A 72,089-nucleotide genomic window follows, 5' to 3' on the forward strand; every position below is an offset into this window, starting at 1 on the left:
TGGGAAGAGAGGACACAATGTGAAAAAACTGAACCTTAATTGTGAATTGAAAGGATAACATAAACAGTTGCTTTCTCTTTTTTCCTATTGTTTCTTTTCCTTTCTTTTTTTTATTTTTTTTGTGGAGGTGAGACAATTAAAGTTTAGTGACTTTGCTCAGGGTCACACAGCTAGGAAGTACTGTCTGAGGCTGAATTTGAACTCGGGTGTTCCTGACTTCAGGGCTGGTGCTCTATCTATTGTGCTATCTTAGCTGCCCTTCCATATTTTTAAAAGAAGAAAAACAGATGAAGAGTAAGAAAGGGATAATTATGCTATTGTCTTCATTTGAATAAAATATATTCAGTGAATTCAATCTATTAATGATTATATTATATATATATATTTTTTTATAACTTTTTATTGACAGAGCCCATGCCTGGGTAATTTTTTTACAACATTATCCCTTGCACTCATTTCTGTTCTGACTTTTTCCCCTCCCTCTCTTCACCCCCTCCCCCAGATGGCAAGCAGTCCTATACAAGTTAAATATGTCGCATTGTATCCTAGATACAATATATGTGTGCAGAACCAAACAGTTCTCTTGTTGCACAGGAAGAATTGGATTCAGAAGGTAAAAATAACCCGGGAAGAAATGCAAAAATGCAAACAGTTTACATTCATTTCCCAGTGTTCTTTCTTTGGGTGTTCTTCTCTTTGTCAAAGAAATCCATTTCTATCAGAATACATCCTCATACAGTATCATTGTTGAGGTGATCTGGTTCTGCTCATTTCACTTAGCATCAGTTCATAAGTCTCGCCAATCCTCTCTGTATTCATCCTGCTAGGCATTTCTTACAGAACAATAATATTCCATAACATTCATATACCACAATTTACTCAACCATTCTCCAATTGATGGGCATCCATTCATTTTCCAGCTTCTACACTACAGCCACTACAAACAGGGCTGCCACAAACATTTTGGCACATACAGGTCTCTTTCCCTTCTTTAGTATCTCTTTGGGGTATAAGCCCAGTAGAAACACTGCTGGATCAAAGGGTATGCACAGTTTGATAACTTTTTGAGCATAGTTCCAAATTGCTCTCCAGAATGGCTGGATGTGTTCACAATTCCACCAACAATGTACCAGTGTCCCTGTTTTCCCACATCCCCTCCAACATTCCTCATTATCTTTCCCTGTCATTCTAGCCAATCTGACAGGTATATAGTAGTATCTCAGAGTTGTCTTAATTTGCATTTCTCTGATTAATAATGATTTGGAGCATATTTTCATATGGCTAGAAATAGTTTCAATTTCTTCATCTGAAAATTGTCTGTTCATATCCTTTGACCATTTATCAATTGGAGAATGGCTTGATTTCTTATAAATTAGAGTCAATTCTCTATATATTTTGGAAATGAGGCCTTTATCAGAATCTCTGACTATAAAATGTTTTCCCACTTTATTGTTTCCCTTCTAATGTTGTCTGCATTAGTTTTGTTTATACAAAAACTTTTCAATTTGATATAATCAAAATTTTCTATTTTGTAGTCAATAGTGATCTCTAGTTCTTTATTTGGTCATAAATTCTTTCCCCTTCCACAGCTGTGAGAGGTAAACTATCCTATGCTCTTCCAATTTATTTTTTTTTTCCAATTTATTTATAATGTCATTCTTTATGCCTAGGTCATGAACCCATTTTGATCTTATCTTGGTATACAGTGTTAAGTGTAGGTCAATGCCTAGTTTCTGTCATACTAATTTCCAATTTTCCCAGCAATTTTTGTCAAATAATGCGTTCTTATGCCAAAAACTGGGGTCTTTGGGTTTGTCAAACACTAGATTATTAAAGTTATTGGCTTTTTTGTCCTTTGAACCTGACCTATTCCACTGATAAACTAGTCTATTTCTTAGCCAATACCAGATGGTTTTAGTAACTGCTGCTTTATATATATTATATATTTCTTGAGGATAAAGAATAATCTCAGAAACAATCATATATTTAGAATTGGAAAAGGTCATAAATACAATACAATCTTGCAATACAATAAATACATACAATTTTCTCATTTTATGAATGAAGAAAGTGAAGGTGAAAAAAGTGAGATGATTTATCAAAAATCCATAGGTAGTTTCCATGCCTTATGACTCCAAATCCTATACTCATTCTGCTGTACCATGCCACCTACTTGTATTCCCTATGGCACCTCAAAAGAGAAAATAGGCCCACATCAGATGTTCAATCAGATTAATGCATCAGAATTTCACTCTGGAAAGAACCTCTGAAGCCATATTGTCCAAAATATTCATTTTATAGAACTGAGTACTAGAGAGGTTATTTATCTATGACCATACAGGTGTTAAGTGTCAAGGCCCATCTGATACATTGTTGGTGGAACTGTGAACAGATCCAACCATTCTGGAGAGCAATTTGGAACTATGTTTAAAATGTTATCAAACTGTGCATACCCTTTGATCCAACAGTGTTTCTACTAGGCTTATATCCCAAAGAAATCTTAAAGGATGGAAAGGCACCCACATGTACAAAAATGTTTGTGACAGCCCTTTTTGTAGTGGCAAGAAATTGGAAACCATGGAGGCCCATCAGTTGGAGAATGGCTGAATAGATTATGGTATATAAATGTTATGGAATATTATTGTTCTGTAAGAAATGACTAACAGGATGATTTCAAAGAGGCCTGGAGAAACTTACATGAACTGATACTAAGTGAAATGAGCAGAACCAGGAGATCATCATACATGGCCACAAGATTATATGATGATCAATTCTGATGGACGTGGCCCTTTTCAACAATGAGATGATTCGAACCACTTCCAGCTGTTCAGTGATGAAGAAAGCCATCTACACCCAGAGAGAGGACTAGGGGATCTGAGTGTAGACTGCAACATAGCATTTTCACTCTTTCTGTTGTTTGCTTGCATTTTATTTTCTCAGTTTTTTCTTGATTCTATTTTTCTTGTGCAGCAAGATAACTATATAACTACTTATACATATATTGGATTTAACATATATTTTAATATAATTAACATGTATTGGACTATGCTATCTAGAGCTGGGGATGGGTGGAAAGAGGAAAAATTTGAAACAGAAGGTTTTGCAAGGGTCAGTGCTGAAAAATTACCCATGCTTTGTAAATATGGCGTTTATAGCAATAATGTTTGCGTACTCTAAGAAAAATATAGCAAAGGGGCCAGCAGCGTATTTTACGTTAAAGCCAGATACTAGTTCGGGTTCTCCTTCGGTTGGATCAAATGGTGCTAGGTTTGTTTCTGCTAGCGTGGAGATGTATCATATTATGGCAAGGGGTCATGTTGTAATGATCAGTCAGAAGTTTTCTTGAGTAATTGAAAGTGTTTTTAATGTAAATGATCCATTAATTAGTATGATTGATAGAATTTATTTTGTAATTTACCACTTATGTTTTGTAAATAAAAAGCTTTAATAAAAATAAATAAAATAAAATAAAATTTAAAAAATCATTAAAATTCAGACTTGAAGACCAGTTCTGTAATTACAAATCTGATCCAAATCAAATAATTCCTGTTTAACTGGTTGGAATGAGGTCCTCTGGATTAAGGCTTAAATTAGTGTGATCATCAGCCATTTCCTTGACTTCTCTGATTTGTAGTTTCATCCTACACATAATAAAGGATCTGAATGAAAGATTTGTTGATTTTGTTTTGTTTTGTTCCAGCTCTAAATCTAGATCTAATTGTGACTTTTTAGGCAAAGTGCTCAACATTTTAGTGTTCTCAGTGACAAATTAAGTTCAACTGTTGTTTAGTCATTTTTTGGTTAGTTTTGATTCTTTGTGACCACATTTGGGGTTTTCTTCTATTTCTTCTATTTAATAGTTAATATTTCTATATATTTCTTCTATTAATTTTTTTACATCTCTTCCTCTCACTAGGCCCCAACTGCCTTATTTTTAAAATCAGAATATTAACAGTGCCTATCTTATGAGTTTGTTGTGAGATAACTGTTTTGTAAACTAAAAGGTATCATAGAAATATGTTATCATTCTTCTTTGGTTAGAAAGGTGGCGAGAAACTTGAAAAATCAGTATGATTCTATTCTTTGAAGTTGGATTGAAAATATCAGGTTCTGAGGTTTGAATTTCTATCAGGATGAATAGGAAAATGTTTTCTAAATATTTACATTGAACTTTATTCATCTGACATTTACAGTCAAATCTTACTATGTTGCTCAAAAGAAAAAAGTCAATGTGATAATAAAAACTCTAAACAGTCCAAAAAAAGTTAAGCATTCTTATTTTCACATGTGGCCAGAAGTGGTCACAGACAGGAACAGAAAAAAAGAGGCACTGGTTCTTGACTTTTTTTTATAGCTTTTTTATTGACAAAACATATGCATAGGTAATTTTTCAACGTTTATCCTTGCAAAAACTTCTGTTCCAATTTTTCCCCTCTTTCCCTCCATCCCATCCCCTACATGGCAGGTAGTCCCATACATGTTAAATATGTTAAAGTATATGTTAAATACGACATATGTAGACATATTTACACAGTTATCTTGCTACACAAGAAAAATCAGATTTAGAAAGAAAGTAAAAATAACCTGGGGAAAAAACCAAAAATGTTAGCAAAACAATGACAGAAAGAGTAGAAACGCTATGTTGTGGTCCACACTCATTTCCCAGTGGTCTTTTGTAGGGTGTAGCTGGTTCTGTTCATTACTGATCAATTGGAACTACAGCAAAATAACTATGTACATGTATACATATATTGCATTTAACATATACTTTAACATATTTAACATATATTGGTCTACCTGCCATCTGGGGGAGAAGGTAGGGGAAAGGAGGGGAAAAATTGGAACAGAAGGTTTTGCAATTGTCAATGCCCATGCATATATCTTGTAAATAAAAAGCTATAATAAAAAAAAGAAAACAAAAAAAGGGAAAAAAAGAAAAAAAAGGAATAGTTGGCAACTAATTTAAGTCCCCTTAAAAATTAATTTATTTTATTTCTGATGTCTATAGTGAGGTGGCTTGATGAACCAAAATGATAAGTTATTCAGTTTGGAATCAGGAAGTCTTATTTTCCTGACTTCAAATCTATTTTTAGTAGATTTGTGATTCTGAGCAGTTATTTGACCCAATTTGCCTCAGTCTCCTCAGGCATGAAATGGGCTGGAGAAGAAAAGGCAAATTTCTTCATCATCCTAGCCAAGAAGAAACCAATGGGGTCACAAAGTTTTACAGAGGAATGAAATGAAAGAACAACAAAAAATAAGCTGAAGCATGATAAAAGATGACATTTATTGCATTGGATATCAAATAGAGCACAAAAAAAGGGTTTAATGAAATTTTAGGGAGATAGGAATGAAAAACATTTAAGACAGCTTAAAGGGTGAAAATCCAGTCTGCAATTGATGACCATGGAGTCTGTTCTTCATCAGTGAGTAGGTGATCCTTCTTTTCCTCCAAGGGAAGGCTCGAAATGGAATATGTACAGCCCTGGAGCCTGGTGGTGGGTTGAGAATTCCTCCTTGAAGAAATGTTCAGACACGAGAATGGGAAGCACAAAAGAGAGTCCCTGGAAAGAGGCTGGACCTGATTTGTTCCGCAATAGGGGAAAATACAGGAGTAACAGGCCCTCTGAAGATCAAAGCACTGAACCTGTAAATGAGGGTGCGCCGCAGAACATTGTAAAAGACAACACTGCCAGGGCCATTACACAAGTACACCCCAATCCAAGGTAGAGGGCCTTTTACTATGGTTCATTAGGATACGTAAATAGTAATCTCTTCCTTCTTTTATAAATAAAAGGATCATAGAAGTTCCCTCCTTCCCCATTTTCCAATGTGTGGGGTGTAGATTCCCAAGGTCCACTGGGAGAGTTGAGTCACATCCACTTCCCAGTACTGGTCACCTAAACTGAAGGACTGCTCAGCAAAGACATAATGATGAGGAAAGTCATCAGGAAACTTGGTCTCCACCTGCCAATCTTTTCCAGCCTTGGCACTCTTGAGATCCTCAGAAACAATCACAGAGGAATCAGCTGATGTGGGATCTATGGTGAGATCTACTCTGAAACTTTTGAGTATCTCTATAAGGCCTGGGGTGTAATATTCTTCCAGTACTGGGGTGACAGCTTTGGCCCTTTGGGCCAACACAGCCTCACACCTTCCCAGCAGCTGCTTGGCATCCTGCAGTAGATCCAGATTGAGTTGGTGGCGTGTTTCCTGCAACTCTTGCATGAGGTCCTGCAGGCTTTTTTTACTTTTCGTCTGTCCTCCTGTTTTCCCTTGCCATCTTTGAAGACTTTGGGATTCTTCTTCCTCCAGAAGAGTGAGCATTTTCTTGTTTTCACTTCTGATCAACTCTTGCCAGTCAACAGCAGGTCTCGTCTTCTGAGCAAGAAGTTGTTCATCTTCCTTCAAATGCTTCCCCAGACAACTTCGAATGTGCTGGAGCTCCCTCCTGTATTTGTGAGCAGCCTTTTCAAAGGGAGATCTTGTGGTTCCCATGTCTGGGGTTTACAAATGTCACCGAGTGCTTTGGTCCTCTTCCAAAAAAGTACTTAAGGGTTTCTTGTGGTGACACTGGTTTTTTTCATTGCCTAAAAGTTTGGAGCTGGGTTTGCCTAGCTCAGTCAACCCTTAAGGGCCTGTTCAATGGGACTCCTGTCCTGAGAAAAACCTGTTAAGGAAGGGGGTTAAACTCCATTTGAAGGAGAAAAGGTTGGCAAAAACCACACTGGTGGTGACAGGCCCATCAAGTAGTCCCGATCTACAGTTGATCTATTCATTTTCTTCAGAATTTCCCGGGAAAGCCATTCTCTCTCCAATTGCTTCTAGTTTGCAGCAGCCAGAGGAAGAGTCTTCCCTTGCAATGAAGGCAATGATTCTGAGCAGGAGGATGCTCTCCTTTTATAGGAGGTAACCCCACCCCTTAGGCCCTCCCACTGAAGGTGTGAATTCCCCAGGCCTGGAATTCTGCAGTACAACCTATTAACTCTTCTTGTTGGAAGAAGCACTGAAGCTTCTGAGTTCACACCCTGGTTGGTTCCTTTTAATTGACATGTTCCACCAAAGACAATGGCTTCCTGTGTCTCTCAGGAGATATGCTAAGAAAACATGGAAGTTTGGCTCTATGGATTTTCAAATCCAATTTGTGAGCAGACTTTCTGTAGAGAGAAGGGGATTGAAAAATGTCTAAAATGAAGCTAAAAAGAAAATGAAATTTTTTTTTATTTTATGAAGTAAACCACCTTTTAAAACCATTTTATATTTTCCCATTGAGTACAAAAATTAAGTTTTGGCATTCATGTTTTTTCACTTGAATTCCAAACAATGAGGTAATATCAACTGATTATGTAATTGAGTATAAAAATCTCACAATCAAATGGAGAAAAGCAGAAATATAAAAGGCTTCCTTTTCAGATAATGATGCAATAATATATATATATATATATATATATATATATATATATATATCACACAGGTGTGAGTCGAATATAAAGGGATAATATGGAAAAACAGATATAACAATAAGGAGTGAAAGTAGTAAAGGATGGGGAGTGAGTGCATCTTACTCTCATCAGAATTGGCTCAAAATAGAAATAACACACAAGCTTATTAAGGGTATACAGTCTCTCTTACTCTGCAGGAAAATTGTAGGGGAAAATGATAAGAAAAGAGTAGAGAAAGAAGAGAAGGGGGGGCGGAGCCAAGATGGCGGAGAAGACACATGCGACTTTCTAAGCTCTTCTCTTACCCTCTTTATCAATATCATATCGAGCCTCAAAAATAGTCTTGACTGCTACAATTCGTAAAGATAAGAAGTAGAACAACTCACCGGCCGAAGAAAATCTGCAGTCTCGCCAAAAAAGGTTGGTTCCGGGGCCAGGGAGGAGATCGGCGCAGACGGGAGAAATTAGTTCCTAGGAAGTCTCCAAACCGAGGGTTAAGGCAGATCTCAGCACAAGCGCGCAGCCCCAACCCGCAGTGGGGCTTTCCTTGGGGCAGTTGTGATCCTGACGGCAGGAGGACGCAGCTCGAGATAGCCTCAAACTGCACAGTGGGGAAGCTCAGCTTAGGCCATAGGTTTTCAGGGCAATTGCATTGGGCAGAGACACTGGGCAGAGTTCCCGGCGTCTGCAGTCTCTGCGGTCTGCGGTCAGCTGCTAATACTCACAGTCCCACAAGAGGCTCCGGCCTGTGGGCAGTGACACTCTCCCTTATAGTCTCTAGCGAGGCATTCTCTAACCCACTCAGCCCTACTAAGCAGTTTGATAAGCTCGGCCAGTGCTGAATCCACTTCCTGTTGGGGAAGGGAAAACCTCACTCAGAGCACTCCCATACCTCGAGCCAGAAATCGGTTTACATCTCTCCCTGCTCTGTAGGAGGAAGCTGGTAACCCCCCTGAACTCCTAAGGTTATGAATACCTAAAGCTGAAAACATGAAAACAGCTTCTATGTAGAAAAGAGACGGTCACAACCTAGAAGAGACCTAAACAGCAAATGCATCAGATGTCCTCCAACAGATGCTTCCTCAGAGAACCATTAAAATCTCAAAGAGAGTTAAAAGAAACATGGAAAGAAGAACCTTAAAAGAGCAAAATTCTAAAACGAATGAAAAGTAAAAATTCCAGAAGTGTAGGAAACAAAATGGTGAATTGGAAAAATAAAAAATCTCAGGAAAGAAAATTGTGAATTGAAAATATAAGAATTCACTAGAAAGTGGGATCTGTGAATTGAAAAAGAAGAACTCTCAAGAAGTAGGATCCAGAATGGAAAAGACAAAAACACAAAGAAATAGGATCTGTAATTGAAAAAGAAAATAATCACTAAAAAAAAAAATTAGTGAAATAGGAAAAATTCCAAGACCAAAACAATACATTCAAAAACTCAATTGACATAAGAAAGAGTAAAAGCTAATGAAGAAAATAATTCTTAAAAATAGAACTGAACAAGAAACTAAGATTCATTGAGACAGCAGAATAGTCAAGCAAAAAAAAATGACAAACTGAAAAACCATGATTATCTACTTTCAAAACGACAGACTTGAAAGATCTGAGAGATTCTGAGGATTTGGACTTCAAAACAGATGAAAAGAGCCTAGATACTATTTTACAAGAAATCATCAAAGAGAACTGCCAGATGTTAGAACGAAGGTAAATAGCATTGAAAGAAACCCTAAAATAAAACCCAAAATTTGTGGCAAAATTTCAGAACATCAGATTAAGGAAAATTTAAAGCAGCCAAAAAAAATAAATACGAGTCACAATGGATCAACCAAGATCTTGCCTCTACATTAAAGGAAGAAGGCCTGAATATATTCGAAAGGCCAAGACGAGATGAGCCAGAATAACTACCAGCTAAGCTGAATTTCTTCCAGGGAAGAAGAGGATTTAATGAAACAAATGAATTCCACTGAAGAAAACCAGAACTAAACAAAAATTTGATCCAGCTAGAACCAAGAGATGCAGAAAAATAACTCTTGAGAAATTGTATTTCTGTGGATATACAAAGTACATGATAATTTGTTCATTGATATAGATATAGGGAAGTGATATGGAAAGGGAGATGGCAGAAAAGGTGGAAGGAGGGAAAAAAAGAGGAAACCATATCCACAAAGGGCTAAGGAAACCATCGGGAATTAGAGGGAGAACATTGTGTGAATCTTACACAGTTTCAAAAATAAATGACAATTGTTTTGAGAAATTCTCTGCCTCATTAAAACGGGAGAGAAAAGGAAAAGAAGTAATAAGGGAAGAAGAAGACTCAAAGGGAGGGAGGATTATAAAGAGGAAGCATTTACAAGAGGGTACATAAGTTAAAAGAAAGAGGGTTGGGGAGCAAAATCTAGAAAGCACAATCGGTTATTAGAAGAAATAAAAGAATTCTAACCAAATGTGAATGAACTCCAAAAAGGAGGCAGATAGGACTGATCAAAAGTCAGAACCTACAATATGTTGTTCAAAAACACATTTAAAGCAGGGGGAACATATAGGCAAAGTAAGGCTGAGCAAACTATTAGCTCAGGTGAAATAAAAAGCAGGGTAGCCATCCTATCTCAGATCAAGCAAAAGTAAAACATTAATTAAAAAGAAGGAAGGAAACACACCTGCTAAGGAAAACACACAATTCTTTAACATATATGCACAAGTGTATGGCACCAACCAAAGGAGAATTAAGATCAAAATAGACAACAAAACTGTAATAGTAGGAGATCCTAACCTTGCATCTCAGAATTAGACAAATCAAACCAAAAACAAATAAGAAAGAATTAAAGAAGCAATAGAATATTAGAAAAAATTATTGGATTTTAGAAATTGAATGGCAATAGAAGGAATATACTTTCAGCAGTTCATGGAACCTATTCAAACATTGACCATACTATTAGACATAAAGACCTCAATAAATGCAAGAAAGCAGAAAGAATGCTTCTCTTTCAGACGATGCAATAAAACTACAACAACAAAGTTAGGAGAAATAGACCAAAGTAATTAAACTAAACATCTATCTTAAAGAATGATGGTGATAGCAAATTATAGATACAATTAATAATTTCTAAGATTACAATGATGAGACATCATACCAAAATTTGTGGGATGCGCCAAAGCGGTAATAAGAGGGAATTTTATCCTTAGAGGCTTACTTGAATAAAACAGAGAAAGAAAAGAAAAGAATTGGCTTGCAACTAAAAAAACTAAAAAACCAAATTAAAAAGCCCCAATCAAATACTAAATTGGAAATCTAACATTAAAAAGGAGAATTAAAATAATTGAAAGTAAAAACTATATAACTAATTAATAAAACTAAAGTTGGTCTCTATGAAAAGCAATAAAAATAGATAAGCCTTCTGCAAATCTGATTAGAAAAAAGGAGGAGGAAAATAGAAATCTAGTAGTCTTAAAATGAAAAGGGAGAACTTTCCACCAAGAAGAGAGAAGTTAAGAAAAATAAAAGGAGTTATTTTGCCTCAACTTTATGGCAAAAAGTTGATAACCAATGAAATTGGATGACTACCTCAAAAAATACAGACTCCCAGACTCAACAGAGGAGGAAGTAAAATTGCTTGAATACAACCCATTTCAGAAAAGAAAAATAGAACAGGCAATTAAACAACTCCCTAAAAAAAACCTCAGGACCCAGATGGATTTACTAGTGAATTTACCAAACAGTTAAAGAACAATCTGGTCCTCCAATGCTATATAAATTATGATAAAATAGGAATGAAGAGTCCAAACCAAATTCCTTCTAACTACACAGACATGTACTGATACCAAACCAGGTAGGCTGAAACAAGAAAGAAAATTAATAGACCAATTCACAATGAATACTTATCTAAAAATCCTTAACATAAGATATTAGCAAAAGACTACAGAAAATCATCTCCAAGATAATACACTATGATCAAAAAAAAATCTTATACCAGGAACTGCAGGGCTGGTTCAATATTAGAAAACTATCAAATAATGCACTAAATCAACCAAATAACAAAAACCATATGATCATCCCAAAGATGCAGAAAAAAGATTTGATAAAAATCCAACATCCATTCCTATTAAAAAAAAACACTTGAAAGAGTATAGAATAAAATATTTTCCTTAAAATAATCAAGCAGATCTATTTAAAACCATCAGTAGCATCATATGTCAAAGAAAACTGCAAACTATTCCTCAAAAAATCTGGAGGAAACAAAAGTGCCCACTATCACCATTACTATTTAATAATAATAGAAACGCTAGCTATAGCAACAGAGCTTGAAAAAAGAATTAAAGGAAAATAGGCAATGAGGAAGCCAAATCACATCTTTGCCGATGACATGATGGTATACTTCAGAGAACCCCCAGAGATCCTGCTAAAACGTTATTAGAAATAATCCACAACTTAGCCCAAAGTTGCTGGCTTATAAAATAAAAACCCACATAAAGTCATCAAAGCATTCTAATATCACTAACAAAATCCAACAGTCAGAGTTACAAAGAGAAATTCCATTTAAAGCTAACTACTGATAATATAAAATATTTAGGAATCTATCTGCCAAGGAAAATCAGAAACTTTATGAGCAAAAGTTACAGAACCACTTTTCCACACAAATTAAGTCACGAATCAACCATTGAAAAAAATGCTCTTGGATAGGCGACAAATATAATAAAGCATGACAATATTACCAAACTAATCTATTTATTTAGCGCTATACCAATCAGACTCAAAAACTATTTTAAGACCTAGAAAAATAACAACAAGTTCATAGGAAAACAAAAGGTCAAAATTTCAAGGAATTAATGAAAAAAAAATCAAATGATGGCTTAGCTGAACCAGATCTAAAATTATATTATAGGCAGCAGTTACAAAACTATTGTATTGGCTAAGCAGAATAGATTAGTGATCAGTGGAATAATAGGTTCAAGGATAAAACAGTCACAAATAAGCAACCTAGTCTTTGACAAACCCAAAAGACCCCAGGTTTTGGGATAATGAACTACTGTTTGATAAAACTGGGAAAATTGGAAACTAATATGGCAGAACTAGGCATTGATCCATACTTAACACGTAACCAAGATAAAAGGTCAAAATGGTTCATGCGACCTAGAAAGCATAAATGAATTATTAACAAATTAGAGACATAGAAGTTTACTCTCAGACCTTGAAGAGGAAGCTCTTTTGATACAAAGCAGAACTAGAGATCACATATGGTCACAAAATAGAAAATTTCGATTATACAAACTGAAAAGTTTTTGTACAAACAAAACTAATGCAGACAAGATTGAAGAGAAGCAATAAACTGGAAATATTTTACAGTCAAAGGTTCTGATAAAGGCCTCATTTCCAAATATATAGAGAATTAACTCTAATTTAAAATCAAGCCATTCTCAATTGAAAAATTCAAAGGATATGAACAGACAATTAGATGAAAAATTGAAACTATTTCTAGTCATAGCAAAGATGCTCTAGTCTATTAATCAGAAATGCAATTAAGACAACTCTAAGATACTATCACACCTGTCAGAATTGGCTAAATGAAGAAATAATGATGATTGCTGGAGGGATGCGGGAAAACTGGGACATTGATGCATTGTTGGTGGAGTTGTGAACAATCCAACCATTTTGGAGAGTAGTTTGGAACTATGCTCAAAAAGTTATCAAACTGTGCATACCCTTTCGATCCAGCAGTGTTACTACTGGGATTATATCCCAAAGAGATTATAAAGAAGGAAGGACCGTATGTGCAGAATGTTTGTGGCAGGCCTTTTGTAGTGGCTAAAAAACTGGAAACTGAAATGGATGTCCATCAGTTGGAGAATGGTTGAATAAATTGTGGTATATAAAGAAATTATGGAATATTCTGTTCTGTAAGAAATGACCAACAGGATAATTTCAGAAGGCCTGAGAGACTTACTATGAACTGATGCTGAGGAAATGAGGCAGGACCAGGAGATCAATATACTTCAACAACAATACTATATGATGACTAGTTCTGATGGACCAGGCCATCCTCAACAACGAGATCAACCAAATCATTTCTAATGGAGCAGTAATGAACTGAACTAGTTATGCCCAGAAGAAGAACTCTGGGAGATGACTAAAAACCATTACATTGAATTCCAATCCCTATATTTATCACACCTGCATTTTGATTCTCACAAGCTAATTGTACAATATTTCAGAGTGTGATTCTTTTTCTACAGCAAAATAACGTTTTGGTCATGTATACTTATTGTGTATCTAATTTATATTTTAATATATTTAACATCTACTGGTCATCCTGCCATCTGGGGAGGGGGTGGGCGGGGTAAGAGGTGAAAAATTGGAACAAGAGGTTTGGCAATTGTTAATCCTGTAAAGTTACCCATGTATATATCCTGTAAATAAAAGGCTATTAAATAAAAAAAAAAAGAAAGAAAGAAGAGAAGGTAAACTGGGGGAGGAATTATTCAGAAGCAAAAATTTTGAGAGGGAACAGCATGAAAGGAAAGAGAAAAAAGAATAGACATAGGGAAATACAGGTAGCAATACTAATTAGGAAAAGAATTTTGAAGAGAATTTCTCTGATGAAGGCCTTACTTCTAAAACATATAGCAAACTGAGTAAAATTTAAATAAAAAAGAAACATTCCCCAATAGTTAAATGATTAAATGATATGATCTATAACTGAAATGGACTTAGCTCTTATCAATAATGAGAAGATTTATGGCAATTGTAATAGACTTGTGATGGAAAGAGCCATCTGCTTCCACACAACTTAATGAGAATTAAATGTGGATCATAACATCCTTCCATTTTATGGGTTCATCCCATTCATATTGAGTCATTATTATCAGCTTTATGTTTCCCTCCATCCTATTTTCTCCCCTGTATATACTTTTGTAGTCTCTTTACACCCTGTTCTTAATCCCCACCCCACCCCAACCACTACCTTATCTCTTATCAGCCTTTCTCTTACTAGTTTTATTTTAACCCACTCCACTCACTACCTAATATTATATCAACACTTCTTCCCTTCTCTTAAGTTTTTCCAGGTCTTTTGAACTTCTTCATGGCAAGTAATTGTCCCATTATACCTTCCCTTTACTCTTTGTCCAGTACAGACAGTTGTATTTTCACCAACCCTTCATGTCTTTTTTTTATGTCATCACATCAGAGTCCATTCTCAGCTACATCAGTCCATGTGATGCCTCCCTTTGTCTGTTACAGTGTCAGATACAGTTTGAAGGAGTTACAGTTATTGATTTCCTATCTAGGAATGTAAACAATTTAACCTGTATAAACATATTTCTATTGTTCTCTTGAATCCAGTGTTTATAGATTACATTGACTGCTTAGTCCTGGTTTTTTCAATAGAAATAATTGGAAGTCTCTTATTTCATTAAAGATTCATCTTCTCCCTTGAAAGGTGATGGTGAGTTTTACTGGGTAGTTAATTCTTGGTTGTAACCCTAGCTCCTTTGGTGAACCTGGAATACTGTATTCCAGATGGCAATCTTTTCAGATCTTAGGAAATCCTGACTATTGCTCCTTGATATTTGAATTTTTTCTGGTAGCCTGCCTTATTTTATCTTTGAGATTATAGTTTTGGAGTTTAGAAACAATGTTCTCTGGGGTCAAAATTTTCTTCCTGGGGTCACATTGCAGAAGTAATTGATGGATTCTTTCAATGAATATTTCCCTCTCTGTTTATAGAATATCAGGATAGTTTTCCTTATTGACCTCTTGTAGAATGTTATTCAGGTTCTTTTTTTTTTTTTTTTAGTTATGGCCTTAAGATAAGTCAATACTTTTTAAATGTTCTCTTGTCAGTCAATTTTCCAGGTGGGCTGTTTTGCCAGTGAGGCAATTTATATTTTCTTCCATTCTTTTTAATTTGTTTGGTTAGTTTTGGCTGTCTCACAAAGTCATAAGCTTCTATTTTCCTTGTTCTAGTTTTAAATGTTTGATTTTCTTCACTTATCTTTTGTAATTCTTTTTTTTTTCATTTGCTTTATTCTACTTTCTTAAGGAGTTATTTTCTTCAGACAATTTTTCCTTCCTTTTTCTAAAGTTTTGACTCTGACATTTCTTTTCATCTCTCATTTATTTCCTCATTTTTTCCCTTCTATCTCTCTTATTGCCTTTTGGAGTCTTTTATAAGCATTTGCAAGAAGCTTCTTTGGGCTTGAGACAAATTGATCTTACTCTTTGAAATTTCTTGGGTATACGTTCTGACCTGATCTGAATTTGTGTTTTGGTCTGCCTTGTCAGCAGAGTAGCTTTTTATGATCAAGATTTCTTTCTGTTTCTTTCTCATTTTCTTTGCTTTTCTTTTGGTATGTCATCTTTTTCATGGTATAACTCTGCTCCTGAGGTAAAGGTTGCTCTGTCTCCATCTTCCTGTGTAGCTCTGAGCCTTGGCTTTAAATACAGCGCCCCCTTGTGTATGTAAGTGGTAGATTTGCTGTTCTTGTTTGGGAAATAGTGTGGTTTCCTAGAGTTTGCCTTCTGAGCCTCTACTGGAAGCTGCACCCCCACTGCCTCTACTGAGGCAGGATTGATGGGCTTAGTTGCTGATATTCTGTGATAAAGACCCTCTCACCAGCTTTTCCAGAAACTATCTGATCTGGGATGGATACCTTTTTCAACCCAGTGAGATTGACCTTTCTTGAAGTTTTTTCAGCTTATCTTGAATTGCAGAGAGGTTTCATTCCATCAAGTTTCATTCAGAGGCTTAGTTTCACGTGCATTTAGAAACTAGAAGTGCCTCAAGCAACTTCGTGACTTTACTTTTCTATCTTGGCTTCACCCCAATACTCCTAGTTACAAATATGTTTGTTTGCTTGGATTTTTATAATAATAGCTTCTTATTTTTCAAAATATGTGCAAAGATAGTTTTCAACATTCACACTTGCAAAACCTTGTATTCCAAATTTTTCTTCCTTTTTGCCTCCTCTCCTCTTTCCTAGACAGCAAGTAATCCAACATAGATTAAGCAGTGCTGTAGTGTCCTACTTTCTGGAGGGCCCATGTTGGGTGCCAAAATGTAGTGTACCTTCTAGAGCCCCCAAATTGGAGTGCCAAAATGTACTATCTTGACTAGCTCTCTGGAGGATCTCAGGACCACCCTTGGTCTTAGTGGAAAAGAGAAGGAAGTTGGAGAGGCACCAGCATGCTCAAAGACAGGGTGTCTTTATTACTAGTCCTCTCAGCCCATAAATACCTCAGTATGATTACATCATTACAGCACACTAAGTAGGTGCTAACTAGAGAACTAGTATATCATCACAACACACTGAGCAAGTGCTAACTATAAGCACCCTGCTTTTAAAATGGCAATGCCTCTTATTGTAAGTATCCCTTGCTTCAACTAGAACACAGGTGTTCACACCTTCCTTGACTTCTTAGGAAGGGTAAGAACACCAAAGGGAGAGAATCATGCCCTCCTTGACTTCTCAGGAAAGGTGAGAACATCAAAGGGAGGTGACAAGCTAAACCAGACATTTTCAGCAGGTTCCCTCTGGGTAAAGGTTCTTATATCTTACCTAGTGTTTCCCCATTATCTGAGGAATTCTATACAGTGCATTTCTAAATATATGTCTATATCTATCATACTGTATAAGAAAAATCCCATCAAAAGAGAAAAATGAGAAAGAAAGGGAAAAAAACAAGCAAGCTAAGAACAACAGAAAAGATAATAATACCATGTTATGATCCACTTCAATTCCCATAGAGTTTTATGGAAGCAGATAACTCTCCATCACAAGTCTATTAAAATTTCCATGAATCACCTCATTATTGACAAGAGCTAAGTCCATTTCAGTTGTAGATCATATCATTTAATCATTTAACTGTTGGGTAAGGTTTCTTTTTTATTTAAATTTTCCTCAGTTTGCCATATGTTTGAGAAATGAGGCCTTCATTAGAGAAATTCTCTTCAAAATTCTTTTTCTAATTACTATTGCTAACTGTATTTCCCTATGTTGATTCTTTTTTCTCCTTTCTTTCATGCTGTTCCTTCTCAAAATTTTTGCTTTGGAACAATCCCTCCCCAGTTTACCTTCTCTTCTTTCTCTACTCTTTTCTTATCCTTTTCCCCTCCAATTTATCTGCAGAGTAAGAGAGACTGTATATCCATACTGAGCTTTTATGTTTTTTCTATTTTGAGCCAATTCTGATGAGAATAAAGGGCACTGTCTCCACCTCCTTTATTTCTCTCCCCCTCCATTGCAAATTATTATATATATATATACACACACACACACACACACACACATACATACTCCTTATTTCCCTAACAAGAAAGTTCTTATGATTTACAAATAGTATTTTCCCCCTGTTTGAATGATCTTGTTAAGTACCTTATGATTTCCTTTTACTCATTACATCCTTATACTTCTTTTGAGGTTTGTATTTGAATATCAGATTCTCTATTCAGCTCAAGTCTTTTCATGATAAATGCTTGAAAATCTTTTATTTCATTGAATAGCCACATTTCTTCCGAAGGGATAAACTCAGTTTTATGGGTAGGTGTTTCTTGATTGTAAGTCTAGCTCCAAGGGTTTCTAGAATATAGTACTTTGAGCCTTCTGATCTACTAATGTAGAAGCAGCTAAATCTTCTGTTACCCTGAGTTTGGCTCCAATACACTTAAGTTGTTTCTTTCTGTTTGCTTGCAGTATTTTCCCCTTGATCTGGGGTGTTGGTGTTCTTGTTCTTTAAAATATAATAATAATTCTCTCTGGGAGAGAAGGTTTCTCGGGTAGGTTTTCTGGAGGCAGCTTTAGTTTCAGTTACAATCAATAATCACTCCAAAATGCAGCCAGCTGGTAAAAATGCAAACGTTTATTTTCTCCTTCCAAAATAGCCCGGTTAGTTGAGTACTATCTCTCTGTTTGGTTCCAAGAGCTTCCTCCGAATGGCTCCAAATCCAAAGGTTTGGCCTTCAGACTCCAGCCAGCACCAAGGTGGAAGATGCAATGAGTCTCTCTTGCCTCGAATAGAGGCTTGTGGGCTTCCTCCCAGAGTGCTCCTTTCTGACCCCAGTCAATGTTCTGGAGAAATTCTTTTTAAGCTCTAAGAGCTTCCTCCACATATATGATCTCCCAAAGGTTAAGTCCTCCTTCTGGAGGCAGGGATTAAGGGAGGTGTAAATTTGGATATCTCATGTTAAACCTTGAACTCCAATGAGTACTTAAATATTTCTTGCATCTATGAGCTCTCTAAAGGTGTGAGCACAAGCATTATTGTCTATCACTATTAGCAACCCATCACCCTTCAAGGATTCGTTCTAAGGTGTGAACCAACAAGCACTGTATCAATTCTATTGAGTTAACACCAGGACCCTGACATCACCCTTGAGTTTTCACCTTGTTTCAAGTTGAGTTGACACTAGGATTCCAACACTGGAGGTTTCAGAATTCAGGTTTGATGTTCCTGAGATTTATCATTTTGGGATCTCTTTCAACATGTGATATTTGGATTCTTTTCATTTCTATTTTTCCCTCTGGTTCTAGAATATGAGGACAGTTTTTTTGATAATTTCTAGAAAGATGATGACCAGACTCTTTTTTTGGATCATAACAGTCAGGTAGAACAATAATTTTTTTACACAATTGTTTTATTTTATTCGATTGAGGAATGATTTGTATTCTTGTCGATTTGACACAACTCTTTATATATTTTAGAAATGATACCTTTGTGATAAACACTGCCTGTAAAATTTCCTCCCAATTTGGTGCTTCCCCTTTAAACTTGGTAGTCTTTGTTTTGTTGTCCATTTTGTATTTCATAGTGTTCTCTAGTTCTTCTTTGGGAAAATTTCTCCCTTTTCCAAAGATCTTAGAGGTAGACTATCCCTTGATCTCCTAAGTTGCCTATGGCATCACCTTCCATGACCAAATTACATACTTTTATTGACCTTATTTTATCTTTTTGTGAGATGTGGATCCATGACGATTTTCTGACATCTTGTCAGTGTTCCTAGATGCTTTTGTGAAATAACGAGTTCCTATCCCTGAAGGTAGAGTATTTGATAAATACTACATTACTATAGTCATTGATTAATGTGTCATTTTTATCTAACCTATTCATTTGATCCACCATTTGTTTCTCAGCCAGTACCATATGATTTGATGACAGTTGCTTTATAAAAGAATTTTAGGTATGGTACAGGTAGGCCACCATTATTTGTATTTTTTCCCCAACAAATCTCTTTATATTCTTGACCTTTTGTTCTTTTCTAGATTTGTTTCTAGCATGTGAATTCATTGATCTCCTATTTTATTATTGTGTTCATATAACTATTTGGAATTATAATATTTTCACTAAGAACTATTTTCATTACATCTCAAAGGTTTTCATATGCTGTCTTATTATTGCCATTCTCTTGGGTGAAATTATTGATAGTTGTAATGACTTGTTGCTTGAGCCACTCATTCTTTAGCAATACAATATTTAATTTCCAATTTTCTTTTGTTCATCTTTCCCTGGCTTTTTGCTGAATGTAATTTTTATTGCATCATTGTCTGAAAAGGAAGCATTTTATATTTCTGCTTTTCTCCACTTGATTGTGAGATTTTTATGCTCGATTACATAATCAGTTGATATTACCTCATTGTTTGGAACTCAAGTGAAAAAAACATGAATGCCAAATTTTAATTTTTGTACTCAATGGGAAAATATAAAATGTCTTAAAAAGGTCGTTTACTTCATAAAATAAAAAATATCATTTTGTAATTCTTTTTAGCTTCATTTTAGACAATTTTCAATCCTCTTCTGTCTACAGAAAGTCTGCTCACAAATCAGATTTGAAAATCCATGGAGCCAAACTTTCATGTTTTCTTAGCATAACTCCTGAGATACACAGGAAGCCATTGTCTTTGGTGGAACATGTCAATTAAAAGGAACCAACCAGGGTGTGAACTCAGAAGCTTCAGTGCTTCTCCCACCAAGAAGAATTAACAGGTTGTATTGTAGGATTCCAGGCCTGGGGAATTCACACCTTCAGTGGGAAGGCCTAAGGGGTGGGGTTACCTCCTATAAAAGGAGAGCATCCTCCTGCTCAGAATCATTGCCTTCATTGCAAGGGAAGACTTCCCCTGGCTGCTGCAAACTAGAAGCAATTGGAGAGAGGAGAATGGCTGCTTCTGTGGAAATTCTGAAGAAAATGCAGAGTGAGATCACCTGTGGCATCTGCAGGGACTACTTCTGTGAGCCTGTCACCATCGGATGTGGGCACAACTTTTGCCAAGCTTGTCTCTCCTTCAGATGGAGAGTTGGAGCCCCAGCTTTCTCCTGTCCTGAATGCAGGTATGTTTCTCAGGACAGGGAGATCCCAGTAGTGAACAGGCGCCTAGAAGAGTTGACTGAGCTAGGCAAACACTTCAGCTACAAACTTTTGGAGAGCACTGAAGAACAGAGCCAATGTGTCACTCACAAGAAACCCTTGAAGTACTTTTGTGAAGAGGACCAGACAGCACTCTGTGTGACATGTTGTGAAACCCCAGAGCATGGGGCTCACAAGATCTCCTCTGTACAAGAGGCTGCTCACAAATACAGGAGGGAGCTCCAGCACATTCGAAGTTGTCTGGGGAAGCATTTGGAGGAAGATGAACAACTTCTTGATCAGATGGAGAGCCCTGCTAATAAGTGGCTATATTTGTTTCGCTGTGAAAAAAGTAAAGTACACACTCTTCTGGAGGAAGAAGAATCCCGAAGTCTTCAAAGATGTAAGCAAGAGGAAAAGGCCAGGCGGGACAGACTGAAACAGTATAGGCAAAGCCTGCAGGACCTCATACTCAAGCTGCAGGAAACACACCACCAACTCAATCTGGATCTGCTGCAGGATGCCAAGCAGCTGCTGGGAAGGTGTGAGGCTGTGTTGGCCCAAAGGGTCAAGGCTATCATCCCAGTACTGGAAGAATATTATACTCCTGGCCTGATAGAGATACTCACCAAGTTCAGAGTGGACCTTACCCTGGATCCCACAGCAGCTGATTTCTCTGTGACTGTTTCAGAGGATCGCAAGAGTGCCAAGATTAGAGAAGGCTGGCAGGTGGAGACCAAGTTTCCTGATGACTTTCCTTGCCATTACGTCTTTGCTGAGCAGTCCTTCAGTTTAGGTGACCAGTACTGGGTGGTAGATGTGACTCAACTCTCACAGTGGACCTTGGGAATCTATACCCCACACATGAGGACCAAGGAAGGAATGGAGGTGAATTCTGCTGTGATCCTGCTTCACTGTGTCAAGAAGGAAGGGGAATACTATTTACAGACATATCCTGGGTCGTTGAACCATCGACTAAAAGGCCCTCTACCTTGGATTGGGGTGTACCTGCGTGGTTTGTCTGGCACTGTTGTCTTTTACAATGTTCTGCGGCGCACCCTCATTTACAGGTTCAGTGCTATGATCTTTGGAGGGCCTGTTACTCCTGTATTTTCCCCTGGTCCCCCACTCCCAGGAACAAATCCAGGTCCCATGATTCTCTTTCCAGCGGACTCTCATCTTTGTGCTTGCTGCCATTCTAGTGTCTGAACATTTCTTCAAGGAGGAATTCTCAACCTACCACCAGCATCCAGGGATAAACACCTTACGTTTTCAAGCCACTCCTTGAAAGAGAAGAAGGATCACCTAATCACTGATGAAGAACAGACTCCATGGTCATCAACTGGAGATTGCATTTCTACCCTCTAAGCTGACTTGAATTTTTCTCATTCCCATCCCCCCTGGAATTTCAGTACCCTCCTTTGTAATCTATTTGATGTCAAATAAATAAATGTCACCTTTTACTTATGGTTATTTTTGTCATTGCTTTTTCATTTTGTTTCTTTGCAAAACTTGGTAATCTTATTTGGTGTCTTCCTGGCATGGATGATGGAGAAATTTGCCCTTTCCTTCTCTAGTCCATTTCATGGATGAGGAGACTGAGGCAAATAGGGTTAAATAACTTGTCCAGGGTCACAGAGTTAAATGTTTCAGGATAGATTTGAAATCAGAAAAATAAGGCTTCCTGACTCCACAGACTGGATATTTCATCTCTACCTCATTGATTTTATTTCTGATTTGCATAAAGGAGGCAATTAAATTTATTTCAGAGGAATCAGTAGATTCCTTGCCAAGTATTCTTAATACCGTGTGATAAATTTCTCTTGACACCATTAGCCATCTTCATATCCCAGTTTGGGAACACCTGATGGTATATGGGCTGTACAGATATGAGGAATATATAGGGTTGGGAGAATGCAAATTTAAGGGGAAGTAACTGTTCTCTATTCAACTAATGGGACATTCAATTTCCAAATCTTTACCCTGAGAAAGGAGTTTCTATAAATATGCACATAGGTTCTCAACAAATAAAAAACACTTCCCCTAGGGTTCGTTCCTAGTAGTGGTATTATCAGGTCAGAGGACATATGTTGACTTAATAATCTTCATTCATAGATTATATCTTTTTGTTTGCTTGGCTTTCTACAATAATAGCTTTTATATTTCAAATTACATGTAAAGATGGTTCTTACAACATTCTGCCTTGCAATACCTTGTATTCTAAAATTTTCTCTTCCCCTTTCTCTTTCTCTCCTCCCCTACACAGCAAGTAATTCAACAGAGGTGATATATGTGCAAATTTTTCTAAACCTATGTCCACATTTATCATGCTGCACAAGAAAAAATAATCACATCAAAAGGGGAAAATGAGAAAGTAAAAAAAACAAGCAAAGAACAACTAACAGATGAAAATACTTTATTATGATCCACATTCAGTCCCCATAAAACTGTGCATGGAAGATGCCTCTCTCCACAAGTCTTTTAGAATTGCCATGGATCACCTCATTGTTGACAAGAGCTAAGTTCATTCCACTTATAGATCATATCTTTTAATGATTTAATTTAATTTAAGGTAATGGTTCTTTTTTTGCAAATATATATGCGTATCTATCTATCTATCTATACACACACACACACACATATATGTATACGTGACTCAGTTTGCTATGCATTTGAGAAATGTGACCTTCACTTGAGAAAAACTTATTTCAAAATTCTTTTCATAATTACTATTGCTAACTACATTTTCCCTATCACTTCTATTCTCTCTTTCCTTTCATAAGTTCCCTCTCAAAAGTGTTTTGCTTCTGAACAAGCCTTCTCCCAGGGTGCCCTTTTATTTCCCCCTACCATCTTCTCTTTTGCCTTCTTATTTTCCTACAAAATAATATAGGTTCCATACACAGATAGTATATGCTATTTACTCTTTAAGCCAAGTATGATGAGAATAAGATTCACTCTCTCCCCCTTCTTTATTCATCTTCTCCATTGTACAATGCTTTTTTTTTTTTTACTTCTTTTATGGTAAATAATTTGCACCATAGCACCTCTCCCTTTTCCTTTCTCCCAGTACATTTGTATAATCATGGGTCAGGGAAAAACAGACCAAAATTGTTTGGAAACTAAGTAATCTGATCCTAAAGAATGAGTGGGGAAAACAACACATCAAAGACCAAATCAATTATTTCATCCAAAACAATAATGAAACTACCTCCCAAAACTTAGAGAGTGCAGCCAAAATGGTTCTTAGAACAAGTTTTTATATGTTCCCAACAAAGTGCAGCAGCAAGAGATACAAAGAGAAATTCCATTTAAAATGACTCCATATAATATAAAATATTTTGAAGTCCACTTGCCAAGACAAAATAAGGAACTATATAAATACAATTGCAAGATACTTTCCACACAGTTGAAGTCAGATCTAATCAACTGAAATAGTATCAAGTGGTCTTAGGCCACGCTAATATAATAAAAATGACAACACTACCCATATTAATCTACTTATTCAGTGCCATACCAATCAACTTCCCAAGAAATTGTTTTACACTGCTAGAACTATAATAACAGAGGTCGTTTGGAAGAACAAAAGTTCAATAATTCAGGAAATTAATGAAAAAAATGCAAATGACTGTGTCCTAGGTGTACCAGACCTAAAACTCTATCCTAAATCAGCAGTCATCAAAACCATTTAGTATTGGCTAAGAAATAGTGTAGATGATCATTGGAATATGTTAGGTTTACAGGACAAAATAGTCAAAGACTATAGTAATCTAGTGTTTGACAAACTCAAAGACTCCAGCTTTTTGGATAAGAACTTATTATTTGACAGAGCCTGCTGGGAAAATAGGAAATTAGTATGGCAGAATTAGAAGGCATTGACCCACATCTAATACTGTATAGCAAGATATAATTGACATGTGCTCATGATTTAGACATCAAGAGTGATATTATAGTTTACCTCTTAGATTTGTGAAAAAGGAAGGAATTTGTGGCCAAAGAACTGGAGTACATTCTTGAATATAAAATAGCTATTTTTGATTATATAAAGTTAAAAAGTTTCTCTACAAACAAAACCAAATAATGGTTAGATCATTTCATAATCCACCAACAATGCATTAGAAAATGTGTCCCACATGTATACATATATTGTATTTAATTTATACTTTAACATATTTAACATGTATTCGTCAACCTGCCATCTGGGGGAAGGGATGGGGGGGAAGGAGGGGAAAAGTTGGAACAAAAGGTTTTGCAATTGTCAATGCTGAAAAATTACCCATGCATATATCTTGTAAATAAAAAACTATAATAATTAAAAAATATATATTTAGGGACAAAAGTAAAAAGCTTGTAAACATTCATTAAAGCAAGTGTCTCTGGAAAAAAAAAAAAAAAGAAAATGTGTCCCAGTTTTCCCACATCCTCTCCAACATTTATCATTATAGTTTCCTGTCACCTAAACCAATCTGATAGGTGGGAGGTGGCACCTCAGAGGTGTTTTAATTTGAATTACTCTAATTAATAATGATTTAGAGCATTTTTCACATAACTATAAGTGGCTTTAATTTAATCATCTAAAAATTGTCTGTTCATATCCTTGACCATTTATCAATTGAGGAATGGTGTATATTCTTAGCATTTTGATAGTTCTTCACATATTTTAGAAATGAGTCCTTAATCAGAACTACCGGCTATAAAGATTTTCCCCCCAGATTTGTACTTCCCTTTTAATGTTGTTTCTATGGCTGTGGTTTGTGCAAAATATTTTTTGTTTTTCTTCCCAGGTTATTTTTACCTTCTTTCTAAATCCGATTTTTCTTGAGCAACAAGATAACTGTATAAATATGTTTACATATATTATATTTAACATATACTTTAGTATGTTTAACATGTATGGGACTGCTTGAGGGAGAAGCTGAAGGGAAGCAAGGGAAAAATTAGAAGAGAAGTTTTTGCAAGGTTCAGTGTTGAAAAAATTACCCATGCATATATTTTGTCAATAAAAAAGTTATAATAACAAAAATCATAAAAAAGGTGTGCTGCCAAATTCCTCTTAGGACACAAATATGGTGCTAATACCTAAATGAACACTGACCAAAACAGAGAAAGAATATTACAGATCAATCTACCTAATAAATATTGTCGTAAACATTTTAAATGAAATATTGGAAAGGAGATAGCAGCAAATTATCAGCAGGATATTGAATACATTATGAACAAGTGGGATTTATACCAGGAAAGCAGTGCTGGTTCAATATTAGGAAAACCATTAGCACAATTGACTATATCAGTAACCAATAACCACATGATAATTTCAACAGATGCAGAAAAAGATTTTGTCAAAATATAGCACCCATACCTACTAAAAAACAATAGAGAGAATGGGGATAAAGGAAGCTTCTCTTAAAATAATAAGAAATATCTATCTAAAACCTATAGCAAGCATTATTTGTAATGGAGAGAAGCTGGATTTACTGCCAGTAACATCAGGGATGAAACAAGGATGCCTATCATCACCTCTATTATATATTAGAAATGTTGGCTTCAGCAATAAGCAAAAATAAGAAATCAAAGGAATTAGAATAGGCAATGAGGAAATAAAACAATCACTCTTTGCAGATGACATGATGATATACTGAGAAAATACTAGAAAATCATCCAGATATCTACTAGAAAACAATTCTCATCTTTAGCAAGGCTGCAAAATATAAAATAAGTCCACAAATCATTAGCATTTCCGTATATTACTGACAAAGCCAGTCAGGAAAAGACAGAAATTCCATTTAAAATTACTTTAGGGAAAAAAAAGTACTTGGAGGGTCTACCTGCCAAGAAAAACTTAAAACCTATGTATAGCATATATATTCAATATGTTTATGAAACCTGTCTTCCTTTATAGGAAATTAAAGCAAAAGGAAGGGGGTGGGGGAAATAAAAGAACACATCAGGGGAAGGCTTGTTCAGAAGCAAAAAAACTTTTGAGGGGGATTTATGAAAGGAAAGAGAGAATAGAAGTGATGGGGAAAATGTAGTTAGCAATAATAATTATGAAAAGAATTTTGAAGTAAATTTCTCAAATGAAGACCACATTTCTCAAATGTATAGAAAACTGAGTCAAATATATATATATATATATATATATATATATATATATATATATATATATATATATATATATATATATATATAGAACCATTACCCAGTAGATAAATCATTCAAAGATATGACCTATAAGTGGAATGAACTTAGCTCTTGTCAACAGAGAGGTGATTCATGGCAATTCTAAAAGTCTTGTGATGGATTGTGATGGAGAGAGGCATCTTCATGCAGAGTTTTATGGGGACTGAATGTGGATCATAATAAAGTATTTTCATCTGTTGGCTGTTCTTTGCTTGCTTGTGTTTTTACTTTCTCATTTTCCCCTTTTGATGTGATTTTTTTTCTTGTGCAGCATGATAAATGTGGACATAGGTTTAGAAGAATTGCACATATATCACCTCTGTTGAATTACTTGCTGTGTAGGGGAGGAGAGAAAGAGAAAGGGGAAGAGAAAATTTTAGAATACAAGGTATTGCAAGGCAAAATGTTGAAAACCATCTTTACATGTATTTTGAAATATAAAAGCTATTATTGTAGAAATCCAAGCAAACAAAAAAGATTTAATCTATGAATAAAGATTATTAAGTCAATATATATCCTCTGACCTGATAATACCACTACTAGGAATAAATCCTAAGGGAAATTTTTTTTATTTGTTGAGAACCTATGTCCATAAAAATATTTATAACAACTCCCTTCTCAGGGTAAAGATTTGGAAATTGAGTGCCCCATCAGTTGAATAAAGGCTGAATATATTCAGACATTAGGCAATGAAGAAATATTATGATATTTCTATGAGAAATGATGAGCAGGATGGTACCAGAAAAACCTGTAATGTCCTCCATGAACTCCAGCAAAGTGAAATGTAAGGGCTATATAATAATAGCAAAGTTGGGGGATGATCAGCTTTGAATAATTTTGCTGTTCTCAGCAATGTAATGCTCTGATATTATTCTGAAGGATTTTGGATGAAAAATGCTAACCTTATTTAGAGAAAGAACTAATCATAGCCAAATACAGCCAGAAGTATAATTTTGTGTTAACTTTTTTATTGATGGTGATTTTTTGGCAGGGGATGCAGATCGGTTTTCTTTTGCAAAATGACTTTCAGGGAAATGTTTTGTATAACTTCACAATGGCTTTCTCACTTCCTGATATTAATGAGGAGCCTCAGAAGGCTTCTAGTCCAATATTACCAGGTCACAGATGTTAAAATGAAGCAGCACTTTTTGAAACTCAGTGCAGTGGATAGATAGTTGCTCTGGAAAAATGGACCTGAGCTTGATCCTGTCCCAGCATTTACTATCTAGGCAAAATCCTTTAATTACTCAGCCTCAGTCTCCTCTGCTGTGAAATGGGAATGGGAATAACTCCACTCTAACTGAGTTGTGTGTAGGATCCAGTGAGGTCACTAATGAAAAACACTTTGCAAATCTTCAAAGATGTATGCAGATGCTAGCTGGGATTATGATGCAGGCACATCAAGGCAAGGAATTTGACCAGTTTCTCTACCCACAATAATAAGGACTTCCTGTAGGGACTGAGTGTCTCTAAGTGTTTTCCTAGATACATAGATGTGAACTGACTTTCCTAAGATGACACACCCAAATGCAAAACAGGAGAGTATTTAAACCTAGGTCTCCCTGACTCTGAGGTCATATTCCTCTCCACTACATCTCTCAAGTGAAGCAATATGGGCTAATGTTTAGAGTGTTAAACTTGGAATTCTGAGGATGGGATTCAATTTCTACCTCTGTGACCCCCAAGCAAACATCCAACTCTATACTTCCTCAGAAGCTAAAGGCAAAATTTTGCTTAGATCAAAGGACTCTGAACATCCTTGATTCTAGGTTTGCTCTGACAATTCTGGAATATTTCATACTTTAATGAGTTATTTCTATTCCTAACAGATCTTACTACTTAGAGATGGAAACATTACATTTCATTGATCTTCCTTCTGCATCTTCTAATTTGTCTACGAATTAGGTAAAGAGCCTTCTCTATTATTTTCATTCTCTTCCTCTTGACTGCAGCCCCCAAAACAGTAGCAGCAGCAAAAACATCATCTTCATCAGGAAACTTCATGTTTCCAAGGAGCTCCTGAGAGAAACAAAGATTCAAGTCCCAGAAAACAGCATTTGGTTTGTCTCCCAGAACTTAGGAGTGCTCACCTATTGCATTAAGTGCTGGGAACCAAATGCTAGAACAACAAGAAGCACAGGAGCAGGAATGATGTTATAATCATATGATGTCTATGTTCCAATGGCACATACTTATCAAAGAGATGAATGGAAATGTAAAATTAAGATTTCAATGCCAATTAATAGTAGTGGAAGTGGATTGTACAGATATGATGAATCAGTGATGAGTTAGTTCTCCTTAAATGGTCATTCTCTCAACCATAAATTCATCATCACAACCCATATGCCATCAGGTATTCCTAATCTGGGATATGCAGATGGCCAATGGTGCCAAGAGCAATTTATCAGATGGTATAAAGAATACTTGGCAACAAATCTAATGATCCCTCTGAAATAATTTAATTGATTTTATTTCTGATGTGCATCAAGGGGCAGTGAGGTAGGCTAAAGAGATAAAATATCCAGTCTGGAGTTGGGAAGCTTTAATTTCCTCTCTTCATGTCTATCCTAAGACACAGTAGCTCTGTGACCCTGGAAAAGTTTGCCTCAGTCTTCTCAGCCCTGAAATGGATTGGTGAAGGAAAGGGCAATTTCTCCATCACCTTTGCCAAGGAGATAGCAAATGAGGTTACAAAGTTTTGCAGTGAAATAAAATGAACAAACAATGGCAAAAATCATTATAAGTAAAAGATCACATTTATTTCATTTGACATCAAATAGATTACAAAGGAGGGTACTGAAATTCTATGGGGATGGACATCGAGAAAAATTCAAGTCAGCTTAGAGAGTGGAAAACCAGTCTTCAGTTGATGATCATGGAGTCTGTCTGTTCCTCATCACTGAGTAGGTGATCCTTCTTCTCATCCAAGGGGAGGCTGGAAATGGAAGATGTATATCCCTGGAGCCTGAGATGGGTGGAAAATTCCTCCCTGAAGAAATGCTTAGACACATGAATGGCAACAAGCACAAAGATGAGAGTTTGCCAGGCAGAGATTCATGGGACCTGGATTTGTTCCTGCCAGTGGGGGGCCAGGGGAAAAGACAGGAATAACAGGCTTTCTGAAGAGAATAGGGTAGAACTTGTAAATGAGGGAGTGCTGCAGAATGTTGTAAAAGGAAAGAGTGCCAGGGGCATGTACCAGGAACACCCCAATCCTGGGCATTGGACCTTTCACTCGATGGTTTAATAATCCAGGATAAGTCTGTAAGTAGTAATCCTCTTCCTTCTTGATACAGCGAAGCAGGAAGACAGGAGAACCGGAATTCACATTCCTTCCCCTCCTTCTGTGCACATGTGGGGTGTAGATCCCCAGGATCCACTGAGGAAGTTGAGTCACATCTACCTCCCAGTACTGGCTGCCTGAGCTGAAGGCCTGCTCAGCAAAGACATAATGGTGAGGAAAGTCATCAGGAAACTTGGTCTTCACCTGCCAGCCTTCTCCAGCTTTGGCACTCTTGAGATCCTCAGAAACAGTCACAGAGGAATCAGCTGATATGAGATCTATGGTGAGGTCCACTCTGTATCTGTTGAGCATCTCGATCAGGCCAGGAAGGGGATATTCTCTCAGTTCTGGGGTGATAGCCTTGGCCCTTCGGGACAACACAGCCTCACATCTTTCCAGCAGCTGATTGCCATCCTGTAGTAGATCCTGATTGGCTTGGTGGCCCTCTTTCTGTAGCTCTAGCTTGAGCTCCTGAAGGGTTTCCAAATACTGGGATAATCTGTCCTGGCTGGTCTTCTGCGCTTGCTGAAATCTTTCAAGTCGTTGGAATTCTTCCTCCATCAGCAAGTGGTGCAGTTTGGAGAATTCTCCCCTCATCATCCAATGCCAATCAGTTACAGCTCTCTCCTCCTGAGCAAGAAGTTGCTCATCTTCCTCCAAATGCTTCTCCACACGACTCCGAATGTGCTCGAGCTCCCTCCTGTAATTGTCAACAGCCTCTTGCATAGGGGAGATCTTGTGAGCTCCATGCTCTGGGGTTTCACAACATGTCACACAGAGTGCTGTCTGGTCGTCTTCACAAAATAGTTTGAAGAGTTTCTTGTGAGTGACACACTGGCTCTGTCCTTCAGTGCTCTGCAAAATCTTGGAGCTGAGCTCTTTGCCCAGCTCAGTCAACTCTGCTAGGCACCTGTTCACTAATGGGATCTTCCTGTCCTGGGAAACTTGCCTGCATTCAGGGCAGGAGAAAGCTGGGGCTCCAATTCTCCAGCTGGAGGAGAGACAAGCTTTGCAGAAGTTGTGCCCACATCCGATGGTGACAGGCTCACAGAAGTAGGCCTTGCAGATGCTACAGGTGATCTCACTCTGCAGTTCCTTCAGATTTTCCACAATAGCAGCCATTCTCTCTCTCCAATTGCCTGTAGTCTGCAGCAGCCAGAGGAAGAGTCTTCCCTTGCAATGAAGGCAATGCTTCTGAGCAGGAGGATGCTCTCTTTTTATAGGAGGTAGCCCCACCCCTTAGATCCTCCCACTGAAGGTGTGAATTCTCTAGGTTTGGAATCCTGCAGTGCAACCTGTTAACTCTTCTTGGTGGAGGCCAAATAATTTTAATACAACTTGGTGGAGGTGTAGCTTCTGGGTTCACACTTCTGGTTAGTTACTTTTGATTGAAGTGAATGGTTTCCTGTGTCCCTGATGGGGAATGCTTTGAAAACATGGAAGTTTGGCTCAGTGGATTTTGGAATCTGGCTTGTGCACAGACTTGCTGTAGACAAAAGACATTGAAAATTACTAAATAGAAGCTAGAAAATATTGTAAAACTACAAGGTTATTTATTATTTTCAGAATTACAACAGTTTTCCACACTATTTTTTTTTCCAATTGATTGTAAAAATCAAATTTTGGCTTTCATATTTTTTAAGTTTTGAATTTCAAATTCTCTCTTTTCCTCCTTAGCTTCCCCCCCTCCTTGAGAGTGTAAACTAGCTAATGCTGATCCTACATGTCTTATCATGTAAAATCTTTTAATCCAAATTAGATATATAATGTATCTTTAAATAATTCAGACTACCATGTAATTCATTTAATTTTTATAATCACAAACCACAAGATAAAACCTTTATGGGTTTTTACATTCTTCTGAGAATATATCATTTTCCCCTCTCCCCATTTCCCACTCTTTTTCAAAAGGGAGCTTTTCTTTTTCCATTCATTTTTTTAAAAAAATACCAATTAGTATCATGAAAAGCTAGATTCAAGACAGAAGGAGTTACTTTATAAGTCACTTAAAAGTAAAGGGAAGTTTCTCAGAGAGATGCCCAGAAACTCTGACCTATAGTAATCAGAGTATCAAAGTTTTTGTATGGAATCTTCTCTGAATTGCCAAGATCCTTCTTTCCAAGCTAGATTCTACCAATGTATTTATATTTTTATTTATAAAAACCTATCTCCAGAACCTAGCTCAGTGACTAAGTGTGCTTAAGAAATACTTATTGACTAATTGAATAACACTCTGAATGGATATCAGGGAACTAATATTGGAGGAGAGGGTGTATGAAATGTCAATGATGCATCTAGGTTGATTAATTGTTAAAAAAGTTCTCTGCTAGATCATGGGGAAGACCTCCATGTATGAAAAAAAATATTTATAGCAACTCTTTTCATGGTGGTAAAGAATTAGAAATTGAGGAATGTCGATCAATTGGGTAATGGCTAAACAAGTTGTGGCATATGAATTTGCAAATATTCAAATTGCAAATGAAATATGCATTTGTGATATATGAAAACACATTGTGCTATAAAAATGATGGGGTCATGGACTTCCAGAAAACCTGGAGAGTCTTAAATGAATTGATGTAAAGTGAAGTGAGCAAAACTAAAAAAACATTGTATACAATGATCCAAGACAATAATGAAAAATCTTATCTACATTCAGGAAAAAAACCTGATTAAGTCTGAATGCAGATCAAAGTATACTTTTAAAAACTTTATTATTTTCATAGGTTTTTCTTTTAATCTTTTTCTTCTTTCACAACATGAATAATATGGAACTATATTTTATATAATTGCAAATATGTAACCCATCTCAAATATCTATCAATATATATCATTATTTTTAAAAAGAACACACTTAAAAATGAAAATGATGTTAGCTGATAATTCCATTTATGAGGAAGCAATTATTTATGTATGTGTGTGTGTGTGTGCGCTTCCTAATAAAGAAAGTGATTTTTCTAAAAAGATGGCTTATATCCTTGAATTCCCTTTGCAAGGAGTGAAACATTGACTTGATTCATGGCCACTATCTATGGATGAGACCAGTTCCTGTAAATTGATAAACTCTATAAAATAGAAACTTTTAATATTTTTTTTTATGTTATGAATCCTTCTGGCAGTCTGATAAAGACAATAAACTCCTCAAAACAATTAAATTCCTGAAAACAAAAATATATGGTTACAAAAGGAAACCAATTATATTGAGATGCAGTTATGAAAAACTAGAAGGGAGGAGAGGACGACAGAGAGGGAAAGAGAGGGAGAGGGAGAGAGAAGGAAGAGAAAGGGAGAAGGAAGGGGAGAGAAAGAAAAGAAGAAGAAAGGGAAAGGGAAAGGGAGAGGGAGAGGGAGAAGGAGAAGGAGAGGGAGAGGAAAAAAGAGAATTCACCCATCCAGGTTAAAAATCCTTGCCAAATAATTTTAATACAACTGTAGAATTCAAAATAATAAATTATTGACATTCCTTTGTCCATTCATTTATTCATTAAACAAATGTGTTTAATCTGAAGTATGCAAGACAATTTATATTTCAGACAGGATTTATTTCTAGGTAGCAACTTAACTAGATGAAAGCTGAGATACCTTCTAAATCTGTGATTCTGTGAAGACACAGTCTCTGACCTTCAGGAACATCAATGAGTATAGTCTAGTAGTCCTACATAAAAGTAAGCATGCATATGTGTACAGGCTGTTGCACTATGAAAGAGCTGAAGTAGTCATCCAGCATGTGACAATAGCATAACTGAAAGTTGAACACGAGTTCACAATAACCCTAATCAAGGAACAAAATATCAAACATTGGTCCAATTCACCATTTCTCCACAAATTACTCTTCCAGTGCCCCATCATTGGCATATGAAAGGAACTTAAAAGACATCAACAGGTAGATGTATAACTAGATAAAGAAATGCACCGATTATATATGGCAAAAGGGTGATCTCTGGACTCTAAAAGGATTAAGCTAGTATATTTTACCAAGATGGAAAAGTTTCAACCATAGAACTGGTAACAAATAACATCTTTTTCAGGACCAGCCTACCTAAATAGGAGGGGTCTGGTTCTAGTCAGCTGCGGCAATCAGTGTAACAAAAATAAATACCAAATGGTTCCCAGTCCTACATGGATGCTTTCTATTTATTTCTGCACTCATGAAAGCATGATAGAAAGAAAAAGGCTGGAGGTGGGGTGAAGCTAAATTTTAGCTTAACTTTTAGGATTTAAAATTCTGTTCTTTACTCAGTGATTGAATGGACATAATAATGAAAACTTTAACCATATCAGTGTTGACTGTCTTGTCATAACTGAAAACAAACCTGAAGGAAATTGGAGTCATACAACCATAAGAGGTACCCTAATGAAAGTATGAGGAGAGAAATACAGGCTTTTACACATGTCATTCTAAAGAAGACCCTATCTTAACAGCATAAAACTAGCTGAAAGATGGAAAGCAGACTATATCTCAATACTCATCAACTGTTGTTATTGTCAGTTCCATTCCAGCCTCAGCTCAGGTGTCTTTCCTCTGACTATTCCTCATACCTGGAATACTCTCCCTCTTTTCTCCTCCACCACCTAATTCCCCTGTTTTCTTTCAAAATGAAGTCCAAATTCAACTATTGCAAGAGGTTTTTCCTGTGCTCTTTCACAATTAGTGTCCTCACTTTAATAATATTATCTGCCTTTGATCTGTATATATTTTATATGTACAGAGTTGTGTGTATGCTATTTCTCCCATTAGAATATGAGCTCCTTAAGGGTGTGTACTGTTATTTGTCTCTCTTTGTTTCCATACTTCTTAACATGGGCCCATAGTAAGTTTGTCATAAATGCCTGCTGACTGGTTAGTGGACTAAAAAATATCCTTGATTTGATGTCTTGACTATTTATTTCCTTATTTGCTAGAATTGCTGCAGAGTTAGCAGTCATGAAGCAACAAAGCAAGTGAATAATTAATGCTGTAAATAATCTAAAGGACAAAGGATAGTTGTATTTTGGGTGCAAAGTCAGTTGCAACATCTATCAATGAGAAATTGTGACAGGAAAGGAATTTAAATAATATCACAAAGAAGATGTTATCAGATAAAGAAATAGGCTGGTTATTTAGCAAGAATAAGGGATAAATAGTGGAGAACACACTTGCCTCATTGGTCTCCATACAAAGTCAAGAAACATTGAGGAAGATTCTTATCTCCTCCATATATGTGGGGGATTTATGAGAAGACAAGCAAAGAATATATATAGATATAAATATAGATATATCAGATATAATGAGAAGCCATGGATAGGTCATAATCTTCACCATTATCATAGTTCCCACATCAATAAGGTCATAGACCCATTGAAATTTCCAACAAGAAAATTCTGTGGCATATACTTCTCTTTTCCAAGCTAATAACTTTTAAAAATACATGCTGTCTTTATTACAATCACTACTAATCATAAATAAATGAAACTATTGAAATTAACAAGAATATTTGAATTTCATAAATATTGAATTTCAAAGAAAACATCCATACTTAGGCAAAATTTATCTATGTCAAGACTTCTAGAAAAAAATTAACAACAATTCACAATAGAATGGAAACAAAAACCAGTCCATGATTTTTGTAAATTATTCTTTAAGAGATGTCAGTCAAGACTTCTGGCCAAGATGGCAGAAATGACACACACATCTACTTAATTTCCATCTTTGCTCTCAGAATTTATTTCATGACAAGCCCCGCAATTTGTGATTGACTGAAAAAAAACTCACAAATAATTACCAACAAAAGACATCCTTGAAATTTGCCAGAAAAGGTCTGTTTTCAAAAAAGGGTGGGGATCGTTAGACCAGGCACAGGCTGAGGGCAAGCAGCAGCAGCTACAGCACAGCAGGTAGCTCATACTGAGCAGACCGGAGGGGGGTGGGGTATGACCTCAGGTCTCTCTGTGGGGAGAGCTTCACTACAGTATTGGGTACTTTGTCTTGGCAGCAATACAGTAGACAAGCAGAGAAGCTAAAAACAAGGGGGAAAAGACTATAACCTCGAAAAGCTCGGGTCTCTTGGGATCTGGCCACACCCACCCAGAGCATCTCGGCCTGCTCTCAGAGTCTCAGAGCACAGATGCAGCACAGCCATTGCTGTCCTGCTAGTGCCTCGCTGCTGCCCCCAGCAGTCTGTAGAGAAAGTTTAGTAATATCATCCAGACCCCCCTTCCCCCCCAAAAAAGTAGACTGCATTCTCTATCCCTAAAAAAGCTATCAATATTAGTGTCCAATTAAATTTTTTGCTCATTTTGTCAGAGAAGAATCAAAGAAAACAAACTAGCAAAAAATTTAAACAGACCCTAACTATTGATAGCTTCTATATAGAGACCAGACTTTAAACCCTGAGGAGACTAAAAACAGGTTGTCTCCAGATGAATCCCCAAATGGGGATATGATCCAGTCCTCAACACACAAGACTCTCATAGGAGAAATTAAAAAGGCTCTCAGAAGAGAGTTACAAGAAAAATGGGAAAAGAAAAGGAAGCTTGGCAAGAGAGTCTGTGTAAGTCATTCCAATCATTTAAAGATAAAGTGGATAAAGAAATCAAATCCTTGAAAAACAGAATTAGTGAACTGGAAAAAGAAAACAGCTCTCTAAAAAATAAAATTGATGAAATGGAAAAAAATTCCATAGAACAAAACAATTCACTTAAACTCAATTGGACAATTAGAAAAAGATATAAAAAAGTGAGAAGAAAATACTTCATTGAACATCAGAATCGAACAAATGGAATTCAATGATTCCAGGAGACACCAAGAATCAGTCAAGCAAAACAACAACAACAACAAAAAAAAAAAAAAAAAAAAAATGAAAAAAATGTCAAATGCCTTCTTGGGAAAACAAGAGGCCTGGAAAATAGACCTAGGAGAGACAATCTGAGAATTATTGGAGTCCTGAAATATATGATGAAAAAAAGAGCCTGGACACTATTAGAGAACTGCCCAGAAGTTATAGAAACAGAGGGTAAAGCAGAAATTGAAAGAATTCATAGATCACCTACTGAAAGAGACCCTAAAATCAAAACTCCAAGAAATATACTGGCCAAATTCCAAAACTATCAGATGAAAGAAAAAATACTGCAAACTGATAGAAAAAAATCAATTCAAATATAGGGAAGCCACAATAAGGATTACTCAGGATCTAGCAGCATCCACATTAAAGGATTAAAGGGCCTGGAATATGATATTCTGAAAGGCTAAGGAACCTAGTATGCAGCCAAATATAACTTACCCAGCCAAAATGAGCATCCTTTTTCCAGGGAAGAAGATGGACATTCAACAAAATAAGTGAATTTCATCTATTTTTGATGAAAAAACCAGAAGTAAAAAAAAAGTTTGATCTACAAATATAGAACTCAAGAGAAACCTAATAAGGTAAAAAGAAATCTTAGGATTTATAATTCTGCTATAAAGATATATAAAGAACACATGTATACTTTGTTCTAGAAACTAGAGGTGGAAAGGAAATTGTACCTGGAAAAAGATAAAATGGAGGTACTGCATCTCACAAAGAGGCAAAGGAAACCTATTATATCTGAGAGAAAGAATGGAGGGAGATGAACATAGTGTGTATCTTACTGCCATCAGAATTGGCTTAAAGAGAAAAATATTAGACATATTTGAGATGATTTATGGTGACACTTCTCCCACCTCATTGAAAAATGGGAGGGAAAAAGTGAAAAAAGGAAGGAGTAAGCTAAGTGGAAGGGAATACAGGAATTGTGAGGAAAAGGAGTAAGGTAGGAGGAGGAACTCTAAAGTGGGGGAGGAATACTAAAAAGGGAGGGCTGTGAAAAGTAAGTGGTGCTCACAAGATTACTACTGGGGAGGGAGGTTAGGGGGAAGGAAAGAAAAAAAACATAAGCAGGGGTTAACAAGATGGCAAGTAATACAGAACTGATAATTTTAACTATAAATGTGAATGGGGTAAACTCCCCCATAAAGAGGAAGCAGTTATCAGACTGGATTCAAAGCCAGAATCCTACAATATGTTGTTTACAGGAAACACACCTGAAGTAGGGCAATACACACAGAGTAAAGGTAAAAGGTTGGAGCAGAATCTACTATGCTTCAGGTGAAATAAAAAAAAAAAGCAGGGGTAACCATCTTCATCTCAGATCAACCAAAAGCAAAAATTGATCTAATTAAAAGAGATAAGGAAGGGCACTAAATCTTGCTAAAGGGTAGCATAGATAATGCAGAAATATCAATATTAAACATATATTCACCAAGTGGTGTAGCATCTAACTCTCTAAAGGAGAAGTTAAGAGAATTGCAAGAAGAAAATAGACAGAAAAAACTATAATAGTGGGAGATCTCAACCTTGCACTCTCAGAATTAGATAAATCAAGCCACAAAATAAATAAGAAAGAAGTCAAAGAGGTAAATAGAATACTAGAAAAGTTAGATATGATAGATCTTTGGAGAAAACTAAATGTAGACAGAAAAGAATACACTTTCTTATCAGCAATTCATGGAACCTATACAAAAACTGACCATATATTAGGACATAAAAACCTTAAATCCAAATGCAGAAACACAGAAATAGTAAATGCATCCTTTTCAGATAACGATGCAATGAAAATTACATTCAATAAAAAGCCAGAGGAAAACAGACCAAAAAATAATTGGAAACTAAAGAATCTCATACTAAAGAATGATTGGGTGAAACAGCAAATCATAGACATAATTAATAACTTCACCAAGAAAATGACAATAATAAGATGTCATACCAAAATGTGTGGGATGCAGCCAAGGTGGTAATAAGGGAAAATTTTATATCTCTAGAGGCCTACTTGCATAAAATAGAGAAAGAGAAGGGCAATGAATTGGGCTTGCAACTAAAAATGCTAGAAAAGGAACAAATTAAAAACCCCCAATCAAACGCTAAACTTTAAATTCTAAAAATAAAAGGAGAGATTAAAAAAATTGGAAGTAAAAAAAAAACTATTGAATTAATTAATAAAACTAAGAGTTGGTTCTATGAAAAACCCAACAAAATAGATAAACCCTTAGTAAATCTGATTAAAAAAGGAAAGAGTAAAATCAAATTGTTAGTCTTAAAAATGAAAAGGGAGAACTCACCACTAATGAAGAAGAAATTAGAGCAATAATTAGGAGTTACTTTGCCCAACTTTATGCCAATAAATTGGGTAACTTAAATGAAATGGAAGAATACCTTCCAAAATATAGCTTGCCCTGATTAACAGAAAAAGAAGTAAATAGACTAAACAGCCCCATTTTAGAAAAATAAATAGAACAAGTTATTAATCAACTCCCTAAGAAAAAAATCCCCATGACCAGATGGATTTACATTTACATCTACCAAACATTTAAAGAACAATTAACTCCAGTGCTATATAAACCATTTGAAAAAAAAATGGGGATTGAAGGAGTCCTACCAAATTCCTTTTATGACACAGACATGGTACTGATACCTAAACCAAGTAGGTTGAAAACAGAGAAAGAAAATTATAGACCAATGTCCCTAATGAACATTAGGATTAAGACATTAATATTAAATAAAATATTAGCAAAAAGAATGAATTATATAAATGTTAAACATTATTATTAAATATCCCTTCCATACAAAAAGTAAATAATATTTTACAGATGTAAGTATTAAACAAATATTTAAAGACTTTGTGATTTGAGCAGCACAGGATTTCTGGAATGGGAAGTCTCTTCACTAAGACAGGTTGCATCTTGTCTATAAGAAAGCTATTAAGAGCCAGAAGAAAATTTTGAACCACATTTCCCTGCCCCATGACCATTATTCAACATTATCTTTGTCTTGCAATTATTGTTTTTCAAATATATCAAAATTCTCTTGTGAAAAATTAAATAGAAATTTACTTATTCTCACTCAATCTGTAATCGCTCTTTGCCATTATATATTTTTCATTCGTTTTATACTTATAACTACTATCATTTGGATACCCAATTTTTTTCAAACTTTAAAGAAGTTAAAAATAATTTATACCCCTATTTGAAAACATATAAAGGTCTGGTACTTATACAGGGGTCCTCAAACTTTTTAAATAGGGGGCCAGTTCACTGTCCCTCAGACTGATGGAGGGCTGGACTATAGTAAAAACAAAAACTTTGTTTTGTGAGCCTTTAAATAAAGAAACTTCATAGCCCTGGGGGAGGGGGATAATCATCCTCAGCTGCCACATCCGGCCTGTGGGCCATAGTTTGAGGACCCATGCCTCTGGAAGAATCATTTGGGGCTGAAAATCCTGGTTCAACAATAGACTAGAACCCCAGATTTAAAGTTAGAAGGGATATCAGGGCTATTTTAGTCTGACTTTTATTCTACAGATGAGGAAACTGAAGCCTAGTGCAGTGACTTGACTAAGGTTACCGAGAGCTAAACCATATCAGGATTTGAGCCCACCTGTATTTATTATAAACCCAGTACTCTTTTCCCTGTACTACCATGGTATCCTTATACTAGAATCATGGAGAAACAATTGTAAGCTTGGTTCCCAAATTTCTCCAAGTCTGTCTTTGAAAAATCCAATTGGAATTGAAACTTTCCCATCTAAGTTGGCTCACGTCTGTATTATTCCCTGGTTTGGGGAAAATATGCATACCTTTATGAAAACACAGACACGCTGGTACTTTTTGATTCAGCACCACTCTAATTCTCAATCTATTTTTCATGAGTTTTGGAATGTGTTATTCAACAATCATCTGTAAAAATAAAACCATCTGTTAAACTTCAAAACATTCCACGATATCAGACAATGGGATCTTTCCACCAAAGACATTTGTTCCAGGAACTCTGTGAAGACTACTTAATATAATTTACTTTTGGATATGGGTAAAACAAAATTATGTAGAGCTAAATTATGAACTGAACAGATCAAATACAAAGACAATGACTTACTTAAAGTACAAATATAATGTGCAAGTCTGGCACTTATGGGTTCATTTCTGGGTTTTCTATGCCACACATAAGTTTAATTGATTTGTAATAATATGTAATGTAATTCAAACTTGATTTCAAATAAGTTACATTATGATCTAGCACAAAAGGTAGTTTCTTTGTTTTCTTTTGAGGGCAAAATAATAAGAATATGAATAATGGCTTTGAGGGAATGCTATTTTAAATAATGAATTTTAGAGAGTACTCAGTCCATCTGCCTGATACATTGGTAAAAGGAAGGTGGATGAATACTTTATCCTGAACTTATCATCAACTAGCCTCAGAAAAGTATACCAAAAATATACTTTTTTTAGGTAGTTGGTACTGGCGTTAAACTTAAGGTAGGTAGCCACTTAGTGCTTTTAAGCCTAATTTTTATTGAAGTCTTTTATTAAAGAGCCTTTTTTCCATTTTAAAGTTTTTAAAGCTCATTTGCACATGTTTAAAAAAAAAAAAAACCTGAAACTTTCTTCATTTAAGTTTTGCATGTAGATCTCTATGTTTTCTGATAGAATTTTCCATATAAACATACCTTAACTCTATCACACATCTGATGGAGGGAAAAGTAAAAGAGTAAATATAGGGCAGCTAGGTGGCGCGGGGGATAGAGCACCACTCCTGAAGTCAGAAGGACCTGAGTTCAAATCTGCTCTCAGACACTTAACACTTCCTGGAGAAGTCGCTTAACCCCAATTGCCTCAGGGGAGAAAAAAAAAAAAAAAAGAGTAACTATACTCTATCTTAGCGAATGGCAGGCTCTTCAGTTAATATAGGCTCCAATAATAAAATGTCCTTTCAGAATCATCAGGGAATTGTATAAAAATGAAGTTCCCCCCCCTTCTAGAAGATTCCTTCTAGAGGGGTAACTATAATGATTTAGAAGATTGACCAAAGACTCTCAAAAGATTCCTTCTAGAGGGGTAACTATAATGATTTAGAAGATTGACCAAAGACTCTCAAAAGGTCCTGACATTTGAATTTGAATCTGGACAAGGGAATGGGTTATAGCCAAGGTCAAAGGACTCATGATCTGAAGAAAATCATTATGGGAAAAATAGAAGGAGTAATGGGTTTGAATTTTGATGTTTTCACTGATTATTCAATCCGATGATTTTTAGAAAAATGCTTCACTCCTTCTGATCTCAATTTTCTTATCTGCACAATGAAGAGGAAATGTTGTAGGATTTATTCCAACCTAACAGGAACATCTAATTCCAAAACAAAGGCATCAGAATTCTGGAAGAGTTTTCTTTACTCCTCAGCCCCTTGCCAATCAGGACCTTCCAAGGTTTTAGTTATATGGATTCTCAGGGTTTATCAAGTCACACTTTTAGGATGACTTCTATAAGAATCAAGGATTCTCTTGAATGGGATGGATAATTCACTCAAATTCTTTACTTAACTCACATCATCAATGGAAGGAAAATTTGGGTGAATACTCACCGAATATGATGCTTCAACATTCTTTCCCTTTCCTAATACAACATAACCCATGATGACAGAGGAGAGACAGTGAACAAGAGTATTTCAGGGAAATCACCAGCCATTTCTATTTTACTTACAATTCTCCAACAATTTCCTCCAACCAACTATGTCACTCTGGCAAAACTTCATTATGAAGTCTCCTCCCTCTGAATTAGTAACTGTCACCTCCAAGAGCCAAGATGGAGGAGTAAATAGTGAATCACTGTAACTCTCCCATGTCTACTTCCTGACAACCTTAAAATAGTGCACAACCTTAAAATACAAGTCCTTGAGTAGTGGAATCAGTGGGACAAAGTAGCTCAGGAAACTTTGAGAATTGACAGGAGGGGTCTCACTCACTCAGGTAAGGAGGGAACCCAGTCCAAAAAATACCCCAGCAAGCCAGCAGCAAGCCCCACTTCACCAAACCAACAGGAGATTCTGAACCCTAAAATGGAAGGGGGAGTGACTGCCAACACCAGGACCCTCTATAATCTTTGGCATGGCCAGCACAGCCAACAGGTTCCAGTACAGTCAGACTTCCACATGTCTTAGCACAGCCTTAGACAAACAGGTATCCTCTAGATGCTACCACATGTTTCAGTGTTGCTCTGGGGAAATGCAGAAATACATCCCTGGCCTCAGCATGTACCAGACACCACTAGCACCCCAGCACCAGGTAAGTGACCAAAACCCTAACTCGGTGCTAGCCAAACAATATTCCATACCCTCAGTCATTACCAGACACAGGGGCCCTGGTGGGCCTCAGGGCAACATCAGTGCAGAACCAGGTAAAGAGCCACGACCTGAAGTCACTGGCACAAGAATCCCGAGACATGACTCTTTCTACCTGGGGATCAGAATTCAGACTTAAAAGAAAGGGGAAGAGAGAGGGGAAAAGAAATAAAGAACAAAAAACAAGACAGAGCGACAGAGCGAGCGACAGAGCGAGCGACAGAGCGAGCGACAGAGCGAGCGACAGAGCGAGCGACAGAGCGAGCGACAGAGCGAGCGACAGAGCGAGCGACAGAGCGAGCGACAGAGCGAGCGACAGAGCGAGCGGGGAAGAGATGGGAGGGAAGCAAAAAACAAAAAAAAAAAATCTGACCATAGAAAATTATTATAAGGACAGGAAAGACCAAGACAGACTAAGAAGAGGATAACAATGTCAAAATATTTATGAACCAAACCCCAAAGAAAAATAGGAAGTAGTCTCAGGCTTAAAAAGAATTCATAGAAAACACAAATGAAGAGTTTAAACTCATACAAGGAAGAAAACCTGGAAAAAGAAATGAATAATGCAATAGAATTGTGAAAAAAGAGTCAACATCTTAGAAAACTAATTTAAAAGTATAAATGATCAAGTGGAAAAGGACATACAACAATCCACTGATAAAAACAATCTCCCTAAAAAGTACAATAGTCCAAAGGGGAAAGAATACAAAAATAGTTGAGAAAAAGAAAATCTTAAAAATAGAATTGGGCAAGTGGGAGCCAATGACTCTATGAGATCAGCAATCAATCAAACAAATGTATATGAATGAAAAAAATAAAAGAAAATATAAAATATAGCATGGAAAAAATAATTGACCTGGAAAATAGACCTAATACAAACAATATCAAAATCATTGTACCCTCTGAATGCCATAATAAAAAGGAGTATCACAATAGCATCTTTCAAGAGATTAATAAAACCTGCTCTGATGTCAACCAGAGAGCAAAATAGGCATTGAAAGAATTTGCTCATCACCTCAGGACAGAGATCCCCAAATTTACTGCAATGACTATGATAGCCAAAACACAAGAACTGTCAGGTCAAGGAAAAGGCAAATGATCAGAAAGAAAAATTCATATTTTGTGTAGTCACAATCAGGATTACACAGGATTTAGCAGCTGTAGCATTAAGGGGCTATGATATTCTGAAGGCAATATGATATTCTGAAAGGCAAAGAAGCTAGGAATACAACCAAGAATCACCTACCAGGAGAAATTAAACTTAATACTCTAGGGAGAAAATAGTCATTCAATGAAATATAAGGGTTCATGTTTTCATAAGAAGATCAGACCTAAACCAAAAACCTGAGCTCCAATATCAAGACTCAAGAGAAGCTTAAAAAGGGAAAAAGATAAAAGAAAACAAAGGATTCACTGGAGCAAAATGGTTTACATTCTTATGTAGGAAGATGATTTAGTTCTTAAAAATTACATCATTAATAGTACAACTAGAAGGAATATATATAGAAGGTACAGACATAAGATGAATTAGAGAGAATGACATAAAAATTAAGATATTAGAAAGAGGAGTACACTGCATGCAGAAGAAAAGGAGAGGTAGATTAAAATGATGTAAATTATTTCACATGAAGAGACACAAAACACCTATTAGGGAAGGGTAAGATGGGAGTGTTAACAATGGTCATAGTTTGAACCTTACTCTCATTTCTATTGACTTAGAGGGAATAATATACATAATCAGTTGAATATAAATCTATTTCACCAGAAAGGGAAATAGGAGGGGAGGTGATTAAGCAAAGATTGAGATGGGGACAGAAAGAAGGGAGGTGAGATCAGCAGAGGTGGCAGAAAGAAAACACTGGTGAGGAGGGAAAGGATGAAAGAAGAAAGAGGGCAAACAGGAGGAAGAATATGATGGAAGGAAATATACAGTTAGGAATCATAATTGTAGATATAAATGAAAGGAACTCTTTCACAAAAGGGCAATGAAAAGCAGAAAACCAGAATCCTACAATATTTTGTTTGCAAAAAACAAACAAACAAAACAAAAAAAAAAAAAAACACACATTTAAAGTAGAGAGACATACATGGAGTAAAAGTAAGGAGCTGGAACAGAATTTATTATGTTTCAAATGAAGTTAAAACAAAAAAAAAAAAAAAAAAAAAAAAAAAAAAAAAAAAAAAACCAAGAATAGCAACCCCGAATTCAGACAAGGCAAAAACAAAAATATACCTAATTAAAAGAGATAAAGAATAAAACCACATCTTACTAAAAGTATGGTAAAAGTTACCATAGACAATGAAGCAATATCAATATTAAACATACATCTATCAAGTGATATAGCATCCAAATTTTTAAAAGAGTATTTAAGTGAGTAACAAGAAGAAAGAGCAAAACTATACTAGTGGAGTGACTCAAAGTGTTCATTCTCAGAACTCCTCCCAGAAATGAAATAAGAAAGATATTAAGGAAGTAAATAGAATACTAACAAAATTTGATATGACCTACCTTTGGAGATAATTGAATAAGAAGAGAAAAGAATATACTCTTTTCTCAGCAACACCTACACTTACACCAACATAAAACAGATCCTGGACATAAAATCTCAAAAATCAACTGCAAAAAATCATAAATATTAAATGTACTGTTTTTTGGATCGTAATAGAATAAAAATTACATTCAGCAAAGGGCTATGGAAGCACAGAATAAAAATTAATTGGAAACTAAATTATCTAATCATAAAGAAAAGTTAAAGAACAAATCATAGAAACAATTTCATTTCATTAAAGAGACTGACAACAATGCGACAATATATCAAAATTTATGGGATGCAGCCAAAGCAGTACTTAGGGGAAATCTTATTTCTCTAAATTCTTACATCAACAAAATGGGAAAAGAACTGATTGATGAATTGAGCATAAAATTAAAAAAAAAAAAAAAAACTTGAAAAAGAACAAATTGAAAATTCTCAATTGAGCTCCAAATTGGAAATCCTGAAAAGCAAAGCTTATATTAACATATTTAAAGTTAAAAAAAAAAACTATTGAGCTAATAAATAAATCTATGAGGTGGTTTTATGAAAAACAATAAAGTAGATAAGCCATTTGATTTATTCAATTTTTAAAAAGAAGAAAACCAAAAATTCAGCATCAAAAATGAAAAGGATAAAACCACTACCAATGAAGAAGAAATTTAAGCATTAGGAAATATTCTGCCCTATAATTTTCCAATAAATCTGACAATTTGAGTAAAATTGATGAAAAGTTATGAAAATATAAATGAAAACATAAATTACTTTAATACATCTGGAAATAAAAAGCCTAAATAACCCCATCCTAACAAACAAATTGAACAAGACATTAATGAACTCTCTAGGGAAAAAATTCCCAGGACCATATTCGTGAGTGAATTATCCCAAACATTTAAAGTCAGAAGGGAATAAACTCAAAATAAACATACATACATAGTCCAATCCTCTTTTTAAAAGCATGCCAGAGACTCTATTTGGCCCAGAGAACTGACTCATCATGATCTTTTTGTATTTTTTCTTCCCACAGTCCTATTAAACTTGACCCAGCATCCAGTGGCCCAATCCCTGAAGGCTTGATTCTCTATCAGCTGTAGAAGGTTACTTAGTTAGCTGAATTAATCCTCAAAGATACATTATCTTCACCTTACACTTGTTTTCTCCAGATAGCTGCTGTGTACCCTCCAGCTGGTGCCTAGTAGCCAAGATACTATTTTATTCCTTTTGAGTATGTACAACTGCTTGTTGTCATAATGTCTGTGGTGGGGCTTCCCCAAATTAGCTTTGGAGCAATAAAGTCTTATTATATCAAAGGCCTGATTCTTTCAGTGTCACTGATTCTGTTAGTGACCTGACAAAAGTCAAGATGACTGGCAATGGCCTATAATGCAGTGGATGACCATTACATTTTCTATGTCTGACCAAGCTCCTAACACAACATGATGTCATAACCCAGAAGAAGTGCTTGTCTCCTTAAGAAGGTTTTGACACATAGTGAATATTAAGAAATATTTCAAATCAGTAAAGAGTAATAATTGTAATAGCTAACATTTAAAAAGGCTTTAAGTTTTATAATGTTCTTTTTAGTCATTACCTTAGCTGATATAGTAGGTCTCTGAAGTAATATTATCCAGTTTTACAAATCAATAAATTAAAGTGATTAAAGTGATGAAGTTGGTTTTCCAGATCACAAAATCTTGATATTTCAAAAAGTTTTCTAAATATAGTGAAAAGCTGAATACAATATCTCACCTTTTGAAACAAATACAATTCTGTTCCTCAAATCTGTCCAAGAAAGGCTGAAAAAAGGAAAATGACAAGTCAAGCTCATTATTTAACAGTAATTATAAAACATGTTAGAAAAAAGTTGGTAAATAAAATATAGAAATATATTTTCAAAATAACTATTGTGATAGAACAGAACTTACAGATGGAAAATAAGAATATTAGAGAAATTATTAATGTAATAAATATCAATAAGAATTTTAAAATCAATTTTTAACTACTGAAAAGGTTTTAGCTAAAAAAAATGCACGGATTTGGTCAACTAACATTTATTAAGTGCCTTCTATGTTTTAGGGACTGTCAAAAATGCTGGATATATAAAGAAAAAAAACAGAAAAAAATAGTTCCTTCTCCTGAGGAGTTACCACCTCAGGTCACCTCAGGTTACCACTCACAGTCAACAAGGAAAGGAGAGAACAGGAAAACAATCATGTTTCAATGAAATTGATACATAACAAATTGGGAATCATTTCATAGAAAGGACACTAAGTTTAAGGAGGACTTGAAGGCTTCTCAATAAGAGTGGGATTTTAGCTGAGACTTGAAGTAAACCAAAAAAGCTTCTTTCAATAAATGCCCATTTATCGATATTTTATATCATTTCAAGAAAGGAGAATAGAAGGATTTCTTTCCTTGTTGTGATAAAAGTCATCTAGATGGAAACAAAAACTATAACTTGAAATTTATTTAATGTTGCTTTGCTTGATGTTGCTGCAAAGCCTTGGTATTCCTAACTTAAAGAGAGACTAGTAGAAGAAAATGTCTTTCCCATAGAAAACTGCTTTCTTCAGAACAGAAGTGTTTATACTACTTACTCTTACCAATAATCTGTTGACCAATATTGCAGACCAATATTGCAATCAATTACCCCCTGACAGTTGCTAAATTTCAATTGTTTTAGCTTGTATATCTCCATTATTGTGTCTATTTTGCTTACTGCTATTAATCTCCCAACTCCATTTATCTTCTTTAAGATCCTTGCTTGTTAATTTTTTTCCTTTTTCAAAGAATATAAAAATATTTAGCCTTGAGCAATGAAACCAGAAGCTCCTCCACAGTATTCTTTCCTGTGTTATAAAAGCTCTTCCTTTTAATTATAAGTAATAAAGCTATTATAGTGCAAAGAATAGGGTAGTAGGCTTGGAAGCAGGAAAACTCATCTTCACGAGTCCAAATCTGGCTTTAGACACTAGTTATGTGACCCTGAGCAAGTGCTTAACCTTATTTGCCTCAGTTTCCTCACCTGTTAAATGAGATAGAGAAGAAAATGGTGAATCACTTCAGTATCTCTGCCAAAAAAATTTTTGGCAGCTAAGTCAGGAAGTCTGACACCACTGAAAAATAATTTAACCATAGAAATAAAGCTCCAGTTTGAGTAAATTGTAAATTGCATTGTTGATTAATTTTTTGACAATAGAAAGTGGAGAAGCTTTGGAGGTGTTCCCATTTTAACAAATGAAGCAAAGTTGTCCATTATGCAATGTTAGCCATGGCAATAACTCAAACTAAATAAGATTAACGATAAATGAGCTAAAAAATTGTATATCCAGTAGCCTAAAAGAACAAAAAATAAACTCGGAGAATAAATGACTAAGAAAGAAATTGTTTATAAGATACAATCCTGAAAAATCTACTGTCTTTCTATGGGCCATGAATTATAAATCACCAAAAGGTGATTTAGAAGAGAGATGCCACTGATAAAAATGCCAAAAATCTATAAAATATACAGACATTAGGTTGCTATGATACTGAGAGATATACAAAGACGATTTTAGATGACTTTAAACAGAACTTAGAGGAGAACTGACCAATTAAATGAAGAATAAAAGTGCCACAAAGTCATAAAATTTCAGAATTACTAAGTATCTGGAGCAGGATCTAGTCCAACCTATTCTTGATTTCATCAATAAACATTTATTTAGCATCCACTAAAGAAAAACTAGCAGGAAAAAAAGACTTCACCATGGAAAAGTCTGTCTGAAATTAATTTAATTGTGATTTGCTTGATATTATTGCAAAGTCTTGTGGATAGTATTTCTAACCTAAATCCCAACAACACTTAGACTGGGGATACCAAAAAAAATTGTCAAAATAAGCCCTGCTATCGAGGAGCTCACAGTCTGATAGGAGACAAAACATGCAAAAAAGTATGCTCAAACAAAATAAACTTTAGATAATCTTAGGGAGAAGGCACTGACATTTAGAAAGACTAGAAAAAGGTTTCTTGCAAAAGATGGGCTTTTAGTTGAGACTTGAAGGAAGCCAGAAAGTGAATGTGGGAAAGAAGAGATGTTCAATGAAAATGCATACATCCAGAAATGAAGCATGTCTTATAAGGGACAGTAAGAACAGCAACATTGCTGAATTCCATAATAAGATATAAGATTAGAAAGGTAGGGAAAGTCCAGAATATGAAAGCCTTTAAAAGCCAAGAGGATATTTTCTATTTGATTCATAAAGTAATAAGAAGATATGCGAGTTTATTGAATGAGAGTGGGGAGATGGCATAGTCAAAACCTAACTTCATTTTAATAGTTAAATGAAGGACAGATTGGAGGACAAAAGTCATTGTGAAGCCTTCATTTCATTGTCTGCAGTGAGAGGGATTCCATTGCTTCCCAGAAGAGTCATCTTAATAGAACCATCCAATGGAGGGGGATATCTCTAATGTTCTGAATTTTTTTTAATTGAATTTAAATTTGCTTCTTTTCAAATTTCGCATATTGCTGCTCATTTTGCTTTCTGGGGTAAAATTAAAAAGACAGGAGTTTTCCCTTACATGGAAGCTCTTTAAATGCTAAAGACAATTATGAGGACTCCGTTCCTAAGTATTCTTTAATCAGGCTAAACCTATCCATGTCCTTTTCTGTCTGGACCTATTAGGACATGAACTTGACTGTCTTCTACATTCCAGTCAACCTCCACTTCATTTTTTTACTTGTTAATGTCCTTTATAAAAATATAGTACTAAGTATTTAAAAGAATATCCATATGATCTGACCAGGACATAGGATAGACCTAGGACTGCCTTCTTTCTGGTCACAAGTCTTCTCTGACAGCCTCAATTCACATTAACTTTTTAAAAATTCCATATCAATGCTATTATACTGAGTTTGCAGTGCACTAAAATTCATTCCCACACGGTTTAGCAATACCTCTCCCATTTTATGAAGTCTATTGTTTTTGACCTACTTACTTCAGGTATTGTGGTAAACAATGAGGTTATAAGGAGAAGAAAAAAATCCCTTCTCTCAAAGATCTCACAGTTTAATGGGTGAGACAACATATATACATCAATTTACAACCAAGATTTCTACAAAATAAATTGTGATAATGTCAGAGGAAAGACAATAAGCTTAAGAAAGACTAAGAAAGGCTTCTTGTGGAAAGTAGGACTTAGTTCAGCTAAGACTAGAAGGAAAAGAAGAAGGAGTAGAGATGAGTAGGGAGAGTTTCAGACATGAGGGGAGCAGCCAGTTAATATGTGAGTTGGGAGATGAAGTATTGTGTTTGAAGAACAGCAGTCATTGCAGAATACATAGAAGTAGATAAGATGTAAGGAAGCTAGAAAGTTAGAAATGGGTCAGATCACAGAGTGTTTTAAAAGCCAGCCAGGATTTTATATTTGATCTTTGAAATAATAGGGAGTCACCAAAGCTTGTTGAATGGCAAAGTCATACCTGTGTTTTATGAAGATCATTGTGACAACTGAGTAAAGGATGAACCGAAACAAGGAGACATGAGGCAGGGAGACAAAGTAGCAGGTTATTTCAATAGTTCAGATGTGAAATGATGGAGTCCAACATCAGAATACTGATAGTAACCTTCTCTGCTACTTACTATCTTTGTGACCTTGGATAGGTCAATTAAGCTCTTTCAATTGGTTTCCTTATCTGTAAAATGAGGGCTTTGGATTAGATGACTTCTAAGGTCTCTATGAGGTGTGTGTGTGTGTATACATGTGCATGCACATGATAAAATTTTAAAAGTCACAGAGCCAATATTCTTGTATTTCATAATTTCCCCAAATAATTTATCAATTTAATACATTTTTATCAAAATATCAGTGGACTACCTTGTTGACTGAGTAAAGTCATGATAAAAAAAGAAGTAAAACCATAAAGAACTATGAAAACAAATTTTGGCTAATGGAAACTTGACAGATTTCAAAATATACTATTGGGAATTACAATTTTTCTGATATTGCATAAAACAAAACAGAAAAATAGAACAGTGGACCAGATGGAAATATAGAAATGGAACTGAGAGCAAGGCATATAGGAGATTTGTGTTTGATAAGCCCCAAAAGAACCACATTAGAGAACAGCATCATTATTTTAATAATTTGTTGGGAAACTTTTAAAAATAAAAGGGTAAAACCATATTTTATCCCATACACTATAAGTAAATCAATAAAATATGTTAATCAACTACAATGAACTTTATAACTCAGCAAATCATCTAAAGATCTTTTCATCATAAAAACTGAAATAAAATAATTAATTCCATGGGAGAGAGAAAGAATCAATTTTATCCCTAAAAGAAATGAAGCTGATAGAGGGAAAATGTGTGAATTTAATAAATACGAAGAGATCTTACATGGCAAAAGAAATGTTTTCAAAATAAAAGGAAATGAAACCAATTTTGTAGAAAATATGTCTGTTAAAAATCTGACATTTAAAATCTGCAAGGAACTGTGATATATTTATAAAAACAATATTCATTCCCTAACAAAGAAATGGTCCAAGGACATGGAGGGATTATTTTTGAAATAGGAAAAGTAAATTATTACTAACCAAATTTGTTAAGCCTCTTTTATATTCGAGAATGCAAAATTAAACAATTTTAAGCTAAACAATTAAACACAGCAAGTGGGCAAAAATAGCTAGATGAGAAAAGTCCAACATTTTGAATAGCAATTGTGTTCAAAGACAAGTGACAGAAAATCATGAAATTTAAACTGAGAAGGTCAAATGAATTTCAGTGGCTTCAAATATAAGGTAGTGTTGCATTATGGTAACAGCCTACCTTTATAGTTAAAGGATTTGAGTTTGAATCCCACCTCAGACACTCATTAGTTGAACAATTCTGAACAAATTGTTTAATCTATCTTGGTCTCAGTTTCCTTCTCAGTAAATTAGGGATAAAAGTATCTGCTTTAAAACTAATAATTTTAAAGAAATATCTGTAAAGTGATTTGTGTATATATGTAATAAATAGTATAGCAATAGTATACAGTGTCTGTTATAAATTATTATTTATAGTAATAGTATAAATAATAATTTATAATAGGCACTTAATGTTTGTTGTTTATTGTGATTATTAATTATTACCATTATTCTTATTACAATGACAAGGATTGACCATGACAGAGATATCTCATTGATTTAAATCTGTGATCCTATGGTTTTCATCATTATATTTAGCTCCTTAGTACTAGAGAAACCTCAGCAGTGGTAGCTTTATTTCTCTGAGAGGAATGATATTTCAGCCTTCCTCTGGATGCTTTGCAATTGGGTACTTTAGCCATGTTTCCCTAGAACACCCAGCCAAGAACTCAGCTGAGACCAACAGATGTCTATCTACTGACTGATTTGTCTTCCTGAATTGAGGGTCTTGTGCCAACCAACCTGCCAAGCACCCCATGGTAACAGAGGCAAGTATCCCAAGGCTGGTCTCGTGGCAAGTTCCACAGTCTGTTTTTTGCACATAAAAGAAATTTCATAAATGCTGTTTAATTGAATTTGCAAAATCCCAGCTGTTCAAAAACTGGACAAGCTGTGTTATTGCCATATATGGGCAAAGGTTAGGGAATTATTTGGGAAATAAGACTAGTAGTCTAGGATGCAGATTGTCATGTACTGGTAAATGTTTAACAATCAGCTCTTGATGGGGGGAAGAAATCTATGTACAACACATTTTTCAGTTTAATATGTGTTATTAATGTTTTCTTTGTCACTTTCTGAATTCTAAATAATTAAAAATAAATACAAAACTTGATTTGTGGCATATTCCAAGTTTATGGATATAAATATTCACAATGAAAATTTACAATCAGCTCTCATGTATAAGTTTCAATACACTCCTGGATTGAGAGCCCAATGACTGAAAGACGGAAGAAATCTTATATATCATCCAATCCAACCCCTACATTTTACACCTGAGGAAACTGAAATGCATAAAGGTGAGGTGATTATTCCAACCTCATCCAGAGATCCTCTTAAGTGGAAGAGTCAGGATCCTAACTAAGGTGTTCTGACTGCCAAATCCAGTTTCACTGGACTGTGTCAGACATTGGTTTGGAGAGTATTACTTCCATTTCTACTTACCTTCATGGGACATCATCAAAATACCATGACCGAGGATCCTTTTGGGAGATAGATGAGTTTCATTTTTCCTTAACCAAAAAAAAAATCCTTTATCGTAAATCAAATTCTTTGGATGCCACAGTTTAATGTCTATTATTCTATAACACCTAGAAGATCAAAGTTTATTCTCAAGGTTCACCTCACTATAGGAATTTTGTATAAAAGAAAAATAGAAACAGAAATATATGAAGGGATAAAGAATTTATTAATAGTTTACCACATGAATAAGAATTTACTATTTGACAAAAACTTCTGGGAAAATTGGCATAAACTAGGTATTGACCAACATCTTGTATTGTAAGATAAGGTCAAAATAGGTACATGATTTAGACATAAAGAATAACATCATATGAGCAATTCTGATGGACGTGGCTCTCTTCAACAATGAGGTGAACCAAATCAGTTTCAATTGTTCAATAATGAAGAGAACCAGCTACTTCCAGTGAAAGAACCATGGGAAATGAGTGTGGACCCCAATGTAGCATTTCCACTCCTATTTTTGTCCGCCTGCATTTTTGTTTTCTTTCTCAGGTTATTTTTACCTTATTTCTAAATCCAATTTTTCTTGTGTAGCAAGATAACTGTATAAATATGTATACATATATTGTATTTAATATATACTTTAACATATTTAACGTGTATTGGTCTACCTGCCATCTAGAGGAGGGGGCGGCGGGAAGAAGGGGAAAAATTGGAACAGAAGGTTTTGCAAGGGTCAATGCTGAAAAATTACCCATGCATATGTCTTGTAAATAAAAAGTTATAATAAAGAAAAAAAAAAGAATAACATCATAAGCAAATTAGAAGACCAAGGAATAGTTTACTTGTGAGATAAAAAAAAGAAGGCTCTGCGATGAAACAGGATATAGAAAATATCATAAGATGCAAATCACAAAATAATTTTCAGATGAAGAACTTAAAGTTGCTTAGAGTCATGTGAAAAAATGCACTAAATCATTATTGGTTGAGAAATTTAAATTAAAACAACTCTGGGAGACCACCTCCATTCCAGAGAGCAATTTAGAACTATGCCCAAAAGACTATAAAACTGTGCATACTCTTTGATTCAGCAGTACAATTATTAAGTCTGTATCCAAAGGAGATCATAAAAATGGAAAAGGACCCAGATGTACAAAAATGTTTATAGCAACTCTTTTGTGGTAGCAAAGAATTGGAAATTGAGTGGTTGACCAGAATTTGAGGAATAGCTGAACAAATTGTGGTATATAAATGTAATGGGATATTATTGTGCTGTAAGAGTTAAGGAGCACTACTGGGTTTATATCACAAAGAGATCATAAAAGGGGGAAAGGACTCACATGTGCAAAAATGTTTATAGCAGCCCTTTTTGTAATGGCAAAGAACTGGAAACTGAGTTGATATCCATCAGTTGGAGAATGGCTAGATTTAGTTACAGCATACAAATGTAATGGGGTTATGGACCAGAACTCTGTACTTGAAACAAGGATTCTCACAAGGTGCTAAGTGGAATTGATAAGACAATAGTTATCTAATTCATTACATATATTTAGTACTTAATATAGTTCCACAAGATTCACAACTATGACAATATAATTATAAGAGAGTATACAACAGCCAGCAAGGACTGGACGAGATTCATTCCATCTTTGATCAGACTCCTGGTGGCTCTCTTCTTCCTGCACTTTGGGAGAGACTGGTTCAGACTTCGAGACAGGCTTGGAGTCAGAGTCCGAGAAGACAAAGGACTGGGGGTGGGAGCTCAAACTCTCAAAGCCAAGGAGAAACATTCATTCCATTTTCATCAGCCTTGTGGTGCAATGTGGTCCTCCTCACACTGAGACCAAGGCCTGTCTGAAGGGTCTCAAGGAAGCTAAGCGGGCCCCAGGCAAGGAGACAAACAGTGAAGAATATGGACTTTAACACCTGGCTATCCTCGAGGTGACTAATCTACTGAAATAAAGGCTGGTCCAGAAACCTCCAGAAAACCAACCAGAACACTACATAATGGGATTTTTATTGTTCTATAAGAAACTATCAGCAGAATGATTTTTAAAAGCCCTGAAGAGATTTACATGAACTGATGCCAAGTTAAGTGAGTAAAACTAAGAGAACATTTATACAGAACCAACAAGGTTATATGGTGATTAACTCTGATGGACATGGTTTTTTTCAACAGGTAAGTGATTCGGGTGAAATCCAATACACTTGTAATGGAGGGATCCATCTGCACTCATAGAGAGGACTATGGGGACTGAATGTGGATCACAACATAGTATTTTCTGATTTTTGTTGTTGTTTGCTCATTTTTTTTTCTTTCTCATGTTTTCTCTTCTGATTTTATTTTTCTTATGCAGCATGATAAAGATGAAAATATGTTTAGAAGAATTGCACATGTTTAACATTACTGTCAAGGGTAGGGAGGTAGGGAAAGGGAGGAAGAAAGATTTATAACTCAATTTTTTAAAAGAGTGCATGTTAAAAATTATCTTTCCTCGTATTTTGAAAGATAAAAAGCTATTATAAAATAGAATTGATAAGCACGCAGATTTCAGAAAAAACTTGAAAAAAACCTACATGAATCGATGCTGAGTGAAGTAAGCAGAATTAGGAGAACACTGTTCACAGAAACAGTAATATTGTGCAATGATCAGCTTTGATAGACTTAGTTCTTTTCAGCAATAAAATGATCTAAGATAATTCCAAAAGACTCATGATAAAAAATGCTATCCATATCCAGAGAAAGAACTATGGAGTCTGAATGAAGATTGAAGCACTGCCATTTTATTTTTATTTTTGTATGTATTAGTTTTTAACATTTCCTTTTATAATGTTTTGATTTCCATTTTTGGTCTCTCCCTCCCTTCTTCTTCTCCCTCCTCCCCAATATGGCAAATAATCTTATATAGGTTAAAAACATACAATTATCTTATACATATATGCTACTATTTTTATGTTTTTTCTTCCTTTCTTGATTTTTCCCTTTTGTTCTGATTCTTCCTTCACAACATGACTAAAGTGGAAATATATAAATTATATTTGTATGTATGCATATAACCTTTATGACTTTGCTTCCCACCTTGGGGAAAGGAGATAGGGATAGAAAGAAGGAGAAAAAATGGAACTCAAAATCATATAAGTGAATGTTGAAAACTATGTTTACATGTAATTGGAAAAAATAAAATGCTGTTAAGTGGGGGGGAAATTTACCATGTTCCAGACATATTCTTCCATGCTAAATGTTGAGGCCATAAATATAAACAATGCGATTCCTGCTCTCAGAAAGTTTATAATCTATGAGCAAAACATAAATAAATAAAAAGAATTTAAATTGGAAATTGGGTCAGGAAAGGCGAGTCTAATTATGGCAACAACTCAAGAAATAGTCTGACAGCCTGGTTTTAGGCAAGAGAAGATGAAAGTTCAATTACCCAAGCCAAGGAAAAACAGATTGAATACTTACAAAGACATGGCAGGACACATTTCAAATAGAACAAGAATTTGACTTGGGAACAGATTGCTGAAATCATGTATTGATAGCTTGGCATCACCTGGCCATCATTATTTGGCAACTTCTAAAGCTGAAAATCATCCAGTTCTCATATTGGAGGGTTCCCCCCCGCCAAATTATGTTATTTTCTACCCTGCACTTCATATTAGAGATCCTTCTGTAGGTCAATAATCAGTTCATTTCACAAAAGTCAGTAAACAATTGGCCAAAATTAATGATTTTTTCCATTGGCCCAAATTAAATTTGAACCTGTGTTATATGGGTTGGGAAGAACACACTCAACCAACCTTTCCACCACAACTTACAAACTGTATCCCTACAGCACAGAGCACCACCGAAAGCACTACAAATATGTTCAGAGACTTTAGTCTGTTATTCCAGGCTTGACAATCATATTTTCTCTTTCTGGCCTGACCCTCTCTGCATATAATATAACTGAACCAATATCTCCTGAACAACCCATCATTCTCTTGTTTCTTTGTCTTTGCTCACTCTCTTCCTTTTGTGTGGAACACACTCCTATTTCCCTCTATACCCCATTCCTTCACTTTTGCTGGTCATTAATTACTTACATCACTCCTAAGGTCTAACATAGCAACTTATGTCTTTCTCATACACATGAGTACATTGTATTTATCCATGAATATCATATGAATGAATGAATAAATGAGTAATAAGTTAATGAATAAATTTAAAAATAAACAAATGAAATAATTATTGTGCACAACTATTTACAAGATGGGGCAGCTAGGTGGGACTGCAGCGTATAGAGTGAAGGACCTAAATTAAGGAAGACTCATCTTTCTGAGTTCAAATCCAACCTCAGACACTAGAAAGAATGACAGTGGCTGCTTTTAAGATGTTCATATCCTTGATTATACTTCCACCTAATCTCTGCTTCATAGAATTGACCCTTTCTACAAAATGTAGTTCAAGCACCATCTTTTTCTGATTGTCGCAAATGCTGGGATCTTCCTTATCAATCTTCTTGATATTTAACTACTTTATAAACACTTTTTCCATGTACTTGTTGGATCCATTATTAGAATGTAAACTTCTTTGGAGTTGGGGGTTGTGTCATTCCTTACATTTTTGTATATTCAGTACCTGAGTACAGTGTCTGCTACATAGTAAATATTTAATGAATATTTTTTGATTGAATGATTAAGTTTTAACTCTTTTGATTAGTAAGGTTTCAGTCTTCCCAAGTTGTGACTTAAAAGTAAGATAGAAAAATAAGATCATACATTTAGAACTAGAAGAGACTTTAGATGCTATTAAATCTGACTTTCTTTTTAAAAGTATATTTTTCTTTCATTATATATTTCCCAAATAAATGTAAAAATTTAATATTTTTTTGCATTCTGTTTCAAATTCTCTCCCTTCTACTCATCCTCCTACTCCAAGAAACATGATATTAATTACACATGTGAAATCATACAAAATATATGTGGTATTAGCCATGTTGCAAGAGAAAATGCACATGAGAAAAATAAAGTGGAAATAGTATGCTTCAATCTATACTCAGAGTTTCTCAGCTCTCTCTCTAAATAGTATTATTTGTCATGGATTCTTTGGAATAGTCTTAGACAATTTTGCAGAGGAGAAATTTGAGCTTCAAATAATGATTTTTTCCACAGTCCCATAATTAGAACATATTAGAGAATGGTCTTGAACCCAGATTATCCTTGGCTACAAGCCCAACATTGAATCCGCTGTTCAACCACTCCCATTTTCTCTGAGGCATTAATGTTAGAGTAGAAAGAACACTGAATTAAAACAGAACTTTCTTTGAATGAACTTTGCTCTGCTCCTTCTAGACCTCACTTTCCTCATTTACAAATTGGCAGTTCAATTCCATGCTATTATTAACAGATGCTAATTAGGTGCTAATATTAATAATATTATCAATAATTAATATTAAGAGTTTACCATGTACCAGGATTAAGATTCTTTCGGGAGTAAAGACTATTATTTTTCCCCAACTTTTGGGGGGCTATTCATGAATCCTCTTTCAATTAATAACAGAGAAATCATGTAAAAGGAACCTCTGTGAAGTAGCTAGGTGGAAACATTGACAATACTTTCTGGTATGAAATAAAAGATAAACCAGTTCAAAAAAGTAAAGACAAAATAATAGGACCAGAATTATTTATTTCTCATTTTTTGATCCAGTGGAGAAGAAAAATGTGATAATAAGCATGACAGCTGTTTTCCAGAGCATCATAAACTCAGCAAATGATGAAGGAAGGACTTTAGAAAATACTGATTAAAATCAAAATATCAGAAAAAGAGCACACAGCTTGCTGATCATTTTCAACCACATGGCATGAGTGATCAGGCACAAATTAGTTCTTCATATTAAATCTGAAGTGTTGAACCTTAATGACATGAGCATTAATTCATTATGTCCTCAATCCATCTTCTTGCCCAAGGCTTCTTTTCCCTTTTTCTTCCCCACCTGCCTTCTCTTAACATTTTTTTATCAAGGAAGAGTAGCTTATTCATGCCACTCCTATAGCTAAATCAACATACCTCTTAAGGCATCCAACAAGGGAGCAGAACTGCCTTTCATCACATCTTCATATGGAAGACTTTACAAATAACTTTCATGAAAAGCCAGAAGATATTCTTCCTGATACCAGTGGTAGAGTGCAGAGTACAATTATGAGATATCACTTCAACCTCAGAACTCAGTGTGATCAGCCATCTTGAATTTGACCTGATGATTAGGGGCTTCTTTATGAACCCTGACACTATAGTGACCCAGTGAATGGGTGAAAGTGGGTTGTTTTTAGTACCATCTAAAGGTATATTTAATACATTTCTTGTCCTTCTCCCTCACCAATATTACAATTGAACTTTTTATATAGTTTTCTTTTCTGGGGTAATTTAATGCTTCTCTGCACTAGCTTCCTTGGTTTTCAGAAGTTTGCTTCAGAAGAGTAATGTGTGCTGATATGGGCCTGTGCAATGAGAAATTCATTTTCTGCTTCACTCTCTAAGTGAAATTACACTCTCCTGCCATTTATTTTCAGTACAGCTGAAAGGTATTAATGAAATATGACACCCAGAATTTCTTTGAAAGGTTGTCTCCTAGTATATTCTCCTGTGTGAAAATAGCTTTTCTTCATATCTCTTCTACAGAAGAAGAGGAAAATCCTTTCATTATGTCCAGAGGTATACATACATCTTAAGTCTATGGATAAAAACTTGCAATTTTAAGAGGGTCAAAATGTCAGCACTGTGACAGTTAGGAAAGATGAAAATCCACAGATTGTAAAATATACAAATATATATTAATGCCAGATATGGAGAGCTTGGGTGCCACTGATTACTTAGCTACTAACATATCTGTCAGCAAACTCAAGATAACAAAAAAAATAGTCTTCATAAAAGTTTTTCTAGATGATCACAAGCCAATACCCAAGGAGCAGACACAGAAGTGAAAACTTTGAGAAATGAACTGACCTTTTTATTTTTCAGGGTTTGTCTAAGCCTCCATCTTTTCTCTTTCATTGTCTTCTTTGACCACATATAATGTGCAACCTTATATGACCCTATATATAGCTTCATTTTTCTGTTTATTTCTGCCCTTTACATACATTACCTTCATTCAGTTTCCTAATGAAAACATCTCTAATGTACTCTCTAATACCTTGGATTTGCTCTACTACCTTGTATATGCAATCAGAAAATGTTGCATCTGCCCAGCCCCACTCAGATTCTATGTGAATTCTATATTAGGCTTTCTGAGAATAAATTATCACAAAATAATAGATACTCAGACATGGCAAGGAGCTCAGAGATTATCCAGATTCCATATCTGGCAAGTGACCATATAGCTTTTGCTTGAATCCCTCTACTAAAAGAGAATTCAATAAAAACAAAAATAACTAAAACTCCTTTTGGATAAGTTTAGTGGCTAGGACTTTTCCCTTAGCTAATCAAACTTAACTTTGATTCATGATTTTCACCTTATTACTCCTAGTACCACTTATTGATACCTAAGTGTCATTTCTAGGGCCAACAAAAACAAGACTAATACATCTTTCCAAAGATGACTCTTGAAACACTTAAAGATAGATATCACATCCCATTTATTTTCTTCTTGATTAACTTGATCACTGAACATCTCCTGAAAAAGACCCCAAAATTAAAACCCCAAGGAATATTGTGGCTAAATTTGAGAACTATTGGACAAAGGAAAAATATTACAAGCAGCCAGAAATAAACAATTCAAATACCAAAGAGCCACAATAAGGATTACCCAGGACCTAGCAGCTTCCACTTTAAAGGATCGAAGGGCCTGGATTCTTATTTTTCAAAAGTAAAGGAACTTGGAATGCAGCCAAGAATGAATTACCCTGCTAAGCTGACCATTTTCTTTCAGGGAAGAAAATGGACATTCAATTAAACTGGTGAATTCCATTTATTTTTTATGAAAAGACCAGAGCTAAACAAAAAAAATTGACCTGCAACCATAGAACTCAAGAGAAGCATAAAAAGGTAAAACAAACAAACAAAAAATGAAAACTCTTGAGAACTGCATTTCTGTTATGGATATATATTGAAAGTATGTGTATAATCTGATTTTACTGTTATAATATAAAAAAGAAACTAAGATGGAAAGGCGATTATAACAGAAAAAAAGGGGAAAGGAGGTAAAATGAGGGAAATTACATCTCAGAAAGAGGCAAAGAAAACATATTATACTTGGGGGAAAGAAGAGAGAGTGATGAATATTGTGTGAATCTTACTCTCATCATATTTGGCCCAAAGAAAGAATATTAGATACATTTGGTTTGACTGAGAAACATCACTCATCTTATAGAAAAGTGGAAATGGAAAGGGGAAAAGGGAAGGGATAGGTTAAATAGAAGGGAAAAGAGAAATAGTAGGGGGAAGGTATAAAAAAGGGGGAGATTCTCTGAAGGGGGAGGATTGCTTGAGGCAAGTAGCGCTTATAAGTAAAATACTGGAGAGGAGGGAAAGGGGAAGAGGAAAGAGAAAAGTATAATGTGGGGTTAATAAGATGGTGAGAAATACATAATTAGTAATTTTAACTCTAAATATGAATGGGGTGAACTCTCCCATAAAACATAAGTGGATAGCAGATTGGATTAAAAGACAGAATCCTACAATATATTGTTTACAAGAAACACATTTAAAGCAGAGCCATACATACTGAGTAAAGGAAAAGACTGGAGCAGAATCTGTTATGCTTCAGATGAAGTCAAAAAAGTAGGGATAGCCATCCTGATCTCAGATCAAGCAAAAGCAAAAATTGATCTAATTAAAAGAGATAAGGAAGGAAACTATATCTTGCTAAAGGGTACCATAGATAATGAAGCAATATCAATACTAAACATATATGCACCAAGTGGTTTAGCATCTAAATTCCTAAAGGAGAAGTTAAGAGAGCTGCAAGAAAAAATAGACAGCAAAACTGTAATGTGGGGGATCTCAAACTTGCTCTCTCAGAACTAGATAAATCAAGCCACAAAATAAATAAGAAAGAAATTAAAGAGGTAAATAGAATATTAGAAAAGTTAGGTATGATAGATCTTTGGAGAAAATTAAATGGAGACAGAAAGCAGGAGTACACTTTTTTCTCATTAGGTCATGGAACCTATACAAAACTTGGCCATATATTAGGCCATAAAGACCTCAAAAATCAAATGCAGAAAGGCAAAAATAGTAAATGCATCCTTTTCAGATCATGGTGTCATAAAAATTACATTCAATAAAAGGCCATGGGAAAATAGACCAAAAAGTAATTGGAAACTAAATAATCTTATCATAAAGAATGAATGGGTGAAATAGCAAAACATAGACACAATCAACAATTTAATCCAAGAGAATGACAATAATGAGATAACATACCAAAATTTGTGGGATGCAGACTAAGCAGTAATAAGAGGAAATTTTATTTCTCCAGATGCTTAGTTGCATAAAATAGAGAAAGAAAAGATCAATAAATTGGGCTTGTAACTAAAAAAGCTAGAAGAAGAGCAAATTGAAAACCCCCAATCAAATATCAAACTTGAAATTCTAAAAATAAAAGGAGAGAGCAATAAAATTGAAACTAAAAAAAAAACTATTGAATTAATAAATAAAACTAAGAGTTGGTTTTATGAAAAAACCCAACAAAATAGATAAATTTTAGTTAACTTTATTAGAAAAAAGAAAGTGGAAAATCAAATTGTTAGTCTCAAAAATGAAAAGGGAGAACTATCCATTAATGAAGAGGAAACTAGAGCAATTATCAGGAGTTATTTTGCCCAACTAAATCTTAATAAATTTGACAACCTAAGTGAAATGAAGGGATACCTACAAAAATATAGATTGCCCAGATTAACACAAGAGGAAATAAACTATTTAAATAGTCCCATTTTAGAAAAAGAAATAGAATAAACTATTAATCAACTATTAATTAATAGAACAAAAAAATCCCCAGGACCAGATGGATTTACATGTGAATTCTACCAAATATTTAAAGAACAATTAACTCCAATACTATATAAACTATTTGAAAAACTAGGGAAGGAAAGATTCCTACAAAATGCCTTTTATGACATAGACATGGTACTGATATCTAAACCAGGTAGGATGAAAACAAGAAAGAAAATTTTAGACCAATCTCCTTAATGAATATTGATGCAAAAGTCTTAAATGAAATATTTGCAATGAGATTACAGAAAGTCATCTCCAGGATAATATATGACCAAGTAGAATTTATACCAGGAATACAGGACAGGTTTGATATTAGGAAAAATATTAGCATAATTGACTATATCAATAACTAAATTAACAAAAACCATATGATTATGTCAATAGATGCAGAAAAGGCATTTGATAAAATCCAAGACCCATTCCTATTAAAAACACTAGAAAGTATTGGAATAAATGGATTTTTCCTTAAACTAGTCAGTAGCATCTATTTAAAACTATCAGCAAACATCATGGGGATAAGCTAGAACCATTCCCAATAAGGTCAGGAGTGAAAAAAGGTTGCCCACTATCATCATTGCTATTCAATATTGTATTAGAAATGCTAGCCTTGGCAATAAGAGGAGAAAAAGAGATTAAAGGAATTGAAGGAGGTAATCCAGGAAACCAAATTATCACTCTTTGCAGATATGATAGTATACTTAGAGAAGCCCAGAGAATCAAGTAAAAAGCTATTAGAAATAATCCACAACTTTAGCAAATTTGAAGTATACAAAATAAATCCACATAAATCACCAGCATTCTTATACATCACTAACAAAATTCAATAACAAGAGATACAAAGAGAAAGTCCATTTAAAATTATTGTTGATAATAAAAAATATTTGGAAATTTATCTGCCAAGGGAAAGTTAAGGAACCATATAAGCAAAACTAGAAAACACTTTCCATACAAATAAAGTCAGATCTAAGCAACGGGAAAAATATCAAGTGCTTGTGGATAGGTTGAGCAAATACAAGAAAGATGACAACACTCCCTAAACTAATATATTTATTTTGTACTGTACCAATCAAACTTTCAAGAAAATATTTTACTGAACTAGAAAAAATAACAACAAAATTCATCTGGAAGAATAAAAGGGCAAGAATTTCAAAGGAATTAATGAAAAGAAAAGCAAATGAAGGTGGCCTAGCTGTACCAGATCTAAAACTATATTATCAAGCAGCATTCATAAAAACAATTAGGTAGTGGATAGGAAATAAAGGTAATCAGTAGAATAGGTTGGGTTCACAGAACAAAATAGCCAATGACTATAACAATCTAGTGTTTGACAAACCCTAAGGCCACAGCTTTTAGGATAAGAACTCACTATTTGACAAAAACTGCTGGGAAAATTGGAAACTAGTATGGCAGAAAGTAGGAAGAGACTCTTACCTAACATTGTATACCAAAATAAGATTGAAATGGGTTCATGATCTAAACATAAAGAATGATACTATAAACAAATTAGAAGAACATAGGATAGTTTACCTCTCAGACTTGTGGAGGAGGAAGGAATTTATGACCAAAGAAGAACTAGAGATCATTCTTTATCATAAAATAGATAATTTTGATTATATTAAGTTAAAAAGGTTTTGTATAAACAAAACTAATGCAGGCAAGATAAGAAGGGAAGCAATAACCTGGAAAAACATTTTTACATCCAAAGTATCTGATAAAGGCCTCATTTCTAAGTTATAGAGAATTGACTCAAATTTATAATACTTCAAGCCATTCTTCAGTTGATAAATAGTCAAAGGATATGAATAGACAATTTTCAGACAAAGAAATTGAAACTATTTATAGCCACATGAAAAGGTACTCCAAATCACTATTGATCAGAGAAATGCAAATTATGACAACTCTGAGATACCACTATCACCTGACAACTCTGAGATACACCTGTCAGATTGGCTGAGATGACAGGAAAAGATAATAATGAATGTTGTGGAGAGGTGTGGGAAAACTGGAACACTGATACATTGTTGATGGAACTGTGAACAGATCCAATCATTATGGAGAACAGTTTGGAACTATGCTCAAAAAATTATCAAACTATACATACCCTTTGATATCACTGTGTTTCTACTGGGCTTAAATCCCAAAGAGATTTTAAAGGAGGGAAAGGGACCCCCATGTGCAAAAATTTTGGGGGCAGCCCTTTATGTAGTGGCTAGAAACTGGAAACTGAGTGGATGCCCATCAGCTGGAGAATGGCTGAGTAAGTTATGATATATGAATGCTATGGAATACTATTGTTCTGCAAGAAACGACCAATAGGATGATTTCAGAGAGGCTTGGAGAGACCTACATGAACTGATGCTAAGTGAAATGAGCAGAATCAGGAGATCATTATACATGGCAACAAGAATATATGATGATCAATTCTGATGCACGTGGTTCTCTTCAACATTAAGATGATTCAAATCATTTCCACTTGTGTAATGCTGAAGAGAGCCATCTATACCCAGAGAGAGAACCATGACTTGGAACTGAGTGTAGAACACAACAAAGCATTCTTACTCTCTCTGTTATTTGCTTGCATTGTATTTTATTTCTCAATTTTTCTTTTTCTTCCTTCTTGATCTGATTTTTCTTGTGCAACAAGATAACTGTATAAATAAATAAATATATATATATATATACATATATATATATATATATATGTATATATATATATATATATTGGATCTAACATGTATTTCAAGGGAGGGAAAATATGGAACAAAAGGTTATGCAAGGATCAATATTGGAAAAATTATCCATGCATATGTTTTGCAAATAAAAAGCTTTAATAATTAAAAAAAAGAAAAAAGCAACCTCCTTTTTGACTCCATTCAATTTTCTCCAAAGATCTATCATGCCTAATTTTTCTAACATTGTTTACTTTCTTAACTTTTTTCTTAGTTATTTTGTGCTTCAATTTTATCTAGTTCTGAGAGAACAAGTTTGAGTTCCCCCACTAGTATACTTTTTGCTGTCTATTTCTTCTTGCATCTCTCCTAATTTCTCCAGAAATTTGGATGCTATACCACTTGGTACATATATGTTAGTATTGGCATTATTTCACTATCTATTGTACCCTTTAGTAAGATATAGTTTCCTTCCTTATTTCTTTTAATTAGATCTATTTTTGCTTTGGCTTGATCTGAGATCTGGATTGCTACCTGGTTTTGTTTTGTTTTTTACTCAGCTGAAGCATAATAGATTCTGCACCAACCTTTTACCTTTACTCTGTATGTATCACTCTGCTTTAAATGTGTTTCTTGTAAGCAAAATATTGTAGGATTCTGGCTTTTAATCCTACTTCTATTTTATGGGAGAGTTCATCTCATTCACATTCACAGTTAAAATAACAAATTCTGTATTTCCTACCCTCTTATTTACCCTGTTATGTTTTTCTCTTTCCTTTCCCCATTTCCTCCTCCCCAGTATTTTGCTTCTGATCACCACCTCCCTCAAACACCCCTGCCCCTTTAGAGCCCCTCCCCCTTTCCTATTACTTCTCCTACTACTGTTCCTTCCTACTGTTTCCCCTACTACTTGTTTTTTTTTTCCTTCTATTAGTTTTCCTTTCTTTTCCCCTTTCCCCTCCAATTTCTTATTAAGTGAGATAAGTTTCTCTGTGAAAGCAAATATTTCTGACATTCTCTCTTTGAGCCAAATCTGATGAGAGTAAGATTCACACAATGCTCATCCCCATTCCTTCTTTTCTTCAATGATAATAGGTCTTTGCCTCTTCATGACATATAACTTCCCTATTTTATCTCCACTTTCCTCTTTTTCCACTTCAATCCCCTTTCCACCTATAGTTTCTTTCTCATATTATCACAATAAAATCAAATTATACCCACACCCTCTAACTATACACATAATAGAGATAGTTCTCCAGAATTCTTTCCTTTTTGCCTTTTCATGTTTTTCTCGAGTTCTCTGTTTGGAGATCAAATTTTTTGTTCAGTTCTGGTTTTTTCATCGTAAATAGATGAATGTCAATCTAATTTCCTGAAAAATAATGCTTATTTTAGCTGGATAGGTTATTCTTGGCTGTAATCCAAGTTCCTTTGCCTTACATAATATCAGATTCCAGGATCTTCAGTTCTTTAAGGAGGAAGCTACTGGGTCCTGGGTAATGCTGGCTGTGGCTCCTCAGTATTTAAATTGTTTCTTTCTGACTGGTTGCAATATTTTTTTCCTTGGTCCAATAGTTCTTATGTTTAGCCAAGATATTCCTTGGAGTTTTCAGGAGGTGATTGGTGAATTCTTTCAATGGCTATTTTACCTTCTGATTCTAATTAGGGCCATTTTCCTTTATGATTTCCTGCATGATAATGTCTAGGTTCTTTTTTACATCATAGCTTTCTGGAAATCCAATGATCCTTAGAGTGTCTCTCCTAAATCTATTTTCCAAATCAGTTGTTTTTCCTAGGAGGTATCTCATATTTTCTTCTATTTTTTTCATTTTTTTTGGTTTTGTTTCACTGATTCTTGAAGTCTTATTGAGTCATTCACTTCCATTTGTTCAATTCTAACTTTTAATGTATTACTTTCTTTAATTACCTTTTTTGGCTCCCTTTGTATTTGGCCCATTGAATTGTTTTATTCATTGCATTTTTTCCCATTTTACAAATTCTGTTTTTCACCAAATTTGTATCTTTTTAATAACTATTTTGTAAGGAAGTATGTGCTTTTTGAATTTCATCAAATTTATTTTGTAGGGAGTTATATGCTTTCCCCATCCCTTCTTGCAAAGATTTCATTTCCCCATTTTTCTTCATATTCTCTTTTAAGATCCTTTATGAAATCTTTCAAGAAAGCCATTTGAAATGGCTTTCAGCTCATTATGAATAAGTTCAGCTCATAGTACCCTGGGGCAGGGTAAACTGCTGATTGACTTCTGAAGCTGGGTAATCATGACTAGGTTTCATATTCTTTTGGGGCTTAGTGGGTTCTTTTGGACCTTTTGTAACAAGTCTGTTATATTATTCACTTGCAACCAGGACAGAATAGCCTAAGAGGCATACAGAAGGTTCCCAGGTGCGTAAACACTTTGCCTTCCCATCTAGCTCCTTGCCCTGGATTTCCTTTGCTGTGGTCTGGGATCAGCAGACTGTCCCTCTGACCATTTGAAACAGACCTGTTCTGAAGTTCTTCCAAGGTATCTTCTGCTGGAAATGTGTTATACTCCAAATATCTGTGGGTTCTGTGACTCCAAAACCAGTTTAGAGGCTTAATCTACTGTTGGTTTGAGAGAAGGTTAGAGGAGGTCACAAAAAGTCATCTGTTCCCTGCTATCTTTATTCCACCCAGAGTCAATATTCAAGATTATTTTTAAGGAATATAACACGGACAAATCTGTTTTTACATGGGAATTTATATTTAAGATTGACATTAGTAATTGAGTAGCTTAAAAGAAAGACAAAGACAAATGAGCTAAAAAAGAATAGACTCAGAGATATTAAAGGAGGAAGGAAGACTCATAGTTCTGAAAACCTATTTATATAGAGAAAGGGTTAAATGGGAAACACTACATATATACCATAAAAGAATAGTACTCTCCAAAATTTATAAAGAAATAAAGAGGTAGTGTAATGTCCAGGTTAGCTTTCTGGAGGACCTTGGGTCTTAGTGGAGGAGTGCAGGAGGCAGGAGAGCCCCCAGGAGGATGGTCAAAAATGGAATGTCTCTATTTCCAGTCGTCTCAGCCCTTAAATACATCAGTATGATTACATCATTACAGCACACTAAGTATGTGTGAACTAGAGAACCATTACATCATCATACTAAGTATATGTGAACCAGAGAACCATTATGTCATTAGTTCCACTGAGTTAACACCATGCTTTAAGTATCTTTGCTTCAAGTATACTTTTCTCAGAGTTTCCCAATATTTGTGGTCCTCTACAAGGGAGGGATAGACAGAGAGGAAACAAAGGGTGGGAAAATAAGGAAGGGATTCATGAGTGGGGGAAGATGAAGTAATAGCAAGGCAAGTTAAGGAGTAGAATTAAAGTAGCAGAGGTAGCAGGATTTGGAAAGAAAAGATATTCATAAGTACTACCAAAAGGATCAGGAGTCAAATTTATGAAAAAGAAAAAAATATGTACTATTAGTAATCATTGTTCTTAAATACTGTCAAGCTCAAAGATTCAATTGATAGAGAAAGTTACCTTATTTCAGCCATACTAATATTGTTTTAAATGCTTGTTTACACATTATATATATATATACATAAATATGTGTGTGGCTATATGTAGATATGTATGAATTTTGCTCTTTATATATGTGTTTATAAATATATGTATATGTGTGCAGGTCTGTGGATATATGTATTTATATGAATGTGTGTGTAGGCCTGTGTTTGGGGGGGGTGTATGCTTACAGGTGTTTCTGTTTGTGTGTGTGCACATATGGCTCTATGTGTATATATCTATTAAATATATCTGCACTTAACTATAGCCTGCTTGCAAGAGTGAGGGTGGGATGAAAGGGGGAAAAAGAATAAAGTCTTAAAACTATGCAGTAGAGAACAAAAGAACAGTCTAAAGGAAGTAAAGAAAATATGAACCATAAAACACTCATGAATAGAATTTCTTCTATTTTTTATCCTTTCCTGAACTGGAAATTCATTGTTATATATTTTGAATCCTCCCTGACATTAATTTGGACACATGATAAAAAAAAAAAAAAAAAAAAAAAAAAAAAACATTTTGGCCCATGGGAACAGAGTGCAACAGGGCTATTACTTTCTCTCGGCTGGACCTCATATAGTCACTCACTGTATTCATGACATACTCTCTTCAATATTTGACATGCTCTCTTCTAATGACACTTCTTTCTTAAAAGAGTTGCTTAATTTTCAAATAAAGAGATGTACCTCTACAGTATCAACAATATTTTAGATTTTTCATGGCAACCACCTCTGTACAGATGAAAGCACAACTTTCATATGATGAGGGTGAGGGTTCCTCACCACAAATACAGGGAGACTGAATCTAATACCACAATACTTTCCTGGTCTTCTCCAAGATCCATCTTTTTCCTCCAAGATTACTTTCCATCTGCTCTGTTTATATCTTATATCCAACAAAAATGTTTCTAATTAGGATGTGAGCTCTTAGAAACCAAGGACCATGTCTTTCTTTGCATCTCCAGTATTTAGCACAGTACGCGACAAGCAATAGGCTATGTGGACTTCTAAATAATAGATTATGGATTAATCCTTATGTTATCTAAGGGAAATAGCAGTTATTTTTTATGTCAGTTAATGGCTTTTATCTCCCAAACAAAATCCCATGCTATGTCTCCTAATGTAGCAAAGGAAGAAACTTAATTATGGTGCACCCAAAGAAATGGCATGGTTTCATGTACTCCATAATAGCTTCTATTATACCTGGATGTAGACATTTCTGTTGCTTCCCCTTGATCTCTGATATGTAAATATATATAATTTTCTTTGGTATTAAATGTCCCTAAACCCATAATATCCAAAAGTCTTGTTTTATACCAGCGTAACAGGTCAGTAAAGAATATCTCTTACTCAATTTTCATTGAGCATCCATAAACAAACAATCCCTGCTCAACAATGGTGTCATCTGGCTGATATAACAAAGCACTGCCAGCATTAGAAAATGTTTAACACCATTCAGGACACAGGAAAAAAAGTCTTTAAAAAGAGCATAAGACATTCCTTACCATGAGATACCTGTAGTTTTCCACAATGTGTTGCTTTTTCCTTAAGGGAAAAGGATAGGTTCTTTGTTTGGCATCATCAGGATTGAAAGCAACTCTGCTGTAACCTGTGGATGTTGGAAATGAGGATGTGCTCTCTCATTATTCTCCAATAATAAGCTTCCCTGCAAGTGAAGGAGGCTTTGTGTGTGGGGTTGTTGTAAACCATTGCTGCCAAAGCTCCATATTGACAATAATCAATTTTGCAAGAGAAAATACAAAACAATATTTTGTTTGAAGCTAACAATAGATATAGCATTTAACTAACTCAGTTTTTAATGAATTGTAGACACTTTGCG

The 72,089-nt window shown here is 35.1% G+C and overlaps 2 protein-coding genes across 3 annotated transcripts; one reads left to right on the plus strand and one right to left on the minus strand.

Annotated features, from left to right (window-relative positions):
• The first annotated feature begins 20,587 nt into the window (after positions 1–20,587).
• LOC100931425 (tripartite motif-containing protein 43-like) lies at positions 20,588–21,985 on the plus strand. Its single transcript, XM_003772041.2, has one exon. The coding sequence runs from the start codon at positions 20,588–20,590 to the stop codon at positions 21,983–21,985; it is 1,398 nt and encodes a 465-aa protein (XP_003772089.2).
• Positions 21,986–29,690: 7,705 nt separating this feature from the next.
• Positions 29,691–46,974, minus strand: LOC100931686 (tripartite motif-containing protein 43-like). 2 transcript variants are annotated; one of them, XM_003772042.2, is made up of 2 exons: positions 46,861–46,974; positions 29,691–31,725 (listed from the first exon to the last, which is right to left on the minus strand). In XM_003772042.2, the coding sequence occupies exon 2, from the start codon at positions 31,359–31,361 to the stop codon at positions 29,958–29,960; it is 1,404 nt and encodes a 467-aa protein (XP_003772090.1). In that variant the 5' UTR covers positions 31,362–31,725; positions 46,861–46,974; the 3' UTR covers positions 29,691–29,957. The 2 variants fall into 2 exon arrangements, with proteins under 2 accessions (XP_003772090.1, XP_031796239.1); XM_031940379.1 differs by having other exon boundaries at positions 46,857–46,974.
• Between the last annotated feature and the right edge of the window lie 25,115 nt (positions 46,975–72,089).

This window comes from Sarcophilus harrisii, chromosome 5, assembly GCF_902635505.1.
Source record: "Sarcophilus harrisii chromosome 5, mSarHar1.11, whole genome shotgun sequence".
Taxonomy (NCBI): domain Eukaryota; kingdom Metazoa; phylum Chordata; class Mammalia; order Dasyuromorphia; family Dasyuridae; genus Sarcophilus; species Sarcophilus harrisii.

Coding starts and splice junctions, on each gene's coding strand:
- LOC100931425 (XM_003772041.2), top strand. CDS start 20,588: ATGGCTGCTTCTGTGGAAATTCTGAAGAAAATGCAGAGTGAGATCACC.
- LOC100931686 (XM_003772042.2), bottom strand. CDS start 31,361: ATGGCTGCTATTGTGGAAAATCTGAAGGAACTGCAGAGTGAGATCACC.